The 72,089-nt window shown below is 37.9% G+C and overlaps 1 long non-coding RNA gene across 3 annotated transcripts; it reads right to left on the bottom strand.

Moving 5' to 3' along the window:
• Nucleotides 1-43,009: 43,009 nt before the first annotated feature.
• LOC135459847 (uncharacterized) lies at nucleotides 43,010-51,834 on the bottom strand. 3 transcript variants are annotated; one of them, XR_010443108.1, is made up of 5 exons: nucleotides 51,739-51,834; nucleotides 51,052-51,116; nucleotides 50,041-50,183; nucleotides 49,406-49,572; nucleotides 43,010-44,752 (listed from the first exon to the last, which is right to left on the bottom strand). It is a non-coding gene; the product is annotated as an uncharacterized LOC135459847 (long non-coding RNA). The 3 variants fall into 3 exon arrangements; XR_010443109.1 differs by lacking the exon at nucleotides 49,406-49,572; XR_010443107.1 differs by lacking the exons at nucleotides 49,406-49,572; nucleotides 50,041-50,183.
• Between the last annotated feature and the right edge of the window lie 20,255 nt (nucleotides 51,835-72,089).

Raw genomic sequence — 72,089 nt, 5'->3', positions numbered from 1 at the left:
CATCAAAAAAATATGTACAGAGATATTTAAAATTTGAGATCGCCAGGGAATATGAACTCCACATTGAGTTAACTAGGAAAGAATTTTACAGAGTTTGTCCTTAAATCTTTGGAGGGATCTTCATTGGTCAATGAAGACATGATACATCAACTGGGTGCCTTGAACTTGCGACAAAATTACAGGGATTTGCAATATTATATCTAAAAAATAGGCAAAAAACCCAAATGATCTCACAGCATCAGTCAGCAGAAATTTACAGCTCTCCCACAGTAGTGTCAAGAGCCCGTTAAGAGCTGCAGGCTCTTTTCTTTGGCAGCGCATCTGAAATTTAAACTCTGTAATTCCTAAAGAAAATATTTATACATCTATCACTTTTCATTGAGTTTTTGAAGAAAATAATGTAAATAAATTGAATAGTAAGCTTTAATGTTTAAGCAGAATTATATTTTTAAAGGTTATGAAGTTTTACAGAAATCTATTATTAGCAAATAGATGATGATTATGATGATAACTTAATACCTGACATGAGATTTTACAGCATTTTGTATGTGCAACCCTGTAAACGCAAAAGCCGTAGGATTAATGTACTTCATGAAGGAAAAGCTACCAAGAAACAAAGTTAAATGTTTTAAAATAGACTAAATTTATCATCTTATACATTTGGATACTGTGTCTTCTCAGCTAGAAAGGATGAAGCAACAATTTATCTCTGCAAATATTCAAGGCATAACGTCCTAAGGCTAAAGATAACTAGCTATAAGCCTACCTCAGACAGAGGGTACGAAATTATGTTAAGTTTAAAATGCATATAATTTGCACTAGCATTTATTTCACAGCTGAATTTACCTCAAAACATTCGAGTCTCTTCTAATGGTGATTCTTATTTTCTCAACAAAATTTCATTCATTGCCCATAAACCCTGTGGAGCAGCCTTATTTTTATTTTCCAAGCTTCAAAACATTTGGAAAATTATTCCTATCATCCCTGCCCTGTCTGATCACAATATTCAGAGACACAGCACAGCCACATCATGCCACAATTTATTTCAATGTTAATGTAAGTAAATACAAGTAGATTTAATTATTTAACAAAATTTAAGTAAAAGCACCGAGTTAATTTGGGTAAAATTAATTTAAGTAGAGAATCTATTTTTCAGAATTCCAAAACCTGTTCTTACCTCCCTCACTTTTAATCCTCACAACTTATAGAGAGGAGAGAATGTAAAAGGAATCATTAGAAAGCAAAAGCTGAGGACCCAAGTTGCAAACTTTTCTGCAACCAGAAAATAAAAAAATACTAGAATTATCATATGACTTATCATAAGATATGACCCAAGGTCAGGCAAGTTACCAGACCTCACATTTATGAAGATTTAAAAAACTATCTCTCTTTTCCTGTACTGTTGGAGTATCAGGTTACTCAAAATGTAATTAAAAGTTCATCATCAAATATATGTTTGACCTAGATGCAGGTGAAGAAATACCTTTGCCCTTTCTGTAATAAAAAAAGCGTTCAGCTTATATGTCTTGACATAGCCATCTAATTTCATTTAATTGTCCAGGGGACCTCCATGCTTATCTGGATAATTCTACAGATAAACCTATTCTGGATACTTTAAACAATTTTGCATTGTTCAAAATTTACTCTAAATTTACTCACTAAATTCGCACTTTAATTGATCTTTTTCTAATGTACTGCTGCCCTAATTGTCTGAGGTCTCTTTACTTGCTCATGTTTTTACTCCCTTGTCTTCTAAATGAAAACAATAGAAGCAGAATGGATGTGCATTGTCCAAGAGCTTTGGAATCTAAAATAATTTTATTCACGCCTATGGAGCTCTTACTCTGATAATACATTTTCATGCTTTATTAATATAATTATTTAATTACCAACCCAGAAAATTGCTAATATATTGCCCAATGGGTTATTAAATGGCTCATCATGCTTTCTGAAGTTATCTAAACCATAAAGCTGGTGAATGGCTATCTAGATTCTAAACTAGTGTTCCAAAAACTCCTGAAATGTTTTTAAATAATATTTTTAATCATATATTTAGAGAATGGGGTTTTTTAAGAACAGGAAATTGGATGGAGAACTATTAACAAATGTACTTTAGTTTTCTAAGGATCAAGTAATGGCAACTTGAAAACCCTCACAATAATAAATTAGAAATTAAAGTTTAAACATGTGTTTTAGTTTAAATACATGCATGCAGAAAACAATGATGATAATCATAAAAGTCCATATCATTTAATGTGAAATGAGAACTTAACCCACTCTTAGAGCTTTACCTATCACAAAAAACAGCATAACTTAAATTTGTACAGAAGAACAAATACTAGACCATTTCTTCATGTTTTATGTCTTACAAACCAATACTGTTCTTGACTATAGCCAAATACCTATGCTTGTGCTAGGATATGTCATGATGCTTCACATGTCCACACGTAGAAAAACAAGGTAGGTAGATGAAGTTGGAAGCTTTTATTATTCGGTTCAAATAAAATTAGTTTAGGGGTATGGAGAGTTGGTTTTGTTATCAGTTTTCCCACTGAAATATCTAAAAGAAAACATGCTAATATTTGGACATGTGATCCTCTCTTCAAGCAAAGAAGCTTAGACCACAATATTTGAATTGGCAAGTTTTAGTGGCTGAGAAGAAAGAAGACAAAAGGAATCAGGGTGGAGGGGAGGGGGAAAGAAAATTGATGGAGAGAAAATTAAGAAATTAGGTGTGGGTGTTGTTTTAAAAAAAAATTATTAATGCCAATGACATCATCTTACAGCCTTTTAAAAACATTATACTTTGTAATAAACTGTCCAGTCTAGACATATTTGCATGTAACCTCCTCCCATGTCTGTATCTCAAACCACCAACACATTAAGTATGGGCAAGGGTCTCCATCTTTGTTCCATCTCTGGTTACAAACTAAGTCAGAAGCCTCTTTGTTTAGTATTGCTCTTTCCCAGAAACTATTGCAGAAGATTTTTTTCCAAGAAATATCAACCACACACAACCTCAGAAAGAAAACACCTTGAAAATTACTACACTGTCCTGTAAGTCTTAAAGGTTGCAGTTGCCTTTTTGAAGTACTGTTTAGGCCACAGAAAGATTTTTGCCAAGAAGTAAGCACAGAATGGATAAGATGGTTCTAACTTAAAGCCTGATGGAAGCAAAGTCTGTTTAGCACACCGTGGGTGCACATACAGACCAAAATTACCAGGGTGATAAACTGTAAAGAAAATGCTTGTATCCATATTTCTGGTCAAAGATCCCCTCAAGTTATGGAACAGATGGCATCTGGGATCATCAAGCCCCCCAACAGAATATGCCTCTTTGGTTACCTGAAACTTGGACTGTAAATTAAGCCAAGAACAGGAACTTGAGATAAAGGTGTTACTATTGCCCATTATCTCAGCCAAAGGTGGATGAAAACAAAGCTGAGGAAGGTGGATGTATCACTGATAATGACAGAATTTATGTGCCATGAGGAAAGCCAACTCAGCAGCTGTGCTGGAATCAGCTTGAACTGGGTGGAAGGTAATTCAGGCAGAGGGAGATTGCAACCACTGGCTCAAAAAACCCACCAACTCAAAAAAAAAAAAAAGATTGAACATGGGACTAAGTAGCATTAGAGGTGAGGGAACCATTTAACCAATAGAGTAAGAGAACAGTACTAAAAATGAATATTTTATTTATTTCCTAAAATATATAAATAATGAACAATTTTCAATGACTTGAGGATCCCCACTGATGAGAAGCCTAGGCTGAAGAGGGACTAATGGGATGCTGCTGGATCTATGTCTGATGGCCCTGTGTGCTTAATCTCTCTCCCCTGTCCCATTCTCATCCTTCACTCTTTTCTATTTCCTTCTCTCTCTCTCTACCTGATATTTACTATTAAATAACATCCCTACTTTTGAATTCAGCATAAGATCTTCTTTGCACCTTGATTTGGGCAGAGGAATCTCTCAATAATAGGATCTTAGCATGTAGCAAAATATTCCCTAATTGATATCATGCCCTCTATTATTAGAGTTGTATTTAGCTGTTCTTCCTATTTGAATTTTTACACATCAAAAAGAATCCTAATAATCTAGAAAATGTGTGCGTCTACAGCCTATAAATTCTTCATGATTTCATGTTCTCAAACAGTATTCTCAGAGAATTCTTGCACAATCTGTCCCTGTTTCGCAAAATGTGGGAGGCTGTTGCCTTCCTTTCTTTCTCCTCATTTTCTACCAGTTAGGAGAAAAGGGATTCATAAAGTCAGTTGTTATGAGAAGAGATAGCAATTTCAATTAAAACAGCAATTTTCATACAACATAATGTCCCAAGACACTCGAAAATAATATATTGTAAAAGTAATGGGTTATTTTTAGTGTAATTTTTAACCTACTTTACAAAATCACTTTCCTTCTGCATGCTTCACTTGAAGTATAGATCATGCACAACTCAGCAATTAACAAACAGAACAGGAAGACAGAAAGAGCAGCAGTTTTTAATTCATTAGCTTTTCACCTCTGAAGACCTGTGCTTAAAGCTTACTTCATCTCTGTCTGCCCCAGCCTCATCTTGATATATCTCATTCTCTTTCAGAACGCAAGCCATGATTAAATGCAATACTCCAACCATACACTAAAATTAAAAAAAAAAAAAAAAAAAAGGAGGGAACAACAAAACCTTGCACTTTTCAGTGATCAGATTTTCAGTGCTCTTCCTTTTTTATGTCTATTTCATCTTTCCTTCTTTGGGAGGAGGTATTTGGGAAATTAAAAGTGGTGATGTATATTGGCTCTTTCTGAACTGGCTTCTTTCGCTTGTCCCTAGTATAGGCTACTCCATATGCCAGCTTGGGAATGTTCTGGAGTGACTGTCTCTCTAAATTAGCTCTGAATGATTTCAGAGCTCTTCAGAATTCTCTCCATCATGCCAGCAATGTTATTGATCATACTGAATTTCTACACATCAAATATTACCAGCATTTGTTGGTCTTTCACCATGAGGGGCTCCTATATTTCTCATCAGAAAATTCCAGTGGAAAGTGTGGGGTATGTTCTGGACACTGTAATTATACAATTGAAACACGATGCTTATGCAATTGGCCCTAACCAAATTGTAAAAGAGCACCCAGAGATCCTACAGTGTTGAAAAGCCTTGTCTTCAGCAAACTCATTTAGTGTCAAATCAATAAAGTAGTGCAAAATATTATGCATATAAGTGGTTCAGGTATCCAAAATTCTCTCTTGTGTCTGTTTTCAGCCCTACTTTTCTGTGGTTCCAACTAACTGTGGAATTATTGAACTTGCATTTGCAACTTTCTTTCAAAAGGTAATAAAAGGGGTCAAGTCTTTCTTTTCCATGCTTTCATGGATTTTACAGTCACTAACAGATCTTAACTCCTAATGCCTTTTAAACGACAATTCCTATTTTAAAGAGCAGAAAATGAGGCAATTCAGACTAGTCTATCCCACACTCACCCCCCCCTACACACACACAACTGTAAAATGCAAATGTTTTCACATAGGTGAAAGTTATTTATTAAAATCTAGAGCTCTATTTTTTGTCCTCTTTACTCCTCCCCTTCCAATTGCTCCCCCCTCAGCCTCTGGCCCTATTAGGGATAACAAAAAAAACCCCAAAAACCCCCAAAAAGCAGCAGTAACAACAAATAAATCTCCCCACAAAAATCAACCAACCACCCAACAGTGATTCTTTTAGCTTTATTCTGCTCTGTCCCAAATTATTCCGTTCTCCACCATTAACACAGAGTTACAAAACATTGCTGCCTCTACAGCTAAGGGGCCGTCAGAGAAGAGAGAGGAAATTGATCTATGTTCAAAGGTTTATCATTCTGTGTTGCATGCCTCTCAGATGAGATATAAAGAGTTGTGCATTTTCAAAAATTCCCCTTTTGTTAGTTTATCTCACCCTCAACACAAATTTTGTAGCTCTCAGATAATCATCACAACAATGCCCTGCTCTATCTCCTATCCTAATATGGGATGAGGAGCTTCACTGATAGAATGTGAAAAGTTTACCTCTGCAAGCATACATTACATCTCACAGAGGAATTGGGGCACGGGGACAGAAGGAACAGACATCTCTGTGAAATGATTTGGACTGAAGCAGCTCTGCAAATGAAGCAAATGGTGAATGGTAGAATTCATATCTTTCAACAAATCACTTAAAATCCCTGTATAAACAGCTCTGATATTCAAGTTCCCATTGAAAGTAATAGTTGAATAAATTCTAAACAAATATGAGGCTGCAGAGCTGGAACATGCTATCAGCTTTCTTTATTTTTTCCAGCAAATGCAGGCAGCCTTTCTGCCAATTTACACTTAACAGCAGCAAGAATATGGACGGCAGAAAAGAAGCTGTCCTGTTCCTAAATGCACTACTTATTAATGCTGTGAAAAGAAAATAAGCTGAACATCCAGAATTCTCTGCTGCAGTTGAAAGATCTGACTTAGGAAACAAATAAATGAATAAATGTAAAGGCTTGGAATCAATTGTCAAAACATAAAGGAGTGAATTTCTCTCTCCTTAGAGTTTTTGGTAAAAGAAAATAGCAAAAGCTAATGCTGTGCCAGGTATTCACCATGGGGAGCTCCCTTTACAGAAATTTAAGAAGGAACTTAATCTTTACATGCTCCTTTCATTATACTCTTGCTTGTTCACGTCATTCTCTGTTTCATTACTTAGTACTGTTATCCCCTGCCACAAGTGCCACAGTGGAACTATGTTGTTCATCATTACATTAGCACAATGTGCCTAACTTTCCCTTCATGCTTTTTTCTTTCTCTGCTTGTCAAGGTAGACCCAGATGCAGTAATAAAGGGATCCATAGGATAACTCACATTTTTTTGTCTACTTGTCTCATCAAATTAAGAGATTAAAACATAGGTAAAGACAAAGGAGAAAAAACCAATGTTGCAATAGTAATAATTTAATGTCATTGATATAAAATATTGTATCTTTTGGAGCATTAAAATATTTCAAAGGTAATGCAACTAAACCAAATGCTTGTATATTTGTACAGTTAAACAGAAATTTAAGAATTTATGTGATGATCCCCCTACAGGTTTGAGACTAAACAACAAGAATTGAAGAAGTAAATAGGTTGAGAAAAAGTAGAAAATATTTCCTAAGGATTTTGTTTTTCCTTTTTGGTCTAGAAACATTCTAATGTGAATTTGAAATAATTTTCATTATTTAATTGAATTAATTTGAAATAACATTCATTTGGAAAGGACTCTAAGCCGTCTATGCCAACTGGGTTCATAAAAAAACCTGTGGGCTTTGAAGTACTTATGCTTCATGTTAAAAATAATGTATAAAAGAAACAGGCAAAAATTATGGATAAATAGCTGTGGACCACACAGGCCTATCTTGCACATTTGTAAACAAAGAGCTCAAGGAAGCCAATAATATTAACCTGGAGTAAAACAACTCTGGATAAGAAAACATAGGTACTAAGAAATATTCAGAAAAATCTTAGAAAATCACTTGGCCTGAAACTGAATATCTTAATATTCCTTAGTCAGAACTTGTGATTTTTACTTTCTGCTGGAGGAAGAACTCACAACAGAGATGACATTTTCCTTTGCTTAAGGAGCTGAGGACAATTTTTTTTCTATTTGAGTTCATTGATTATGAAAACAGAGTAAGGATAGCTACATGTGAAAAGGAGAAAACATCACCCCAGAAATAAAGGTCACAAAAAAGAGTAATTGAGAAGTTCATGATCATACATAAGAGGTGAGAAGAGATACATGCATACTTGTCTCCTGACTTATACATAAAAGATATAATTCTTTTCCAAGAGAGAAAATGTTCTGAAAAAGGATCAGTCTCTGAAGGGACAATGCATTTCATCCAGCTGCTGTCTAGAATAAAGCAATCTTTAAAAGCAATGACAGAGAGGGAGAGAATATTTATAACCAGTGTGTTACCAATTGCTCCAGTTTGTCTGACCTTCCATTTTACAGAGGAAAACTGTCTGAAAACTTTGTAAAGAAAAGCACAAATGCACAAAAGGTAGGAAGCTGTGTGTTATGGGCATGCTTTCCAGAAAACTGTACACAGACATTCCCTTCCTTTGGATAAAAACAGTATGGAACAAACCAGAAACATAAGCCAGACAGATCTTAACACACTTTTAAATATGGATGACTCAAAAAGCACTTGAGATCGCCTTGGCTATTTTGTCATCTTTATAGACTTGCAAAAGCAGTAGCTTCACCTGTACAACTCTCTATTAAATTAAGCAATTCTCCAATAGCCTAGTAAGGTTTTTTCTGCCTCCTGCCAGTCCACTGCATGTCTGAAGATCCTAATTAAGGCATGCAGATGTGAGGCAAAGCAACCAACCTGTTTTGTGATCATGAATTTTTGAACAATGTTTTGTGTGCAGCAGCAGAGATGACACAATTGTTAATGAGCCAAGCACCCGTGATCTGTCTTAATGTTGTCAGTGCCATAAAGAAAGACCAATAGTTATATTGTACTGCATGAAACAAATTGATTCAAATGACACTTCTAAAATTTCATAGGTTTGGGACACTAATTACTTGTTAATTGTATTTTTCAGCTACATCTCTGAGAACAATATTAAGAAAATTATATTATTTGAAGATTATAAATTATTATTGATAAAATATTCTCTTCACTTTATTTTGTTGTTTGATTTGCTACAGCTAAACAATGGGATTTTCTTGGAGGTTCTCCAGGATGAAAAATTATAAAATTAAAATTATCACATTATTATTTTAATTATTCTAATAAAGAGACTTAGAAAGCAAACATTTTAACATACAATCATTTAATTCTGCAGACTTCTTAAGCATGAACTGGAAGTTAAACAAACGTTTCTGAACAGACATAAAATTATGCTGATAAAACAAATTATTTCAGAGACCTTTCTTTTATTTCAGGTAAAAGGTTTATTTCAGAAACCTTTCTTTTATTTCAGAAAAGCACAATTACTTTCTAACTTAAGAGATATGGAAAAGTATTTGAGAACCAGGTGCCTCCATCTTACAGACCAATAGATAAAGATGTGCATAAGCAAATTGTTAGAATTTCTTTCTTTTTATTTTAAAATCTTTGCATTGATTTATAACATAAACAACCAACAGAATATATTTTGCTGACACATAACACAGTAATTCCCCTGAAGTCAACAGCTGTGAACTAGTTGAGAGTCTGCTTTACTGTATGCAGTCAAGTGCAATTGCATGAGTGCTATAATTGATATTGCAGTGATGTGAAGAATTAGCAAAACACAAATTAGTAGACATGCTAATTTTTCCATTTTATCCTTTAGAAAATATGTACAATCTTTGCTAATAATTTTCTTAAGCAACACAGATATGCTTTTTTATGCTTTTTATATGTTTTTAATAATTTTTATATGCTTTTTTTTTCTTTCAATGTGTTGACCCATGAAATCTATCATTACTACCAAGACCAGGACACGAATTTTGCATTTTTTTTTTTTTTATTAACATAGATCTTAAGACAATATAGATTTTTGCTTGTCTGAATACCTTCTTAAACTAAAATATCTTTGAAGATCTTTCTTCTTCCTGTTAGGGACAGTGGCTTTTCAAAAATATTTCACGAATTAGCCAGATGTTCCAAGTCATTCTAAATGTCACAGACTAGACAGAAAGGTCTTCTAACTCTGCTTCATGTTCCAAATATATTTTTTTTGGTTTTCATTTTATCTTTCAACATACAAACTCATCAGTGAATATTCTCAAAACTGTCATGCTCACTACGGCAAATTCTTTAAAGAGTTTAAATTAACACAGCATATTTAATTACAGAACCTTCCCTCTGATTGTCTACTTTGGAGTTCAGTGCAAATTACTTTAGCTGCAGGTAATAGGTTAGCTTGGTCCCTGCTGTGCACCAAACTGCAGTAGCAAAATTGCTGTGACTTTCTAAGTCAATTAACTTACTTTTGGTCCACTTGTTTTTACATTTCACTGAAGCATAAATCTAATGTAGATATACTTCAGCATATCAAATGGAAGCAGTGCAGAAAGTGACTTCATTTCAACTAAAATAGAACTGTTTAAATAACAGCAAGCAAGAGGCTTCCTATCAAAATTAATTGACTTGATTTTAAACTGGGAAAAAAACCAACAACCCCCTCCTGAAAACAGAGACATTGAAAGAAAGCAGAGTTGGGGGATTTAATAGTTCCTATTATATGAATTCAGGAAAAAACCTGCAAAGACTTGTTCATTGGCTAGAATTGACTAGACCAGAATCTGTAAACAGGCACAAAGGAAGTTGCAGGAACTCTTCTTCTATGAGCAGACATGGAGAAGTCCTCAATACCATATTCCTGTTTGCCTTAAGTAGGTAAAGAATTTAATCAGAATTCAATTATCATAAACTTGGTACAGCTCTGAATTTTCTTATATAGGAAATATGTCCTACCTTTTTATCAGGTTTTCAGGTTTTGAATATCAATTCCTGAATTCTAGAGATTAATATAAGGACTTAGTTCAATGTAATTAAAAGTGAAAAATTAAAAAAACATTCTAAATTTTTTGCTTCATGTATTTTAAGTATTCCTCTTTTTAACTGCACTTGCTGTTCCACTAAATCTGTAATTACAGAGTCAGAGAGAGTGAATTTTGTATAGAAAGAGAGATCTAGCAATACTTAGAGAAGAGATAGGCACAATTCTCCTAGCACTGAATATTCCAGCTGGATTTAAGACTCATTTTACTGTTTTGAAGTTACTTCCTTTTTTATCTTTTTCATCCTCTTTCCTTTTTTTTTATCTTTTTATCTTCCTTTTTTATCCTTTTTCATCTATCAGGTTTTTTGTACTGTAATACCAAAGATCTATGAATTGTAATAGTTGGACTCCTGTCCCTCTGGTGAAACTTTTCAAAAACAGAAACAGCCAACAAACTCAACATCCACCTCCCAATTTATGCTTGAAACTTTCCAAAATATTTCTTAGATGAGACCACACCTAGGGCAAAATCCTGGGCATGTTTAATTCCATGGTATCAAATCTGACACTTACTTACCCTTAAACCTGTCCGTTAATTGGTAAAAACAGACTTATGAACCTGCATATTTAGCACAGCAATATTTTTGCAGTTTAAGGCAAGTAGTTTTGGAGATGTATGTTTTTTACTCTGTTTCTTTTTAAGCACTTAAAAAATCACCCTCAGCCCTGGAAATTAAACATTCTTCACAGATTGTCATCACCTGAAAGAAATGTGTAGGCCAAGAGCCTCACTTCCTTTATTCCTTTGTAAATTTATCCTTTATCTTCCTACAAGTACGCCAGCCAGGAAAGGAAGGTCAAAGAAATCACATCCTCGCTGATAAACAAGGCTGGCAAAGTGGTGGCAACAGATGGGAAAACTGGGTACTCAACTTTTTGCCTCAGTCCTCTCTGGTAACCTCTCTGCCCCTATCACTCAAGAAGACAGATTGCAAGACATGGACAGGGGGTCCCTCCCATAAGGGAGAGATAGAGATTCCTGACCACCTGAGGAACAGGATGTCATGCATATAAGACATGCATGACATGTGTGGAGCTTTCTAAGCTTCAGAAGAATACAAAAACACATCACAATAGATTTAATGTCTATTTCTGGTAAAAAAAATTATCAAAAATTTGCTAAAGTATCTGGGTATACTAACAACATCTATAGATCTTTGTGTAAGGAGGGATTTATTATTAGTTTATTCTGAAGTATCAATAAAAATAAAAAGTAGATTAATTCTCAAATAAAATTATGCACTAATGAAGGTCAATGTTATGGAATTGTTTAAGGTTAGGAAACACAAGAAATATTTCACATAGTAATCGCTGTTAAGTTTTGTACAGGAATGCAAATCAGGTAGAGAATGTGCTAGTTGCCAGACCTCAGATGAAAAACATAGTTATTTCCAACTCTGTGTAGTACATAGGGTCAGACAGGCTATTTAATCTCAAACATACTTCTTAGAGGCTGCTTTTCCAAGATATCACTGTCTCCTTTATATCTCTACCAGCGCCTGAAATAATTTGAAAGTGCAACTGAAAAATTTCTACACTGTCCTCGACCCACATATTCAAAAGAGTTCTAGTATTACAGAACATCTGAAAAAACTGCAACTTATGCCCATAATTTGATCCACATTTTTTCTTCCTTATATAAATATTACTAAAATACGTAGGTAACTTCAGACATTATCACTGCATCTCCACTGTCAAAAGGAAAAATAAAGCACTCAGAAAAACAAGATCCTAAATTTAAAAATATTCCTGAATGCTTAAGGCCTTTAAAGGAGTGACCACTCTAGACTTCAGTTATGAGTAGTTTTCCTCAGTTTGAAATGTTGCCTTTTACAGCCATTGTAGGGAATTTTTCTTTTACATGACCAAATTAGTCATTTTTTCGTATGCCATATTAAAAATATATTTACTCTTTATATAGAAGAGCACTCTTATGTTTGTACATGCCTTCAAATTCTTAATTATAAATGTATTCTAATTTTTTCCCTACTGTAAACCAGATCTTAAACTCTTGAGTAGTCAACACCAAAATTATTTATCTTACCTAATTACAAAATAATCAATTCCACTCCCAAATCCTCCCTAAGTCAGCTAATGTTAGCTGGAAAAATCAGGAAGGTGTTAGTTAGGGTGGTTGTTTTGGTATTTTTTTTTCATTTAAACAGAATAAATTGGTCAGTTATACATATATATATATATAAGATAATTCTGTTTATTTACTAAAGAGCTGGGCAGTAAGTCACTGAAGAAAGAAAACAAAACATTATACTCTAGAAAAAATACAACCGTGATGTACTAGCATTGCAACTTCCCAGACTATTCAGGATAACATTTTATCCTGTTGTATATTTGTCATGGTTTGACCCGGAAACAGGATTTCTGGGATACTGTGTGGATGGGGCCAATGAGTGTTCAGATTTGAATATTGCCATCTGGCCCAACCACTGGGCAATGGGATCCACCTACGAGAACACAGGGTAAAAGCAGGGCTCTCCCCTTGGCAGTTTCTCTTTGGATTTCCGGCGGTGAAGGAGTTGAGTCTCTCCCCCGGCCCAGTTGCTGGCTGGGCTGGGGGAGGGGAAAAGCCATGCGGCCCGGCCCGGGAGAGGTAGGCCTGGCCCCCCCCAAGGGTGGAAGGAAGAAGTAAAGTAATGCCGGGAAGCAATGGGCAGCCTGTTCCACCCCCCCCCACCTTGGAGACAGACAGAGTGCAGCCAGTGTTTGTGTGCCATTACCTTGAAAACAGTAAGCATGTGCTGGCAGCAGGCAGCCCAGCTGAGGAGATGGTGGGTGGGGGGGTGCAGCCAGGAGTCCAGCCGCTTGGAGGAGTTTTTAACCCTTTTTTGGACAATGAAAACTTCACAGAACATTAACCCTTCCTAGACGAGAGATAAGAGTGGAGGAGGACGAAGGAAATGAGCAAGTGATGAAGGTCTGGACCAGAGAGAGAGAGAATGAGAGATGTTAGAAAGATGGAGAAGAGGGAGTGGCATTTTATGCTGGACTCTTTTGTGTAGCCATGGACAGATCTATGTTTCCCTGTAATACAGAGACTGAGTCCAGGGGGAGAAATGTCCCAGAGCCAAAGAAGATTCAGTGTGGGTACCCCTCGGCCCCAGGGGGTATATAAAATATGGGGGGGACAGATGTCCCAGAGGTGAGAGATTTTCTGGAACTGGACACAGCCTCCTTAAAAGGACAACCCTGGAAGCAGCCCTGATTCTGGTCCGGTGGTGAGAGCACCGGAACAAGGACGGAAAAGGCCACCACGACACATGGAAGGACTCCCTCTCCTCTTGAGGAACTGAAGTTGAGCATTCTAAAGGGTGGTGCTGGACCCAGAATTGATTTTGGATTGTATTGTATTGGGAATTTGGGGGGGAGGAGGAGGAGGAGAGTGTTTTTGTGAGGTTTCATTTTCCTTGGCTTTTTTTCTTTCTTCTTTTTCCTTTTGTGTGTAGTTTAGTAATTGTTTTTGTAGTTTAGTTAATAAACTTTTCTTCTTTTTCAAGTGAGAGCCTGCTTTGTTTATTCCTGGTCAAAATCTCACAGCAGACACCAGAGAAGGTGTATTTTCATGCGGGCATTTGGCCTTGTGCCAATGTCAAACCAGAACAATATTTCATATGTATATCAAAATACTTTTCTGACAGAAAATTTTACTTCCAGATGCAACTATGTAATATTCTCTCCTGAGAATCTGAGAACATTTGATACATACAGCTGGTATTATGCTTCAAAATGTTACCTTGCAACAACTAAAGAGAACAGATTGGAATCCCAGGAAAGTTTTAGGGCAGAGATTTGGAAAATTTTAGTCAACAAAGTATCCCAACGTATTATGAAGGATGAGAAATTAGTAGGAGAGAATGTTTAAAATTTCCATGCTTCAGTTATTTTTTAATAAGAACTTTTCATCCTTCCTTTGCTACTTTTTCAGACCGCTGCTTTTCCTCTTTTCAATGGAGATTCACTTGGTGACCTTTTATATTCTGAGGAGGAGAGAGATACAGAGAAAAGCCACTTTTCTAGAAGGACTTTTGTTTTACACAATGGAACTCACATTCTGAATTCCATTGAGAAAAACACTGTGAAGAAAGGTTTTATAACTCTCCAAGAGCAACTGATAGCACATTATAAAATTTTACATCTGCTTTGATGTTGGTAAAACTGAGGTGACAGAGTATTGGATGGACCTCTGGTAAGGGCACAACACACTGAACAGCTCTAGTATTCACACTGAGGCCTGGGGGCACCATGGTTGGGTTTTTATAAACTTAGCAAGAAGCAACTTTACTCAAATTTTTCATTTTGATCAAAATGATGTTTATATGGAAACACTTAATTTCACTTTATGACAAGAATATGCTACTGTCACCGCCATTAATGCCAAGTGGGTGCCACCTGAAGAGCCTTCCTTAATGGTTTTCCAGCCATGCTTATCCTGCATCAAGAGGTATGTGCAGTCCTGAAGGCCAAGTAACGTGAGCAATACAGCATGGCACTGTACAGAACACTGCAGAGCAACAAGAGTCCTGGGGTGGACCACTGATGCTTGAATATACAACAAACTTCCTCTTAGGACCACTTAATATTGAGTTGTCTAAAGAGGATGTACTCCATTTAGAAGTGCCCACCTACACATATGTATTCCTTGCGTAAGTATAAGAATTTCAGGCTCAGTATTATCACCAAGACATCCAACCCACTCCATAAATATATGAAAGGCTATATATATATATATATGTATATATATATATGAGGTTCTTAAAAAATAAGCTAGTCTAGAGTAAAAAAAAAAAAATCTCAGACTTGTATGATTGAGAAAAATATTGTACAGAACAGTACTTTGGGGAGAGCTGGAGAAAAATATTCTGCCTCTCCTTGTGGCATCTCTAAAGTCTGTTAGCTGTTACGGATCCCAAAAGAAAATCTGCAACAATGCAAAGGCACAAGAAGATGCACACAATGTCATGAAAGATTAGGAATTTTTTTTTTCAAGATAAATCAAAAGCTTTTCATTATCAGGATAATTCTAACAGATAAGAATCTTTATTTCTTAAATAAAGGCAAAGACATGAAATGACAACCACTGTCCAAATGTACAACTGCCTCCTCTGTGTCCCTTTCCTACTTGAGTTGCCTGTCCATGAGAGTTTTGGAAAAGGTAAATAATTTCCCCTGCTAGCTTCTGCACAAACTAACAAAGACTGAACACTGTAATGCCCTTAATGTTTGTTACAAAAAATGAGCTAAAATTACATTTTAAAATACTTTAAAAACAAACAAAATCTGCCTTTCCACATGTTGTGACAAATTTGTAGAGGGTACAAAGCCACCATGGTTGCACTCTGCTGGTGCTGAATGTAACCATGAAGATAGAAAAACATATAATATTTTAGAGAGCTTTGAAAGTTCCAGTGGGAATGGCCCAGTCTATCTCCATCTTCTTTCTGCTGACTCCTTTAGGAAGAGATAAAATCCCTTTGGACAAGCAGCTATATATTTTTGTTATCTGCTTTCCACAGGTAAACCATGCCTACTTTATGATGCTACAGTGCCCAAGTAGCAGTTTCTATCAGGTGAATCTCAGAGCAGGGGCAATGATATAATAGAAAGTTTGGCTTACTGTATTTTTTTTAGCTGACAATGTATAACACTCTTAGAGAAATACATGGTAAAACAGCAGATGTAATCTTGTCACCACAGAGAAAGTACAGGACAATCACAACTACTAATCTCTGTATAATAGCGAAATATAGGAAGAAATTGAATGAGTTTTATAACTTTATCTGACTAGTAACATGAAAACCTAAAAATCTGTGGTATCTTCTACAGCAGTCAAAATGAAAAACAATAGAAGTCTTTAGAGATTCAGCTTTCATAACTGAATTTTTACAACAAATAATGTGACCAGAGCCAACTATATCTATTCTAAATTAAATACCACCAAAAAAGGGCCTTGAATTCATGAAAAGCATGCCAATAAACAACTGAAAAGTCAGCATTTTCCATGCCAATGTTATGGTCTGGTTTGGAAAGTTATTAGAAATGCCTCTGCATTGCTGTGCATTTCTATCTTAATTTGAATTAAGGTGCGAACAAGACCATATACCAAAGCCTTGGGTTTTATTTAATAGTAATATCAGAGAGGAAGTATGAGAAAGAACTGGAAAAGAGGTGGGGGGACAGAAAGAGAGTGACAGAGACAGCTTCACCATTCTGTGGATCCCACTGGTCTCCCAATGATCCTCTCCAGCTGGTTTTCTTGATGGAGAGGGTCCCCCCAAAAGCACAGAGCCTGATGGATTAATACACATTCAGGCCAGGTGGGAATGCCCAGGTACCTCTCCCAGGGAAGCTGGTCAGTTTGATAATCTCTAGCAGCACACTCTGGACCTGTGCATCATTTTGCATCACATACAGTCCGGTGGTGCAAGGCCTCAGGAATGACTTTGAGGAGCATTTCAGGGGTCTTTGACGGATTATGACACTCCCTCAGTTGCTACCTACATGAATGTCCCATGGATGTGGCGTTCCTGGGGTTGGGGTTTCACAGCTGGGCTGGTTTGTGTTAGGGACGATGGGTCTTCAGTGCCTCTGACCAGAAGTTATGGTCAACCTGAAACCTCCTGCCCCCCACCTCGTTTTGGGGGAGAATCTGTGTACACCTGGACTCTGTGGGCTGTGGTGTTCCCTGCTCCAAACACAGTCAGCGATTATTGTCAGTGCAGATACTGAGTTTGGTTGCCTTGTGGATGCATTCTTTTCCCTCAGCTTGAGATGATTGAACATTAGTGTCCACTTTAACTAATCTAGGTGGCTTAACTTGCACTCCAAAGTTCCAGTTGGGCATCTTCAAGGAGGGGTGGGCTTCTCTGCCACAGCTTCCTTATACAATTTTTGCTATAATGGGAAAAACTCCTTCATAACCGTATTTAAAGGATAAACAATTTCACTCCCTGACAGTCAAACCTTGTATCGGTGTCCAGGCTGTTTCTTAGTAGTGGCTATTATGAGTTATTTTGCTAGTTCAGTAATAATAGCTTTATCTCATATTTCACTTAAGCAGTCATGCCATTTATTTTAGTTATAGTTTGCTAGGGGATTCAAAGGAAAATGTGGAAAATATGTATATACATTGCCTAGTTTTAGGTGAACAACAATGGAGGAATATACATTGGAATAAAATATCTACAAATCAAAAACCATTTCATTTTATATGGTCATTTAAACGGTAGCACTGTCTGAATCTGTGATTCAGATGGCATAATGTCTTAGAGACATCACTGAACTTCTCTGCAAACTTCTGTCACATAGAAAACAGTTCTGAAGGGATCACATTAAATCAAATTGCAATGGTGATAGCCAGTTACTTATGGATAATTTAGCCCACTTTAACAAGTACTTACCCATGAATTATACTTTTCTATATTTTTATTCTTCACATTAATCTAGCATAGTGGACATCTCTGTACATTATATGTTTGTAAAAATTGCATACCTCCACCATGTTTCACATGTTTAACTAAAGTAATCTCCCAAGAGAACTATTCTCTCACAGAGATTTAGATCCACATTTTCAATCAGTAGTGAACAGAATGGCCTAATGTTTCCATAGATTAATTTCAATCAATAATTTTTACTGGCATACCTTTGACATATTTGGGAATAAAAAATTCCTTTAAAAATAATTATTGTCAATAAATAATGTAAAAATCACTTAGCCAACTACCACTCTACAATTAATTATTCTTATAAGGTGGTGAATTTTAGCACGGGAATGAGAAAAAAGAATGGCATAGGATCTAAATAGACAATAAGTATTGAGAGATTGAGGAAAATAATAGTAAAAAATTTTCCACTTAAAAAGACTAGTTATCCCATTTTGGACATTTAGAATTCTATTAGGTTACAATATAAAGATGTATTCTATTCCCATCCTCAAGAGCTGCTGAGACCAGGAGAGGCATTGTTTTTCTTTATCTCCTGTTAATGGGCCTTGCCTTGCCACATGACTCAGAGATAACTCCCTTGGGGACCCATGTCTGTTTAACGGGTAATCAAGGACCCACTGCATGATCAGAACGATATCAGCCCATTGTGAGATGCTCTGCCCAGGGGGAGGAGCTAAGCATCCCCACCTGGATATAATCTGGAGTTTGGGACTGAACAAGCTCCCCTTACCCACTGGCTTCCAGAGGACAAGAGCTACGAGACCTCTTCTATGGGATCACCACATCAACAAGAGCATTTAATCTGGACTACAACCACCACCCTAACTAGCAGAGTGTCAGGTTGTATTCTGACTCTGTCAGTGGTTTTTCTTTTTTACTATTGCATGTATTTTGGGTTTCTTCCTCTTTTCCTAATAAAGTGTATTTCTGACTTGTAGTCTCTTGCTATTTTTCTTTCAAACTAAAACAAACGTAGAGGAAATACCATAAAAAGGATTCCTGCCTATCTAAACATTGTTTAATTGATCCTCTCTGACAAAGAATGGAGGAAAATAATATAAACACAGCACAGGAAATCAGAATGACTACTTCTTTCCTTTCCTCAATCAGAAAACATTATGTGGAGCCGTCCCTGCACATAGACAGTAGTCCCTGTGTAGACAGTTGCTTCTAGCTTCTGAAATTTTATTATATAACGACAACCAGAATCACAGCTGTCAGAAATTTTCATGGTAAGGGATGGGTAACTTCATCATTTTTCATAGTTATACAGATGCTAGAATATGATTTGCAGAATCACAGACTGCAGAATTTTGGAAGAGACTAGAGTGGGTTATCTGGTACAACCTCCCTGCTCCAGCAGGATCATCCCAGAGCACATGGCACATGTGAATTGTATCCAGACAGTTCTGGAATGTCTCCAGTAAGGGAGACTCCAAAGCCTCTCTGGACAATCTGTTCCAGTGCTCAGTCACTCTGCAGTAAAATGGGGAACTTCCAGTGCATCAGTTTTTGCCCATTGCTTTTTGTTCTATTCTTGGGTACCACCACGCAGAGCCTTGCCCATCCTCTGACACCATCACACTCTCTGATTATCCCTTCAGATAATCATATACATTGATGAGGTCTCCTGCAACTCACCTGTTCTCCAGCTTGCACACCCCTAGCTCCCTCAGCCTTTCCTCACAAGAGAGATGCTTCAGTCCCTTAATCATCTTCTTTGCCCTTCTCTGCTCTGGATCTGCTCCAGGAGTTTAATTTCTTTGTTGCACCGAGGAGCCCAGAACTGTGCAGAGTACTCAACTACTACTCTACTTTGCAGAACTACTTTTTATTGCTCTTTATTAAACCATCATTGGTTTCCTCTTTCAATTGAGAAAATTCATTTATTTTGTAAATTAAGGTGGAAGAAAAAGGAAGTCAAACAAGGCATTTTTATTTGTCTCTGTTTTATCATCTTTTACAGATGCACAGTCTTCCATATTGTCATATTCAGCAAATAAGAACAAAAGAAACTCAAAATATTTAGGGGTTTTCTGGGAAAAGCATGCGAATCCCTTTTAATCTATTTTGATTCCTAAGAGAAATAAACACACTATTCTTTTTAGAATCAATTAGATTCTGTGACTCATTCTGGACTATAATAAGCAGAAATTCCTATAGAATTACGCCACTTCACCTTCACTTTTTTTTTAAATCAAAATATCCCTTTGTAATTATGTTATAAATAAAATCTCTCCTTATTTACCCATCAATGCAGGACACAGTGTAGAAACACAAGTATTGAAATATTGCACACTGTGCATGACAAAAATTTTATTTAAAAATGTTATGAGGTTGTGATGTGACTGGTTTTCTGGGCTTGAGGACATGACTTTTTATGCACTTAGGCATGATAAATGCAGATCACTTGAACTGCAGTTAAGTTCTAATTTTTCATGTTTCCTTAGCATATTTTTGGGGAAAGCTGGACTGCAATATTAGCATTTCTCAAATAATCATTTGCTGGCTGAATTTGAGATCAAGCAATGATGCAAAGTTCAAGAAAATCTCAAGGATAACTGTGTTTTATCCTGATCATTAAATGACTTTGCAGAGAAATGAAGACTACAGAACCAATATGATTACTAAAGCTGTAGGGGGGGTGTCCTGGGGTGACGTTATGATGCTTGTATATCCCCATTCATCTGTTCTGTGCCTTTAAGACCGGCTCTGAAGAGTGGAAGTTTTGTTTGGGTTTCTCTTATCAGGACACAGACAAGCAGTACATAGGGCTGTTTTTTCACTTCCAGCTTCAGCTTGCTGCTTTTGCTTGCTCTCTTTTTCTGCTCTTGCTTCTGCTCTGCTTTCTGCCTCTGCTTATTAGTTAGTTCTAGCTAAACAGTCCACATTGCTTCCTGGACTGTTTCTCCTCTCCTGTTTCTGTGACCATCTCGAACCTGCTCCGGACTGGGACCCGGGAACACGGAAGGTTCGGCTGCAGCGGCTGGCCCAGCGCCAGAGGGACTGAGAACAGAGCAACCACCCCCCCCGAAAGAGACTTTCTGATTTTGCCATCTTTCTCAAAGCGGTGTCATCGGGTATTGTTCATTTTGTGTGCTGGGGGGTGCGGGGCCAGTCAAATAAACAGGTTCTTTCCACCTCTCTCCGAGGAATTTTTTCCCGAACCGGTTGTGGGGAGGGGCCGTGTGGGTTTCGCTTTCTGGAGGGGCCCTCCTTTGCAGATTCTTTAACAAGTTTGCCCTAAACCACTACAAATTTTTGACGCCCAAGCGTGAGGCGAGAGAGAGAGTGGAAAAACCCTGTTTTGACTGCATTTTGGCTGCTATTACTCTGTGTTCGTTTAAATCAGCTAATAGCCATGCTTTTTGGATTCATAATGTCTGTTGGGGTGAAGGTTTGCATGCATTTCTGGTCCCTAGGGTTTTTTGAGATTTTAATACCTCTCTGGTCCCTAGGCTTGTTTTCGTATCCAGAAATAGCTTTAGTATTGCCCCTAATACGTAGTTTTTACATCAGAGGGGCTGTGACCAGAATAGCTATCCTGCTGGGTTTGGTGGCAATAATGTGCAAGAAGTTTATAAACATGCTGGGGTCTGCTCCAGGTATGAATGGTTCATGGCTATGGTTATGCATCCAGTTTGTCGCAGGAGGAGCAGGAGGGAATGAGGTTTTTCAGCCTCTGCTTTCCTCCTTCTCCTATGAATCAGTTGCATCACTAGTGAAGGATGTTCAGTTTCCCCTCAATGTTAAACAAACCATCTTCCTGGTATTCAATCTGGTAACCTTCCTCTATACAGCCTGCTGCTTCTCTAGAATGAGGGCTGAGATTTCTAGACGGGCTGATGAGACCCCTGACTCAGGAGTAAACCCTGGTGTGGAAAATCCTAAGTGGTGTGGGAAATGGGAGGATATGGGCCAAATCCTGAAGGAATTCTCTGACCCTATAGTGTGGGATTTTCCCCATGAACAAATTCAGAACCCAGCTGAGGTGGGGAAATATCTGAAAGAGAAGTACCAGGATGAGCCTAAGGAGAGGAAGGTCATTGCAGTGAGCTGGGCCCTGGCATATGCTTATCGCACACTGCTAGATACTCTAGGGCAACAGACAGAGGCAGGGGGGCAGGGAGATAAATCAGCAACTGTCCCGGTGACTCAGGCTGCAGCTAACACTCCAGGCTTGAAGCCAGCATCTAAACCCATGGCTGTTGCTACCAGCATTAGAAGTGGGAAATGCACAGCCAAGACCAATCGACCAGTGGATGATGATGATGATGATGATGCAGGAGAAGGAACCTCAGTGCCTCCTGACGTAAAGTCAGGAGTCAAAGCAGCAGGTGCAAGGTCAGATGCCAATACTGAGTCCTTCTCCCTGAAGGACCTTCGTGGCCTACGGAAGGATTACACTCGAAGGTCTGATGAATCCATAATTAGTTGGCTGGTCCGTCTCTGGGATGCTGCAGGCGAGGCTACAATTCTGGACAGCACTGAAGCCAGGCATTTGGGATCCCTGTCACAGGATTCTGTCATAGACCAGGGAATGATGAGGGGGGCTAACTCTCACAGCCTCTGGGAACGGGTCCTAAGAAGTGTAGCAGAAAGATACCTGTGTGCAGACGATCTCTATATGCAGCAGACTCAGTGGAAGACAATAGAGCAAGGGATCCAACGCCTGAGAGAAATGGCTGTGGCTGAGATTATCTTCTCAGATGATGTTACAACTAGGAACCCAGACCTAGTACCATGCACGTCTGTGATGTGGCGAAAACTCGTACGACTCGGGCCACAAGAATATGCTTCTGCCTTAGCCATCATGAAGAGGGATGAGAGGGGTGAGACTGTGCTTGACATGGCAAGGAAGCTCCGAGCATATGCAGATGCTGTACATGGCCCGACAAATGCCAGAATCGCAGCGGTAGAAACATGTCTGCAGAACTTAGAGGATAAGAGAGAGGAGAACCATAAGAAGCTTAGAGAGGAGATTAAAGAAGACCTTCTCCAAATTTCAGCAGTACAGATCCGAGGTTCCGGTATCCAAGGCAGACGTTTCCCAGATGGTGAGAGAAGATACACCCCACGAGCTGAGCTGTGGTTTTACCTGCGTGATTGCGGGGAAAACATGAGAAGGTGGGATAGGAAACCTACCGCTGTTCTAGCACGACGGGTGCGTGAACTGAAGGAAGCCACCAGGAGGAAAGCAGCTCCAGTTGCCCGTAGCCGAACGGCCAGGTATGATGATGATGACATGTCTGATCCCCTCGAAGGAACATCCAAAACATACACCCAGGGAAAGAATGATAACCAGGCTTAGAGGGGTGTTGTAGTGTGTTGTTAAGTTTCTTGTGTTATTCCCCCAATTTATGTATTGTTCTCCCCTATTATGTGTAAAATGGTTTCATTCCCCCAGTTTTTCCCGCCACTGCTAGCCTGTCAGCTAAGTTGCTATAGTAACCGCTATTCATAGTTGCCGATGTGTAATTGCTCCTCCCCTGGTTTCCCTTATAAGTGAAAGTTGTTTCCTCCCTAGGTCCAGTCAATCACCCCCTTTCTCCTCCCAGGTTTCGAGAACCTTCTCCTCTCTGGAGATGGTGGTTGGCTGGGGTCCCAGGACACCTCCTTTACCTTTTGATTATTGGTCTCCATGGAGTGTCAGTTCTGTGAAGTTCATCCCCTCACCTTTCCCGATTGGTTCCGCCTGTACCCACCCCCCTCCTTTATAATCCTGTTTCACCCCCTATGAAAAAACTTTTTCCCGGTTGGTTTCCCCGCGTTTGGATCCCGCAACACCTTCAATAAGCTGATGTTTAACCCCCGGGAAATGGTCAGCTCCGTTCCTCTCATATACCAGCGGTGTAAGCCAGTCCGCAGCCAGCACAGCCCGAGGCCATCAGACACCGAAGGGTGCTGGCCAGGAATTGCAGAGGGGCGTCGGCCTTTCGCCCTCAGCTAGTCGGACTCTAAACTTCGGGCCACATATGCCCCCCTCTGCAGAGGGGCCCTGCCTCTAGCCAGGTAGAGGCCAGGGAAAATCGTGTCTTCTGGTCTGTGTGGATTCGTTGGCCTGGCACATCGGAACCACAAGAGTACAAAGCTTTGCTCGATACTGGTGCGCAGTGCACGTTAATCCCATCAAGACATGTGGGGACAGAGTCTGTTTCTATTGCTGGTGTGACAGGGGGATCCCAGGATTTCACTTTAGTGGAAGCTGATGTGAGCCTAACGGGAAATGAGTGGAAGAAGCATCCTATTGTGACTGGCCCAGAGGCCCCATGTATTTTGGGCATAGACTACCTTCGAAGTGGGTACTTCAAAGACCCAAAAGAACTCAGATGGGCATTTGGAATAGCTGCTGTAGAGACAGAGGGCATCCAGCAATTGAACACCTTGCCTGGGTTGTCTGAGAATCCATCTGCAGTAGGATGCCTGACGGGAGAAGAGCAACGAGTGCCAATTGCCACTTCCATAGTGCATCGACGGCAGTGTAGAACCACTCGAGATGCTGTGATACCCATCCATAAGATGATCCGAGAGCTGGAGAGTCAAGGGGTGGTCAGCAAGACCCACTTACCCTTCAACAGCCCCATTTGGCCTGTGCGAAAATCTGAAGGAAAATGGAGATTGACTGTGGACTATCGTGCATTGAATGAAGTGACTCCACCACTGAGTGCTGCCGTGCCAGACATATTAGAGCTCCAGTATGAGCTTGAGTCCAAGGCAGCAAGGTGGTACGCCACTATAGACATAGCCAATGCATTTTTCTCCATTCCTCTGGCAGCAGAATGCAGGCCTCAGTTTGCCTTCACATGGAGGGGAGTGCAGTACACCTGGAACCGATTGCCCCAGGGGTGGAAGCACAGCCCCACCATCTGCCATGGACTGATCCAGACTGCACTGGAAAAGGGTGAGGCTCCAGAACATCTGCAGTATATTGATGACATCATTGTGTGGGGGAACACAGCTGCGGAAGTGTTCGAGAAAGGGAAGGAAATTATCCAGATCCTCCTGGGAGCTGGTTTCGCCATTAAAAAGAGCAAAGTAAAGGGACCAGCTCGTGAGATTCAATTCCTGGGAGTGAAGTGGCAAGATGGACGGCGTCAGATTCCTACAGATGTCATCAACAAGATCACAGCAATGTCTCCACCCACCAATAAGAAAGAGACACAAGCTTTCTTGGGTGCAATAGGTTTTTGGAGGATGCATATTCCTGAGTACAGTCAGATCGTGAGCCCTCTCTACCTGGTCACCCGCAAGAAGAACAATTTCCAGTGGGGCCCTGAGCAGCAACAGGCCTTTGTCCAGATCAAGCAGGAGATTGCTCATGCAGTAGCCCTTGGCCCAGTCAGGACAGGACCAGAGGTGAAGAATGTGCTCTACTCTGCAGCCGGGAACCATGGCTTGTCCTGGAGCCTTTGGCAGAAGGTGCCTGAGGAGACTTGGGGTCAACCACTGGGATTTTGGAGTCAAAGCTACAGAGGGTCTGAAGCCAACTATACTCCAACAGAGAAAGAAATCCTGGCTGCCTATGAAGGAGTCCAGGCTGCTTCGGAGGTAATAGGCACTGAAGCACAACTCCTCCTGGCACCCCGACTACCCGTGCTGGGGTGGATGTTCAAAGGCAAGGTTCCTTCCACTCACCATGCCACCAGTGCTACATGGAGCAAGTGGATTGCTCTCATCACTCAGCGTGCCCGTATAGGTAAACTGAATCGTCCTGGGATTTTGGAGGTCATTACAAATTGGCCCGAAGGTGAGAATTTTGGTGTCACAGATGAAGAGGAACAAGAACCAGTGACACGTGCTGAAGAGGCTCCTCCCTATAACCAACTGCCCCCAGAGGAAACACGCTACGCTCTTTTCACTGACGGTTCCTGTCGCATCGTAGGGATGAACCGGAAGTGGAAAGCAGCCGTATGGAGCCCCACACGACAGGTTGCACAAGCTACCGAAGGAGAAGGTGGATCAAGCCAATTTGCTGAACTCAAGGCTGTTCAACTGGCCCTAGACATTGCTGAGAGAGAGAAGTGGCCAAAGCTCTACCTCTACACTGATTCGTGGATGGTAGCCAATGCTCTGTGGGGATGGCTGGAGAGGTGGAAAAAGGCTAACTGGCAGCGTAGAGGGAAACCAATTTGGGCTGCTGGTGAGTGGAAAAACATTGCTACCAGGGTAGGGAGGCTACCTGTGAAAGTCCGCCATGTAGATGCCCATGTACCCAAGAGTAGGGCCACCGAGGAGCACCAAAACAATGAGCAGGTAGACCAAGCTGCAAAGATAGGGGTGTCCAAAATAGACCTAGATTGGGAACATAAGGGAGAGTTATTCCTAGCTCGATGGGCCCATGATGCCTCAGGCCACCAGGGCAGAGATGTCACCTATAAGTGGGCACGAGACCGAGGGGTGGATCTAACCATGGACAGTATTTCTCAGGTTATCCATGACTGTGAGACGTGTGCTGCCATCAAGCAGGCCAAGTGAGTGAAACCCCTCTGGTACGGTGGGCAGTGGTCCAAGTACAAGTATGGGGAGGCCTGGCAGATTGACTACATCACACTGCCCCAGACACGCCAGGGCAAGCGCTACGTGCTGACCATGGTGGAGGCCACCACTGGATGGTTGGAAACCTACCCTGTGTCTCATGCTACAGCCCGGAACACCATCCTGGGCCTGGAAAAGCAAGTTCTGTGGAGACATGGCACCCCTGAGAGGATCGAGTCAGACAATGGGACTCATTTCAAGAACAGCCTTATCAACACCTGGGCTAGGGAACATGGCATTGAGTGGGTGTACCATATTCCCTACCATGCACCAGCTGCAGGAAAAGTGGAGAGGTACAATGGACTACTAAAAACCCAGTTGAAAGCTTTGGGTGGGGGATCTTTCAAGAATTGGGAGCAGCATCTGGCAAAAGCCACCTGGTTAGTTAACACCCGAGGTTCCACCAACCGAGCAGGTCCTGCCCAGTCTGAGTCCCTGAATGTAATAGAAGGGGACAAAGTCCCAGTGGTACATATCAGAGGTTTGTTAGGGAAGACTGTGTGGATCAATTCTGCCTCGAGTAAAGACAAACCCATTCGTGGGGTTGTCTTTGCTCAGGGACCAGGTTGCATGTGGTGGATAATGCAAAGAGATGGAACAACACGATGTGTACCTCAGGGAGATCTGATTGTGGGGTAAGAATGATATGGGGATAAGGGGTAGAATGTCCTGGGGTGACGTTATGATGCTTGTATATCCCCATTCATCTGTTCTGTGCCTTTCAGACCGGCTCTGAAGAGTGGAAGTTTTGTTTGGGTTTCTCTTATCAGGACACAGAGACAAGCAGCACATGAGACTGTTTTTTCACTTCCAGCTTCAGCTTACTGCTTTTGCTTGCTCTCTTTTTCTGCTCTTGCTTCTGCTCTGCTTTCTGCCTCTGCTTATTAGCTAGTTCTAGCTAAACAGTCCACATTGCTTCCTGGACTGTTTCTCCTCTCCTGTTTCTGTGACCATCTCGAACCTGCTCCGGACTGGGACCCGGGAACACGGAAGGTTCGGCTGCAGCGGCTGGCCCAGCGCCGGAGGGACTGAGAACAGAGCAACCACCCCCCCCGAAAGAGACTTTCTGATTTTGCCATCTTTCTCAAAGCGGTGTCATCGGGTATTGTTCATTTTGTGTGCTGGGGGGTGCGGGGCCAGTCAAATAAACAGGTTCTTTCCACCTCTCTCCGAGGAATTTTTTCCCGAACCGGTTGTGGGGAGGGGCCGTGTGGGTTTCGCTTTCTGGAGGGGCCCTCCTTTGCAGATTCTTTAACAAGTTTGCCCTAAACCACTACAGGGGGAAATGGAAGACCATTAAGAGTAAGCTACGGAAAGTGTGTAATGAAAAAAGGAAATGCTACTCCCATGGAAGTGAAAAGAGATTTTTTGTAAAAGCAAGGGTTTTTAATGGATTTTAAAAATAATTTGAAAAGCTCCTCTGTTGCCTCTAATTTTTTTTCAGATTTTAAGTAAAAATAATAAAATATTGTCTTTGGTGTTATTCATTGTAGTTAAATAAGCATTATTCACCACAATAGCTTTGTAGTGCACTTGATGCTCCAAGAATACATAAAAGCAGAGGAGAAAAGACCTTTCAAAATTCAAATATTTTTAAGTCCTTTGTAATTTGAAAGAAGCTATCAAGAGAACTCCTACAAAAAACGCTGAAATTTATATGGAAAAAAATTGTTTGCAAAATAAATTTTTCATGTTTACCTAGCAATTTCCTCATGTACGGTCTGTTGTGCACATGAGGTCTACCCACAGCAACCTCAAACAGATATTAGTGCTTTATATAAAAATTGTGTTGGCAACCTCTTTAGTCTACTTTATCTTGAGAATGTGCTGTAGCAAAGAGGTGGGAAAAAATACTGAGATTATAAAAAAATATGGGTTTTATTAATAACTTTAGGGCAATTTATACTGGCTGGCTGACTGACTACATTGAAATTTTCAGACTAAAGAATTTACTTAACCAAGATCTTCTGAGCATCTCAGCATCTTCCACTATGCCCAGAACTTTTAGTATAGTTCAACTCAAATCCAGAGCCTCATAAAATTTTATCAAGAAATGCATACAGCCCCAGCACAATTCCAATTATGTACCTAGATCTTCATACAATAGCTGGAGAGGTCCTGGCATTTCTGGAAAGATTTACAAGTATCAGAAAACCGAGCCATTTTAACTTAATAGGCCCAACTGTCTTGGTGTTTCTTTCCAAAAGAGATGTTCCCGTTCCTTAATATAAATTCATCGACCTTTGCTGGACAGTCTCTGAAGTTCCATGTCTTTTGTACTAAGAAGCCCAGAACTGAACACAGCATGCCAGATCTGCCTCACCAAGACTGAGCAGAGGGGCAGGATCACCTCCCTCAACCTGCTGTCAAAGCTCTTCCCACAGCACCCTAGGATACTATTGTCCTTCATGGTCCCAAGGGCACTCTTGACTCGTGGACAGCTTGTTGTCCACCAGGATTTCCAAGTCCTTCTCTGCAGAGCTGCTTTCCACTAGGTCAGCCCCCAGCCTGTCCTCGTGCCTGGGATTGTCCTTCTCCAGCACTTGTCTTTGTTAAAATTTAGCTAGTTCTTCTGTGCCCCCATCTCCAACCTGCTGAGGTCCTCCTGAAGGGCTGCACAGCTCTTTGGAGTATCAGCCACTCCTCCCAGCTTTGTGTCATCAGTGAACAGCTTTAAAAGGCACCTGCCCTTTCATCCAAGTTATTGATGAATAAGTTAAACAATACTGGGGCCAGTGTTGACCCTTGGGGACCGCCACTATTGACAGGCCTCCAACTAGACCCTGTGCCACATACTAGAATCTTCTGGAATCTGCCATTCAGCCAGTTCTCAATCTACCTCACTGTTCACTCATCCAGCCCATATTTCCTGAGTTTGTCTATGAGGAAGTTGTGAGAGACAATGTCTATAACCTTGCTAAAGACGAGGCAGACAGTATCCACTACTCTACCCTCATTGATCCAGGTGGTTGTCTCATTGTAGAAGGCAATCAGGTTGGTTGAGCATGATTTACCTTCAGTGAATCCATGCTGACCATTTCTGATCACCATCTTGTTGTCATCTGCATGGATGAGATGCCCTCCAGACTGAAGCACTCCATCGCCTTTTCAGGGATTGAGGTGAGCTGACTGGCCAGCTGTTCCCTGGGTCTTTCTTCTTGCCCTTGTTAAAGACAGGTGTGGTGTTTGCTTCTGCCCAGTCCTCAGGCACCTTTACTGATGGCCACAACCTTTCAAAGATATTGAGTTGACTACTTATTGTTTCAGCCACCATTCTCAATAGTCATGCTGAGAATCAGAGCCCATTGACTTGTGGAGGTCAAGTTTTCCCAGGTGTTTTCTAACTCAATCCTCTTTGACCAAGGGAGAGTGTTTCTTTCTTTACCCTTTACAAAAATGATAATGGTCCATCTAGGATTTGATAATGATGATGTACATAGTATAAAAGATTCTACAGGATGATATGTCTCAAAAGTATTTGCAAATATTTTAAATTTTAAAATTCTAAATTCTAAAACCTGTGTTCTTAAAACCAGCCAAGTTACATGTTAGGCAGTCAAAAAAGCACAAAAAATATTATTTTCCTATGAGTTAAAGTTATTAAAAGACCCCTGCACTGACTTTTCTGTCAGTGCTTCCAGTTTAACTTTGTTTCTCTTCTTTACAATGCAACCTATGTCTCCTTCTGTTTTAAACTATTTTATCTTACTTTACTGAAAGGCAAGGAATGGGGAATGGTGACAGACTTGACAGCCTCTCTGTTTCTCCAGAAAGTATCTCTGTACTTGTTTTGATGGGGTCACATCTGTCAACTATTTTCATGACTTGGTGGACATGACTGTTATGTGCTCTGCACCTTCTCCACATTTCTACAGAAATCCTCCAAAAGAAATACTCATAACTTATTTTGATATGTGGGAATTCCTGAAGATGGTTTATTTATCTTTTGATTCTGTATTATCATGAGACAGTTGATCACCATGCAGCTTGGAGACATACCCTTTATTTATTATAATTTATGGGTTTTTTTCCTGTTTGAGGTTTGTGTTTTTCCTCTGGATGCATCTCATAGTTCCAGAGAGCCCATCACAATACAGAGGCCAACATAATGAAATAATTTAAAGAGCTTAATGCACCAAGCAAAATCAAAAGAAAATTGAACCTGATTTTTGGGGAGGATTGTTTGGGTTTTTTAAAATTAACTGTAAATCTTATTTTGCCTTTTTTTTTTTTAATTACAACTCTTACTAGGAGAGAAAGGAAAGAAATTTTCTTATGAAACTATGATAGTATTGTGTCCTCAATTGTCCTGGAAAAAAAATAAGGGAGGAGTTTCCCTGCCAGCGGTTGTAACTTCAATAAAAATATCTTTGCTATAGAATCCAGTAAGAGTTTTACCTCAAAAAACAGAGTAGAATTTAGTGCCATAAGCAGCAAAGAGTTTTGTAAATCAAATAAAATAACATGGGTTTTTTACCACCCAGAGAAACAATTTAGTTTTTTATTCTATAAGGACAGAATTTAGTAGCTAAATCCCTAGGTTCAAATAGAGACGTTCTGAATCATATTTATGGTAACAGAGAAAACAGTTCTTTCAGTATCTTAATCTTTTAACTTGGATATATCTTCTGAACTATTTCCACTTTCCAGAGTAATTTTCAAATTGCAGTTCTGTGGAACAATGTTTCAATTTTACATGAAACTAGGGAGAATTTCACTAGTCCTATTAATTCTGTGTATCATTTTCAGGTATTCAGGAACAGTCTTGGTGCAATCCTGTGTCATGAGCTCTAGGGAGACCCTACCCAAGCAGGGAGGCTGGACAAGACAACCCACTGTGTCATGGACCTATGTCCCTCCCAACCTTAAATCTCTGTAATCTTTTTACTTTTGCCCTCTTTAAAACTGTCTTTCCCAAAATTTCAGTCAAGTGGCTCTTCCACCATTCTTTACTCTGCTTTTGATTATAAATCTCACAGATTCTAATTCAAATTAATAATACTTGCTGTATATTTGCATGTATCTAATTATACTGGTGGCTAAGAGTACTTCTGCCAAGCAAAGAAGTGAAAATTCCATTTCTTTTTTGGATAAATTCAGACTTAGTTCGGTTATTTGACATCCTACTTAACAGATTTATACACTTTTTTCTGCACGAAATTTAAAGAACATAAATGCTCTCTGATTCATATCCATATAATTTATCATTTGTGACTCCACTCCTCCTCCGTTAAAAACATGAATATCCACTAGAATTTTTTGAGGTATGTCATGGGAAAGTTCTTGAGCTTCCAAGCTAAAGAATATGTTGTTTTCTGAATTATTCAACTGGTAGAAATAATGTAGACTGGTAAATCAGTTTTTCAGAAGTTTCTAAATGAGAACATCTTACTGGATAAAAGGAAATGCAAAGAATTTTCCTAACTAGGTTCTCTCTCAATTCTCTTATTTCCTTTGTAAAATAAGAAGACCTTATACACAAAAAAAAACCCAAACAAACAACCTACTTTAGATTCTTCTAATATTATATATATTACTGTGAGGGCAAACCAGTTATATGTTATATGACAGGAATTGCAAGTCACTGGAAAGAAATATAAAAAAATATATATTTTTTCTTCAAAAATAGCCAAGATATTCTCTGGCTGACATAACCCCTGTTACTCAGTTTCTCTTAGGCTCAATTAATTCTTTCAGTTTAGGAGGTAAAAAATATTATTTTTATTGGTTACTAGCAGCTAGCTATTTATTCAGTGTAGCAATTTTCCCTTTTTTTTCACCATGAAGTAAAACAACAGAATCCATTATAACATGTGAAAAGACACCTTGCGAGAGGCTTTCTGTTACTAAAGTCTGAAAAGATAATTTCAAGCTTCTCTGCACAGAGTTTGCCTCTACCAATTTCCCCATCAGCTATCAGAAGGATCATGCAGATTCAGCCCCAGGTCACAAGTGCCTGACGTAGATTGCAGAAAGCATTTTAGTACATCATTAAGGCAACTCATAAAAGTTTCATTTTATCTGTAGGTAACTGACTGATTTTCTTAGATGATTGTCTGCTCTGTGCACGTAGCACACAGCACACATAAATGTAAAGGGTATACTTTTAGATAACTGTCTCAACAGAATTTCCCTCCTACGTAGGCTAGTAATGTCTCTTGCTCATATTATAAATCTTCCCCTTTTATATTGTGAGGTGGTAACCATATTGTTATCAATTTCAGGTTTTTCATCTTGATGCAGAATCTACAGTCCTTTTTGACATCCATAAATTTTCTGACACTGAACCATATAAGTCTAACTTTATATCTAATAGGTGCAGCTAACAAATTAGAAAAGTCTTTTTCTTGTTTCACAGTCAGACTTGTACCCTGAAGACTTGCTTCCTGACCTTTTTCTCACCACATCAGTATCAATAGATCAAATCATCTAGTGTAAGTATAGATGAATCTTGCTCTCCCCATGAATATAGTGATAATGAAAAACACATGTTCACAAGGAATATGTACAGATTCTTATATTTTTGGTTCTCACTGTAATGCAGCTTGCTTGAATGCTGAAAAGTTGTATTTTTAATGAGCTTTTTCAAAATTTTTTTTCCTTTCACATCTATTAATAGTTTTTAAAAAGTATTTTTCAATAGATTCTTTAATTTTGTACATGATTAACATTTAGTAGGAAACCATTCTTCTGTTCTCTTCATAGGCTTGTTTTGATGGATAAAAAGATGCCTGGATGTTGTACATGCTGGATTCTTTACAGTTTGCTTCTCTAAATCAGGTACACACAAAAGAATATTTCCCTTGCATTTAATTAATAATATTCCCTGTCATTTAATTCAGTCCTTTTTTATCACAAAGTATTTGTGAATGTCACAGTTTCAAGTGGGTGTCATTACTCTCAGTGGAGACTGTTATGTTAGCAAGGGTCACCCCCACACAGTTAAAGGGATTCCCTCACTTCAAGTTCTGAGCTACTTCAAACAGTAGCTCAGAACAGTAATGCCTAAGGCCAAAGCACATTAGCTGCTGCTTCCCGAGCTGCTAGTATGCCACATGAAAATGCTCATTAATCAGCTACTTTCAGTTACTCCAGAATAGGTTTCTGATCCCAGCTTGACTTGATTCAGCTAGATACGCCTAGCCTTAAAGCCCAAATCTTAGACTTACTGTTTAAATGTTTGAATTTCTTAATGACACACAGCAATACTCACACTGAAAATCAAGTACCATATACATGTGCAGTACTACTGCAGTTACACTCTTTAAACTGTATCACACTTACATGCAATTTTTCCTTATATGCATTTATTATTTCCCAAACGATGTTATAATTTAATCTTATCAGCTGTCAGACTTCTACTGAGTGTCCAGCATGTACTATCTAGCTAGCTAATAAACTCATCTAAGCATATTCTCAGGCTCCAAACATTACTAAAAGCCTGCATTTGAAGGCCTTATGTACGCATTCCCTAGTCTTTACACCCTCACATTCTCCTGCACTCTTTATGGCTAATGTACCTCACACCACAGGTACCCTGTTTAGATTAGTTTGTGTTCAGTTCCCTACTGTTCTAATTGCCTCACACAGGCATTGCGCAATCATTCAGCTTTTTCAGCAACAGCAGCTCAGCTTTTTCAGACCCATGCCTCACATATACTGCTACTAGGCAGCATCTGAGTTAAATTTCCTACTTGCCAAATCTGCTTGAACCACAAAAGTAACATGTTGCCATTTGATAAAATGAACAAGAATGCATGAAGCCCCATTATTTCCTTTTCCCCATCCCTGACCCCAAATTTCAGCAGCAGTTCTAAGAATCTCAGCCCTTTGGCAGGTACAGCAGTGGAGCTAATAGGAGAAGTTAGTCTGTCTTACTCTTCTGAACCTAGTCAATGAATAGGAAATCTTATTCCCAATGTCTGTGCCTATCCACAAAAGAGTAGGCATGCAGCAGAAAATGGAACAGTCACTCCTGTGAATGTGTGGTTCCTAGGTTTGTGCACAGCAAAGCAAACTTCTTTCTAATGCACTGACCACCACTACTGAATTAGACATTTAAACATGGAAAACAGTCCACAGTTTTTAAAATACAGATTGAGTGCAGCCAATGGAAAATATAGTGTCTTAATACGTGAACCATATCCTACTGGTTCCATGGGTCTCATATCTCTACTTCCATTACCTCTTCAGTGAAACTATCCTTTTCATGCTAATATAGTTTCAAAAGCTCAGTGTATCCAGAAAACTTTTTATCCTTAGTGATTACTAAAAAAAAAAAAAAAAAAAAGATAACACACATTTTAAAAAATCAAACCAATCTATGCAATAAAAATTGCTTCTTTTAAGTAATTACCCTTTTTTTCTTGAAATCTTCTGCTTCTGTAGACATGCTTACAATACACAGAAAGAGCAAGAAATTATATCAATCATGATAGATGCATTTGTCTTGCTTTTTTAGAGGACTGGAAAAACTATAGCACTTACAAGTCTCCTGTTGCTGCAAATGCATTTATTTATCTTTTGTTGATGCAGGTAAAGAGGCCAGTCATTTATTAGTCATTTATGTTGTCATTAAGAAATCTCAAGCCAGTTTCCAGTGTCTTCAAAAGAACTATCTGCCACATTTTGAATCCCACTTGACAGCTGTAAAAATTGCCAGGTTACATAGGAGATGTTGCTGAAGAAATTCACATACAAATCTCACATCTATTGTTTTATTACTGTTTAATTTTTGTGTAGATGTCACGATTAGGTAATATATTGAATATTCATCAATTCTGCTTAGAACTAATGATATAAGCAGTCCAGAAAAAGACAGACTATCTTATATTTAGTGTCTCATCTGCACATCTCTCCTGTTGTCAGGAAAACCTTTAAATCCTTATTGCTGTCATATGCCATTGATTAAAATTGTTAGAGGCCACTATGCAGACATGGATGCAGAAGCTTACAGTTCAGTCAGCAGGTAAAGCAATTTCAAAGATCTTGATATGTCATCTCAGAAGTAACTTTTCCATTTCAAGCATTTAGAAATAATGTATTAGCTCAGTTACAGGTGTTACTATAGACTTTGGGGTAAATTATTCTTTTCAATAAAAAAACCCTTCTTTCTGACAATTATTTTCCCAAAAACATTTTCCAAAAAGCTTTCTTTAAAATGCAAGCTCTGCAAGACTGTAGTTATGCTATGGGTTTTACATCTTCCACTAATTTAGTAAATATGGAGAAGATCCTGATACCTGGATAAAATTTTAATGCATTTTTCAAATATTGTCCCCTTTTCCCCCTAAAGTCAATGTATTTATAAAAATCTCATAACCTTATTAATAGTTTTGAATTTGTTACTTGAAGGACATCACTGGAGTGGCCAGTCAGAAAAACACAGAAGTGTATAATGCAGTATTATGTTTGACAAGCCCTTCTATCACTGCAGTCATGGAATTATGTCAAAAGGTGGATGACAAAACAATTTGAATTTCAAGTAATGAAAATTAACACTAAGAGAATTTGCAATAAGCCTTGATTACTAAAGTCAGAAGAGCACAGTATCTGCAAATTATTTTGTGCAGATAACACATATAAGAAACAATGATCTTTCAATATAAGTTATTTCAAGTCCTAAGAGCTGAACACTGAATTGATAATGTGTGTTCTTTAAAGGTTCCAGTGTTAAGTATTTAACAACTGCCCTATCAAGAAATTATTTACCTTTGGCAGAAAAAAAATTATTTGATATTTCATTGCGTCCTTGCTTTCCAGAACAATTGTTTGGGTTTGTTTGTTTTTAAACACAAGGTTTTTAAACACAAGGGTTTTCCACCTATGTACAATGGGATCATGTTTGTCCTTAGAATATTTTTCCTCATTACATTTCTCTTAAGCAGGTCAGCCTGAAAACTCTTGTTAAGAGAAATGGGAAAGTGAATCTAACCAATATCTCAGGTAGGAAGTTTTTTCATCCTTTATGGTGCTTTTTAAAAATTATTGTTTGACTCAGGTCTGGGAGCAGGAGACCAGCGTTATCAGCAATTCTCTGAAGTGAACATATGCACAATCATAACCAAGACCAAACAAATGGTAACATGACACCAATATTTACTGTGGAAAGAAACACGACTAGACTCAGCAGACTGGTCTCTCTTGGAACACCATACTGTGTTACTGAATGTAGAATGTATTTAAGATTTTTTTACTGGTGTTGAGATCAGCGAGGAGCTTATTCTAAAGTAAATTGGAACACCTCGAAATCCCACATGACATCAGCAGAAGTAGGGAGGTTCTCTGGAGATCATTAATTTCTCGGTAAGCATCCATTAGACCCTTATTGTCAGCCTATGTACAAATATTTTGATGCACTATGTAAACTTTCTTATTCTTACTGTTTGTAAATGCAGTATGATTTCTTTCACAAGACAACTAACCTTGTTGAAAAGGAGCATTACTTCAAGAAATCATTAAGGGATTGAATCTTGCCAAACAATGACAGTAGAGTGGAAGCAGAAATTACTTGGCATTTTATCACATTAAAGATATTTCCGCACGTGCATCTGTAGATGCAAAAAATGTACACACCAGAATTCTGATACACAGAAGGCTTTTATGAATTGTATTAGCATGATTAAAATAATAGTAAGACAAAACTAGAACCAACTATGTGTTTAACTTCAAATATAAATCCTACTAATTTCAGCCAAATCAATAATCTACTCATATATGCCTGAATGGCATTTTGTTCTTAATGAATCAGAGCCTGAGGGAAAGGCAGACAAGTGTTTCATTGGCTTCCAACTAAGTTCTACATTTAAGTTTTTCCTGACTTCATGGCAGTACTACAAAAAGTAATGTCTTCATCTCATCTTACTTAGTACCCTGAGGCCAACAGGAGCTAGATACTAGTTACATAAAAGAAGTACAGGAAAATATTTTAACAGAATGTGAGTTAATACTTTGTAAAAGTATTATCTCACATCAAAAATACTTTGTACAACCCTGAAGCATAGGATTCTACTTTCCATCCTATAATAAAATAATAGGATAGTTTGGGTTGAAAGCTAATCTATTTCAAAACCTTTGCAAGGTTTTTTGAATGATGATGAATTCATCCAAGTGATGAATTGAGGCTACTTGGAGCCCTAAATAGACACAATGTAATTTTAACAGGTCTGCATCTTTAATCAGACATTTTTGTAATTCTTGGGGGGTTTTGAACTTTTTCTACACTGGGCCTGGTTGTTTTCTTTTAAAGTTGATTAAGAAAAATCCTAAAAGCATATTGGCATTGACCCATTCACTGAGATACCTCTTCCCCCATAAAATCTTCCTTGATAAAGATGCTTACATTTTGCATCAGACAGAATATAAGTAGATTTGCCAAAGCAAACTCTCTACTTGTCTTTGTATTTATTCATCACTGGCAAGGCCAGTTTGGCTATTTACTGTACTGGAGCCTAGAAAGTGATTGAGTGGTATGGTAATAGTCAGGAAGCCCACAGTAATCTTCATACCTACATAGCATCCAAATTCCTTCATCTGGAGGAATTTTCCAAAGCAATCTGCTGTTTGATCCCCAGAAACCTGGCAGCTACCTCAAACACAGGGATTACACAGCCCCCTGACTGCCATGTGAGCTTCCTGTCTTTAGAGGTAGCTGGCTCCTGAAGCAATTCAATTTCCAGATGCTGGTGACATGGTCTAGAAGTCCAGGATCTTCTTGAGCTTTAGACACAGAGCTTCTCAGAATACCTCCAGGATTACAATAAAGGCAGGGATTCAGCAATTTTGTCTTTATATCAAAAAGGAGACCAAGTAATGTGCCTGTTCATGAAGTCTCAAATACTGGAAAGCAGCATGCCTTTACAAAATATTTTTGTCTCCTTAAGTGATGTGATTTCTCAGATTGTAGATAGATTTTCAGTCTATTATGCCTCAGATCCCAGCTGAAATTAAACCAACTATGGAAATCTCAAAATTCTTCACAATGCACAGCCCCACTTATAGTCCTCTCCTCTTTTTTTGTCTTTCATATAACAATTCTTGGCTAGAGTCTGATTAACTTTTAAGGCTTTTGCTTGCTAGCATAACATTTTTACTATGTGGAACATTCATCATCACTCAGTTTGGACTTACATCTATATCCAACAAATGTCATTCTGATACCCTAAATACGGTATGGAAATGATATTAATTTAGTTTAATAAAGAACTTATAGAGATGCTCTATTAAAACACCATTTGGGTTAAAGAAAATCTTTATGGCATAGGTACTCCTTATCTCCTGTAAAATACAATAAAAGCCCTTGTGGGGAAGGTGTATCTAAATGTTATAGCAGGATAAATAGTGAAGCTATTTCTTAATCTGGAAGAAATATTACATGTAGATTTTGCTTTTGCTACAAGAATACGTATGCCTGAAAAATATTAAACCTGTAGGATAAAAAAAGATTGTAGGCTGCCTTACACTTCAAAAGTGTAAATTTCTGTCATTTAGTACAGACCCAGATATTTAGCTAATGCATTCATAAAAAATGCATACCACCTATCACTACTTTAGGTATATTTTTATTTCCTAGTATGCATTTCTACAAGTAGCATTCATCTAAAAACATGGCCTTTTTCTCTCATTGTAGCAATACTACTATAAAATGTTTTCCCGAAAATGCAATGAAAAGAAAGTTAGCAGTTGATATCATTTTTGTTTTACATAATCTTTCCAATAAAGTCTTCTGATAACTATACAGAAGTCTTGTACTCATGTATCACTTGCTATCTAATGCAAGGTGAAGGTAAAGCAGTTATCTGCATAATGCTAGTAATATTTGCTTCAGTTTTTGTGTTGTTTCTTAAGATTTGCTCTCTATCAGGAAAATACAGCCTGTAAGGTTTGCCATGAACCAGCAGCAATCAAATAATGAAGAAACATATTGAAGCATAAATCAAATATTGGGCTAAAGCCACTAACATATCAGTTCACTGAATTCCAAAACCAACCTATATAGTTAAAACCAGACCCCTCCCTTGTTCCAGCTGTATTTTACTACAACATTACAAATGCAGTAATTGCAGCAAGAGATAGCAAGATATTAAATACTAGGTATCTATCTTCCTAGACATCTTTTTGAGTTGGTATTTGTGACATGCATACAGATTTCCATTAAACTTAAATTTCAATGAAATTGAAAATTCAATTTCAAATCTCTTATCATGAAGGTGTAAAAGACCAAGAGATTATATGATTTCTCCTAGTGATCTTGCCATCCAATTTGATTTTCCTAGTTTTTTTTCATGTTTTATTATTCTTGTTAGAATAAGCTGTGGGAAAAAAGCACCGGAGTAAAGGAAAAAAATTTGTTGCAGAATTTAAGTTACATAGAAGTTAACCACAAATGCTTAAATTGTCAATTTTCAATTATCTGAGCAGAAAAGCAGAGTCATATTCAATGCCACCTCATGCAATATGGACATCAGCCATCTGATACTTTGGGAAATTAACAATAACCATTTCAAAAGAGCTTTATAGCCCTACTAAGTCAGCCCTTCTACTGCTTAGAAAAAAGAGGTGAAGAAATTAATTTGAAACTGCCCTGACAGACGGCGCGGTGGTAAGGGTGCCATGATCTTCCTGAAGAAGTGTCCTGAAAAGGACAGCTCAGTGGCACAGGCACATCCTTCCCTCACACCAGCTAGCCGTTCAATACTACCAGGCAACAGAGAGGGAAGAGACCAGGGCCTTGTATGGCATTCCACAGAGAATAAGCTTTTATTAAAAGCAGGGCACTCTGCAAAGGAGGCCAGTGGCATCAGCTCCAAGGAGGCAGGGGAAATCAGGGGTTCGTATGGGAAAGGCATGTGGCAGGGGAAAACATGGGAGTGAATGGGATGAGGTGTAGGGACAAAGCAAAGGGGAAGGGCCAGTGGGGTAAAAGAAATCAACGTACAGTTGCAAAGGACTCTGAGGCAATTTTCTTGCTCTCCCTGATTGCAGGGTTGTAGCTCAGGGATTGGCCCTCCAGAGGGCTTTCCCTTTGCCAGTCCTCCAGCCCCCAGAGAAAACCAAGAAAATTTTATTAAAAAATCATCCCTAAATCTGTCATGCTATTTGGAGCAGCAAATGTTATTTGAATTAATGTTAGATTGACTTTTAAAAGTCTGAGTTTATGTTTGGTGACATAATTAAATCCTTTGCTCCATCTGGTTCATCATTTGCTCCCCCTCAGCCTTCCTCTTGATACATTTTTAGGTTCCAGACTGCAGGGTCGTTTAACAGGTCAAATTATGGTTTGATAATATCAGTGATTTCAGTCTCATTTCTTAACTGATATTGAGGACAAGGTCCTAAACTGCAGCACATAGGCACAGTTTAACTAAGTTCACTGAAGCTGAGCTAATCACAGGAGCACCAGAACTGTTTAGGCCTTGCATATAATCCTTCTTCTTTTACTCCTCTTCCACTGAGCCAAGAGAATCTAAGATGGTCTAATGATTGATACCAAGCTGACCATGTGACCATCTCAGAATATGTTCAGTTTATTCAGTTTATCCAGGATAAATAATCCACCCAGTTACCTTAAAGAGATGTATGTGTTAAGGAAACTTCCTGGTCTGACCATTTGGGAGCCACTCTGCCAGTCACATTCCTGCCACCCAAGACTGTCACTGGAACAGAAGACTCTTCACCATGGGTCACTCCAGTAAGCCAGATGGGCACCCCATTTGACTCCCTGTTCACATCACTCACACAGTCAGACCAGCTTTCCTCCCTGATTTGACTCAGTGTCCCATTTTTAAGTATCAAACCTCTGCATTGTCGAATTAATTTAATCATGGTGCTGCAACATCTGGAGTTGATGCCTCTGCAGGCAGCAAATCCTGGGCGTTGATACCCTTGCAGTCCAAACACATGGAAGTTTTGGCTCTTACTGCTTGAGCCCTCAGCTCCTGCTGGGTATCTGAGTATCTCTCACCTGGCTGTGACCTGTGCCACAGGTCCCTGTCCCCTTTGCTGTGCCTGCTCACAGCCCCTTGTCTCAGGTCCTGCCACCCAGAGCTCCATCTGCAGTTCCACTGTAGCTGTACCCCAAGCTATCTGCAACGAATGTGCTCCTCAAGAGTAGACAACAAAACTAAATTAGAATTTATGAAAAAAGACACCTCCCTTGCCATTCTGACCAATGCTGATTATTTTGCCTTTTATCTATTTTCTTCACTTTGTAGGACATTCCAGAACAGCTCATTCTTTCATAGTTTCCATCTTTCCCATCACAACTTTCTGTGTTAAGGTCTTATCTGACAATGAATGCATGGTTTTCAAAATTCTTTTTTGAATGCAGTCATGTTTCTCACAGCAGGGGCTACAAATACTGCACAGCCTGAAAAATGTGTAAGAAGACAGGGTGTATTGGATTCATATTCCTGTGGATGTCACAGTACTCCAGGTAATGTGTCTATATTATAATTTAAGACAGACCACCCAGTTTTCCTAAAGACAAGCAGAGTTCCCTTTAGTTAAATAAGAAGGGTTCTTTTGCTTTAGAAAATTAAATTTAGTGTTGGCTTTCACTTAAAGAAACAGTTGTTCAATTGAGCTTAAAATTATTTGAGATTGGATTTAATGCTTTCAATATCAGGCTATTCACTTTCATTGAAGTTCAAATCTGAACAGTATTTTCCCCCTTTACTTAAAATTCAATTAAAAATTTGTAAAACAGTGTGACTTAGAAGATCACAACTTCACCATGATTTCAACACCTACACTTTCTAACATCTCTCCTGTATACATATATTTACATTGCAGAGAGGTGAATGCATCCTAACAAGCTCATGCAACCATATGGAAAAAAAACCCAAGTATTTTTTGCTTAGCACCAAAAATTTTGTGGGGGATCTGAAACACCAAAAATAGGAAAAACTATTGCAGAAGATAATGTGGGAATACCTGGAAAGGCATTGCTTTAATATTTATGCAATATTAAGAATTCTATTCCTCATGAGACTATCTGAACAAGGTTTAAATCCCATGATAAAATGGGATTATATGGGAAATCTTAACTCTGTCAAAGTTAAGACAACTTTGACAGAAGAGAGGGGGTATTTGGGTTACAAGTGTGTTTGTGTTTACAAAATAAGTTACAAAATGTGGAGTCTGTGTGTAAAGCATGATTATAGTTTAATTTTTTTAAAAGCATATTTCCATTTTTTCCTATTGTAGATTACTTTGCCCATTCAGTAAATACTAATGTTATCCTTGTCCCAAGCCAACAACTAAGTACCATGCAGACACTCATCCACCTCCCCCCAGACCCCAAGTGCAAATTAAAAATAAAGTAAAAAAACATGTGTTAAGACATGAACAGTTTAAAAACTGAGAAACCACAAAACCAGGATTTGATTTAAATGTTTAATCAGGCACTCTTTCTAACTATTGAAATAAGAAAGAAATAAGACTTTGCAATTTCTTTTTCAGGCTCTGAAACTCATGTTTTTTAACAGTACACATTCTAAATTAACTTTTTGCAATAGTTTTGTCTACAGAGCAAAAGCTATCCATCTAATTTATTACTTGCCTCTTCTACAACAGTTTCTGCTCTGGAAACTAATTTAAATTGTTCTCCCAATAAGAGAGTTGAGAATGTGCCACAGCTTATTTTCACACATGCACTTTCACATATATGCACTTATGTGTGTGGTACATGATACAAAGTGATGAAAAGAATGACACAAATTTAGCCCTGTAAATATCTCAATTACATTATAAGAATCTTGGTCTCTTTAGAGCATGAAAAATTGCTCAAAACCACTTTAGTATCATATGTTAAACAGATTATATAATGCTTATCTAGCTTATTTGTGCTCACTACTTCACACAAAAGCATACTAAATACTGTGTACAATTATAAATTCTCTTAAAAGTGTAATTTAATGATGTAACTGTATGCTTTTTCTATTATTAACCATAAGTATTTATAGTAAGTCTTTGTGGACAGAAAAGTTCAATAGAATACCCTTCAACATTTTATTACAGCAATTAATTAGAGAATAGATGAGGAAAGGTGACAGCCATAAGACATCTTTAGAGAGACAAAGCCACAGCATCAAACAGTGGTGAAATTTGAATGAATGCCATGAATGCCAGCCATGATGCCCCTGAAAAGCCATAAAACAGACATACTGATGTCTGCATTGCATCAATGAAGACCACAAATGCTCTACACACCAAGTGTGAGATCATGTTTTTAAAATCAATCAAAGCACAATAAAGCTCAAAAGAAGCAGGGAAAGCAAGACGGGGAGGGTGATGTTGTTGTTTATATTGACATTAATCTGTACCAGGAAAGGAATAACTTTGATTACTCTCTGTTTGCTGAAGTGGTAGAAAAAATTAGAAAGTTTATCCAGACTTCATTATATGTCTGGAAAAACTGAAAGAAGCCAGATGCTGTACTGGTTTGCACACATTAAAAAAACACCAAAATTTGAAGCGGCATTTTTTACAGTCTCTGGGACACTACCTGAGGTCTTGAAGGACTATATCCATGCCTTCAACATTTTCACAGTCTTCAGAAAAAGTCTTTCCCTCAGAGTTCTTAAATACCATGATAACTAATGGATTCTGTGCATCTGGCGTATTCCAAATGGTTGTCCAGTACAAGTTTTTCCTCATCTGATTTTAAATCTCAAAATCTTAGTGGATATTATCTAAATTAATCATCTACCTACCATATCACCTCTCTCTAAGATTTCTACCCTGTGACAGAATGAAAGATCCTTAAAGGAGTCTCCTTTTTATACAGCACCCAGATAAAAGGCCCAACTTGCAGTCACATTATTTCACCCTCAGAAGGAACAAGATCCAGGTCTGCTTTGAGACTTTGAGATAACGTAACTATCTAACAGATGTTACTGTTTTATGTGACTTTTCATGTGAAGAACCCTAATACCTTGTATGACCATTCTTCCCTTGAGAGTGAGGTGACAAGACTCAGATACTGCCTTTGCATGTACTCAGCTTTACCAACAATTTCGACTGATATGTGCTGTCTCTGTGCTCATGGAGAACTGCAATGGAGCTGATACCCACACTGGACCTGCAGAGGATGCCATGCCAGAGCAGGTGAAGATGCCATGAAGGAACCTCTAGTCTGTGGAGAGTCCATCAGCAGCATGTTCTTGTGAGGAGCAGTGGTCCATGGAGAGAGTGAACAGAGGAGTGGGTTTTCTGGTGGGAAAGCACAAAGGGTTGTTGAATATCACTTTTAAATTGTGCAGCTAAGAATTTGTTACTTTGAGAAAATTCAGCTGCCATTGCTCAGAGAACACTACTGAGCTTGGGTTTTTACCCAAACTGTTTGACAAAAACAACAGATTCAGCTGCTGAACTGCCCTTTCTTGGTCAGTACTAGCAAAACTGAGGTATTTATATATTTTTAACTATGACTAATATTGTATACAGTCACTTAATTTTACATACAATCTTTTAATTCTTCCTAATTTCTTCAATACTTTGACTGCTATGATGACAATAAATCCTGACCAAAAGTTAATTGCCTCACATATCACTGCCTTATCTCATACATACCCTAAATTAAGTCTCTGAAGATTCCACATGTGAAGTTATTCTTTCTAGTAAATTACAGGAACATTTATTTTTAAAGATATTTTCCACACAAGAGAACTGCATTTAGCAAATGCATGTATCTTTTAGTATTAGGATGTATCAATCAATCCTCATTTTCTAAAAACCTTACATGGTACTACTGAAAATGAGCTCCAAAAACTCTCATGCATCAGCCATCAATATCTAGAACACTTGCTAACAAAAAGATCCAAATTCCATGCAAAAGAAAGGATCTTAGAAAAAATGTCTACTCTGCCAGTAGAGATGTAGACTGAAATCCACTGATCTGTTCTTCTAATCATAGTTACTCTGCACCAATACAGTGACTCTGAGAGCAAAGTGCACAAGACCTTTCTTGTACTAACACCATGTCAGCTTTATCTAAGTTCTGGAAAAACAAGATCTGATACTTTTTCCTGTGAATATGAACACATTCACTGCTTCAGAACAAATACACAAGATCTAGTGCTTTCCAGTACTAATGCACCATACATGCAGCCTGTCTTCAAGCAGTAAATTTCTATATTAAAGTATACGTAAGCAGAAGTGTCAGCACATTCCTTTCCTGGGCTGGAAAAATTTGAGTGGCTCCTAAGTGTGTTCTGCCAACCATAACATAATTACTTTTCATAAGTTAATGGCCCAATTTTTAATTTAGGAACAAACACTTCTCAAAGAGTTATCACAACAGAAGTAAATAACTAGGCTAAAAAAATAACTTGCCACAGAAAGTAAGTGATATAAAACAATTGACCTTAAAGACTTAAAGAAATGCATACAGAAGTTTAAAGGAATATTTTTTAGACTACATTCAATTTAATTATTATGACATTTCTTCTTAGTTCTACTTTAAAACACAGAATACCGTTCAGAAAGGATGTCAGATTTAGTAGCATTCATAAACAGTTGGTTCCTTTGCTCTTTTCTAGTAGATTTCTGCCAGCAGAACACTGACTACCACAGAGACATCTGAATATGTCCCTTGAAAAATAACTACTGAATCCCCAAAAGTTTTATTACCTCATAATCAGTTAAAATGACTCTAAATGTCTTTGATGGGAAAGTCAAAAGCTTGCCAGAAAATGGGGAGTAGCAGTGGCATCATGTTATATTTGCTTCACGACTCATTTAATCTTTTGTTTTGTCAGAAACTACATATTGATTTTGGGATTCCTGCAACATTTTTTAAAAAAGAGCTGGAATGCAGCTAATGATTTCCAGCATCATCTCCCCCTGTATATTCTTCTTTATATTACATTTTAAACCATTTTGAGTCAGAAATTGTTTGGCTTTCAGGAGCCCTTGCTCAGAAAATTGCTGAACACCAAACCTTGAAATAAGGCACACAAACTTCTGTGTGCTAACAGAAATATTTGTGCAATAGAATTGACCTGTTAAAATACAATTAAACTAAAGTTGTCTGCAAGTGTCCTCTGACTTTAGGACCACTGGCATGTAATAGCTAAAGTGCATAGCATCAAAACTCTCCAAGCTTTCAGTGCAGAGGGACTATGCGCAAACATGCTGGAATGGGTCCTAGATTATGCTAACTTTTGAAGACTAGCCTCAAAGTACCTGGAAGAATGCTAACTAGTAAAGTGAAACACATGCCATTCCAGAAGTTTAAAAGTATAAGCACATGATTTTTGATAACTGCAGAAGTTCTCTGCCATTGTTCTCTTTGAGAGGATTGATGTCACTGTAAAGAAGAGACTCAAATGTTCTTCTCTACAACAAGTTTCTCCTAAGTGCCCAGAAAAAACATAACGAAAGACTGAGAATATCCATTGATGTTAAATTGAAACACAAGGGTGGAAGGAGCATTTATATTGGATTAACCAAGTTGGTTTAGTTCTGATTATTATTCAGCATGTTAAAAGTAGATTCTGTCTTTATCATAACTGGCAGCGTAGGAGTTGCTGTTGTTGTTGCTGTTGTTGTTCTTGTTATTATCATTTTGAGATAGAAGAGATGGCGATTAGGTTTTAAATGTTTTCATTTCTACACATATGTATTTTGCAATAAAAACCCACATCTGTAAGTAAAAAAAAATCTCATCCAGCACAGTGAGACTCAAAGGGAAAGAAGAAAGTGAAACCTAATGTCATCAACTAAACAGTTTATGACTGTTTAACACTGAGAGAAGTGCCATAATTTAGTAATCACTATGCTAACAGGGTACAATGAATGCTGCTGTGTAATGTTTACGTGGAGAGATGTGTCAAGTGATTACCTCTGTAATACATAGTATCTGATCTAAGCTTCTCAAAATCTGTATTAAATAAGGAAACAGCCACTCTAATTCTAAAATATGAGAAAAAACATCCTTTCCAGGATGAATGAGGATGCCAGTGGGCCTAGAAACTCTTTGGTTAAAACAACAAGCAGTGCAGCATCTCCCCATCCCCAGAAAACAGAAATCCACCAACATGTAATGGAGAAAGAAAGCTTCATAGACAGCAGCAAAACTCAGAAACAGTGTCACCTAACTATCAGCCAGAACAAGAAATGAAGGAGCCAATCACAGATTTGATTTATGGACCTTGCTTCAGTGTTCCACTCTGACTGAAACCTGAGAAATGCTGTGTTAAGTGCCTTCAGAAAAATAATAGTTGGAGCAGCATCTCAGAAATCAGTATAGGAAGTAGCAGAAGTACTTTCAGCTTAGAGCTATCTTACAAACAAACAAATGAACATGGATAAATGGTACTTTTGAAATAACTCATATCATGTATTCTCAGTGTAAACTCCCCATCAGCATGTTTACAAGGTTTTAGTGGAATTCTTTTGCTCAGTACTGAATCTCTGTACTACTGTGCTTTGGAAGATACTTCTATAGATCAACTGTTGTCACAGCAGTAATTTCAATGCAATTAAAAATAGTTCAGGTTATGTTACAGAAGGAACTACATACCTTTAGCACAGGTTTCATACCTAACTTTCAAGTCCTCTAGCTTAAAGTAAAATCCGTAGCATTGTATTATCAGTGTCCTCTAGAGTACCTAGGACATCAAGTGTCCCAAAATTAAATTCAAAATTGGAAACACTTCTTCTAGGGTGCCAAAACAATCATGTTAATACATTGAAAATAATACATCTAAATAACTATCACATAAGAAAATGTGGAGGCCAAGATTCCTAGATCTCAGATTTTCCAATTTCAGCATGTCTTCATCCACTACAAGCAAGCTGTTTTAAAAGAAGGTGCCTATCTCTGTTATTCAACAAACTCTAAAAATCCTGTAGACACTGACATATTTTCAAATATTTTAGTGGTTGTGAAACTTCTGGGAACTTTAAATACCAGAGTTTCTCATTAGAAGAGAGAAACCTTATTATATGATAATCAAATTACAGAGGCTATACACACGGAGGCATCACCACTACTATTTATTCTTCTGGCTAGCTTTTGAAACATATGCCTTGTTATAAGCATAATGTTTGAGGAGTTGGATTTTGACAGCTACACACATTCTACAGACCAAAATGTTTAATCCCACATTTGCCACCTCAAAGAAGAATTTCCCTTGGCTAGATGGGGACATCCTCCAATGAAATGAAAAGCCAAAAGCAGTAAGCTGTTATTTTAAGACATAGTTATAGGTGTTTATAATTTTCTGCTGTCTTCGCTTTGTTACTGGAAAATTTGCACCTTTGTGGCACATACAAATATGTAAACAGACAGTTAACTGCAACTGGAAATTATCTGCCTCAAGAGTATAAAAATTATTTTGTACTTACATGAATATATTTACCCACTTAAGTAGTCACTTTATGTCTTTATTTTTCAGTTAGTTTAAATAACTATATACACCAATTCATAGGTTTGCTTTCAGTGTTTTTCCACTGTAAATCTCAAACTTCTGCACTTAGGTCCAATTACTTATTTGTAAATTACATAATACTGCAGCTGAAAAATTAGGATACATCAGACAGAAGACACACATTCAGAGCCTGAATGGAGAACAAACCTCAGGCTTCACTCTTAACTAACAGAAAAGAATCTACAGAAGTAGAAAATAGACAATAAATACACAGAAGGTGAAATTAAATTAACTGATTGCTGTTATTAAAATCAGAGCTTTAAACAACTGTACAGAATATCTATTTATAATGAATCCTTCAAGCTTAGTAACAAAGCAGAAGTAAAAATAAAAACCAAGACATCATCTATTATGAGATACTGCTATGCATGATCAAGTACCACCTCCCTTGGAATATGTGCAATGTAGATTGGAATTGATGTAGACTCACCTCTTGTTTTTGCAAACTGTTTGTCTAGTGTAGAGTAACTGTAGCTAATTAGTTTGAATTCAGTCTCACTGGGTAAATCATTCCATTCACCACAAATCTTCTTGTTAGACGCAACAAATAGGATTATGTCTGCAATATCCATGACACGTGGACTCAAACCAGCCAAGCTAAATTATGACAGTGAAAGCCAGAGCAATTTTGAAGTGTAAAATTTGAAAGAATGCACTAGGAAACACACAGCATAATCTAAAAGGCAAACTGACAAAAACATACTCATCTGTTGAAAGAATAATTTGATATGCAGCAAAATGCCAGTTGTATTGCCATCAAGGCATAGATGCATACCATCTGAGCAGGTGAAAATGTGTCTGTAAGGAGAATGACAACCACCCTGCAATCCTCAAACATTCTCTCTCATTGCAACTCTTTCATACACAATAAAAACAGTCTAAAATACATGTTTGGGTAAATTTAAAGTAATTTCCACTAGAACTGAAAAATATTCATTATTGCTTCAACTTGTATTTCAAAGCAGTTTTAGAAACAGTCACAAAAGCCACATGGATAACAATACTGCAGTGGTTGACAAATCACAGATGAAAGCCTAATGGCAGCATGGAATACAATGTACTTACATTAAAGAGGTCCTATTTACTGAAAGAAACATTGTTATGAATTATTTTCTTGCTTGTTTGCTTTCTTCTTTTCTGTCGCGGTTGCAGCAAGCTTGTAGCCGCCAAATAAATCTGGTCATATCAGACCTTCAACCTTGGCCAGCCTAGAGGTAAAACAGCTCCTCAAATGAGGCAGGGATAGCTTGGATTCAAACCTACACAAAGACTTCACCAATTGCATTCCATCCTAAGCAGCAGAGATCACACTGCTCAGGAAGCTGGGCTGTGTGGGAATCAGACCAATCAGCAGTTTACACTGGGGTGTGTCAAACCCCCTACATAAACTAAATTTGAACAATAAATCTTGCTGCTGTCACATGAAGCTCTGAAGTGTGTGTGTTGTCCCTGTCTCCAACCACTGAACCACAAAACATGTGCCCCCCCCAAATAATATTTCCCTTCCCTCTCCACAATGCAGATGGAAAAATAAGTAGGACAAATTTGTACTAGGAGCAGGAAGTTGCTAAAAAGATTGAAGCTTGTCTACATGAATGCAGAGAGCTTATAATCTATATAGTTAGTATCTGCTATACCTATTGTTATTGCCTTTTCTCGTTTTAACGTTTCTTATTTTATTGGATCCCCCTTGGTTTGGATTTATATTTTGTGTTTTTTTCAGGCTAGTAGTCCATGCCATTGGGTTAAAGAACTGTGATATCATTGAAATACAGAAAAGAAAATGTGTGGCAAATTAAATAGAGACAATTGTGTGATAGCCTGTCGTGTAGTAAAATGAAATTAAATCCATTTTCACTTGTGCCTAGATAATCTGAACTTCAATACACTTTATTATGAAGACACCTCCTTATGATCCTGTAAGATAAGGGCAATACCAGGCATACTGTAGCAGTGCATAGAGAGAATTTGGGAAAATATTTAGACTAAAGCTTAGAAGGCCTAAACAGCAAATAATGTCATTTAAATGAATTCCAGACAATTTTTCTGTTGTCAGAGAAAAATAAAATCACTTACAAAATCTTAGACTGCACCAACACTTCTGTTGTCAGTTCAATTCACAGTTGACAGTTGTGACTAAACTAAACAATAAATGAAAAAGAAAAATTTGCTAAAGTTTGTGAGAACAGAGAATTAACATTTAGTACATTTAGGATCTTTGGCAATATAAGGGGCACATTTCTAACACTGTCCATCTAAAATATACTGGACTTTTATGAATGCGGTTTCTCAGGACAGATGCTATTAATTATTTTTGTCAAGAGAAATAAGAAAAGAACCCTTACCTTTCTTCTAAGTATCTGGTCTTTGATCAGTTCCATTATTTAAATATATGGAAAAGAAATTATGATAACATCTCTACTTCCAATAACTATTTCATGTGAAAGACTAATCATGCTGTCAAGTTTAAAATGAAATTGGAGTTTACTGCGGAATGCTGTTGCTCTTGAGCAAGATGAACGGAATCCATTTCAAGAAAGAGAATTATATATTAAAACATTATGCCTCATACTGTTAATACATTGTAGCAATTACAAGCATCTGTCTAATCTGTCTGCCTATTTTAGATCATGCTTTTCTGCAATGACGTCAGGCTGTCCTGTAGCTAGAAACATGACTGTTTTATAAAAATAAGGAAAAATAAACCTTTTAGTCCTTTTTCACGTATTTTTTTTTGTTATCATATTGCAAAAGCTCCAATACCTTCTTGGTGATTTCTCATGGGCAGATCCTCACAGCACTGACTTCTTTTTCTTCATAGCACAGCCAACAAACTCCAATGCTCTCACTTTCCATCCATCCATTACCTCCCCCAGCTAACCCACTCTTTTGTAGCACTTGTCTTCTTACTAGACACAGTTGTGGCCTATTAAGGGCAGAGCTGCTCCTAATCTTTGGTGATTAGTGCAGCTGCAACTCCTCAGGGGTGAGATTGCCTTCTGCACTATTCTCTTACATTCTACCCCCTCACATTTTTCACTGTAGAAAGGAAAAGCTATCACCAAAACAAGGCATTTGAGAATGTTATGTATATGACCAGCAGGGGCTAACCACTGGATGGTGTTACCCGGTTGTGTTTAATGCTCATTTTGCACAAATTAAGTTTTACCTGTTTGTATATTGAGCAAATATGGTTTCTTCTCTTTTATCTCTTCCAGTTTTCATAAGTGCAGCTGAACTACAAAACTGTGGTCCAATTAATTTTTTGTAATTGCTTAATCACTTTACAAATAATCAGAAATGGTAGAATTTATTTATATATATATATAACAACATTAATAGGTACTGAATAAAACAATTTTCTGACAAACACCATTCTTATTCTATTAGATCTTTAAGCTAATTAGATAGATACACAACATTTTAGAACAACCACAACCCCCTGTCATTCATTGCATGAGATAAACCCCAGCATTCTTGCAGGAACCCCTTGCGACTGTTGATGACATGCAGTACATAGCATTGCAGAAGTAGGCGAGCTGGATAATTGACATCCTCTGTCCAACAACCTTTGTCCAACAACAACTCTGCAGAGACAGACTTAGCTCCATGTACACCACACACCAGGTACTGAACATCAAACCAATTAATAAGCTGTACTTCTAGGTAACTATTTACGTAAGTGTGGTGATAATAAGGCACTTGACCCCTACCCATGATAAGTATGGCAGAATTACAAGATTTTATGCTACATTGTCTACCCATCTTCTGTGGTATTTTTTAGAGCCAACAGGAAGCAACACCACACTTTCTTCTACTACCTGCTGCTTTTTATTTGCTGTTTTCTTCCATCTGGAAGAAAATCCACATATACTGTAAGCGTATGATTGCTTTTCTCCATTAGAAAATAAATCACTGTCCTGGTCTGGAATGGGAAGAAATTCAGGGAAGTGACAAAAACTTAGTGTAACTCGCAGTCTGTTGTACCACTGGGAAGCTGGACACGCCTCTGTGAAACACACATGTTAAAGACAAAAAACCCTGGGAACTTTCCCGCCGCCCCCATCGGCACTGGTCAGGCCAGGCCGGGCTCCAGCATCTGCCGGCAGGAAGGCGGGAGGAGCTGCCGAGCCCTGGCTAGAGCAGGGCTGGCCTCGGCTGTGAAGATCTTATCATCAAATCCTCTTCCCCCAATGCAGCTGGGAGACCAGAGAGCCCTGCAGCCCGTGCACAAAAGCAAAGACCAACCATGAAGCAGATCCTAACACAGCCCAGCTGCAGCTCCCAGCCACAAGTTACCGGCAGGCCAGGTAGGCCTCAGGCGTGGTGTTAACTTTTCAGTGCTTCAATCCTCCCTCGAGTGAGAGAAAGGAACAAGATGCAAGTATGTAAAGGAACAATATGAAGACATTGAGGTTAGTGAGGAAGAAGTTAAGTCCCAGATAGGAGGGGGAGGAAATGGCTTGTTTTTGGAGTTGAAATCCTCTTGTAATCTATGGAGAAAGAACTCTTTTTCCCTATGACTCATGAAACTATGGGGAGATGAAAGTGTTCAAACTGATATCGAGCAAAAGCTTCCATGTTAAGATAAGCAGATGTTGAAATAGCTGTGATCCCATGAGAAGTTTGAAGAGTGAAGAGTAGTCCTATGCTTCCAGGAGAAGAAGAAGATCTCTGTTACCCAGGATAAAGATGATTTTAGAAATAGACAATGACAACTTTTGCCTTTGAACAGCTCATCTTTAAAACAATACCCTGTAAATTGACACGGCCCACTGACAAGCTGTGGGAAGGCTTGTGGAAATGGGAAGGATTTCACAATGGCAGGGTATCAGTGAAATTTTGTCCGGTTGGTGGGAGGAATGATGAGGAGGACTCCATGATATCAGAAGGCTTATTAATTACTTTATTATACTATATTATTCTGTACTATATTACACTACATCTAAACTGAAACTGAACAAGAACTGAAATGAATAAAAGCTTGTGACTGTCTCCTGACTGACTGTCAGGACACAGGTTGCAGAGGTTGGTCAAGAAAACAAAACACTCACACCAGAATCCAATTACCAAATTGCTTCAGGTAATCTTCCAATACATTCCACATGTTCACAAAACAACAGGAGCAGCAAATGAGATAAAAATTGTTTTCCCTCTGTGCTTCTCAGGAAAAAAAACTGAGGGAGAGAACTGTCTCTCTCTCTACATTCAGAGAATGTGAATTCCACAGCAGAGTTCCCCATGCAGCTGCTACTCATGATGAAATTGAGAACCATGAGAGAACTGACTTTTCCTCTGGTGGAGAAGTCTCCATAACTTTAACAAGAGGGACTTCTCTCCCCCAGTGAACTGAAGAAAACCTATTTTAGAGGTGGTAAACTGACTGAAAATCTTGGGTGTGGTTTCTTTACATTGTTGTCAGTGGGAAAGAAAAGGTTGTGGGGGGAAAAGTGTTCTGGAGGCTGTTTTGATTCTTACTACTTTTGTTTCCTAGTTACTTTTAATAAAATCTTCTTTATAACCTTTTAAAGTTTTTAGCTTGCTTTGCCTTTCTCCTGATCCTATCTCACAGCAGGAAGTGAGTGCATCGGCGGTTGGCCAGCATCAAACCCGCCACATTATTGTTGTGTTGGCTAGGAAAATCTCCCAATTGGGGAAATCTTAAATTGGTGAACCAAAGCCACTACAATCACCTAAGAGAAAGGTAGGTATATGAACTTAGGGGCAGAAATTGTGTCATCTGATAATTTATTAAAGCTTTGTTGCAGTTTTGATTCTGAATCCATTTCCTATTTGTATTTCTTTATTTATGCAACATTTCATTTGGTATCAGTTAATGTTACTGAGGTAGATCATCAGTGAGAAAACACTGTACATTGCAGAGAAATCAAATTAACCTAATGCAAAACAGTAACTGCTATCCAGGAATTGTTCCCATTCATAATCCACAGAGCTACATTTTAACAAATGATCAGTTCCTATTGAGTTCTTAATTTAGGGAAGAATCCTGCATTCAATCAAACCACGTGTTCTGGAAGTATTATTTTTTAACATATAAATATACTAATTTGTGGTAGATGCTGGGGCAGTACATTAAGTTATATATATATCATCTTCTATTTATTACAACACAAAAGATTTCTTTCTTTTCCTTTTCAAACAAACAAAAAAAGACAAAATAAAATCTTAAAGGAAGTTTTCCAACTGTTTTTGAGGGGAAGTTAACAGAAGTACAAATAACATAAGATTTGTATTTCTGAATGATTAGTTTTAAATAGAAAACTAGAAGCACACAAGAAAAAAATACAAGAGGACACTCATAGTTTGTTATCTTAAAGCCTTTACCCCAGATATTTAGAATCTGACATATCAGAATCAGTGGAAATATTTTTCACTCTAGTAGAATCAGAATCTCAGCTGTTTTCCCAGATAAGTTCTGGACTTCTGGATGTCACACATCTGGGAAAAGTTTGTTAATTGTCAAAAGGTTAAGAGCCTTTAAATTTTTCTTTATTGTCTTCACTGAATTTTGAAGGGTTTATAATTGTGGGTTTTTTCCCAAACAATTTTTATTAACATATTGATTATTTACTAATTATAATAAATATTCTCAAATTATATTTTTCCTTAAATTATTAAAATATATAAGCTGCTCAGAAATTTCAATATTGCTTGATGTGTTTCACCTGTCTATTTAGGTTGGAAAATCGTCCATTTTATTTGCTTTGGAGAAGAAATTCTAGTCGTCAGACTAGTGATAAATTTTCAATCTAAAATATTCTCCTGCAGTTGTGTCTGCACAGCCATTGTTTTTTATTCTATTTTGATACTGTTCTTCCTCTCCTTTCAGGGTAGTATCTTCCATGCTTGCTAGAATTTCTGAGGTTTAATTCAGACATCTTTTATCATTGCACGTTGGTTTTTTCCTGAGTATTTTGGACATCCACTGAATTACAGGGCTCATGAAATAGCAGATGTTTTCACATTCTCTTGCTGCTTTAGACATCAAAGCCTACTACAAAAAGAAAAGTGTGTATCTTCAAGGTAAATGAAACTGTGAACAATGAATGCAAGCAACTACTAAGTAGAACATGGTTTTCTACTGCCTTGAGAAGATATATATATATATATCTGCATTATACTCATTAAAAAAAAAAAAAAAACAAACCTTTCCAGGTCTTAAGATGTTCTCTAAATGCTTACACTTCTCATTCCCAATGGCCTAATTTGAATTATTTGCACTAATTTCTTATATCTTCAAGGAAGTAATCATACTTTGGATGCTCATTTCAAAGAATATTAAAAATGAGATAGGAGATCCCATCCTATAATAATGACTCATTTGTGACATGAGTGACTTGATTTCAAAGCAAGAGAGTGTCAAATGTCCAGTGGAAAACTGTAATAAGAGTAAGAAAATTAGTTATGTCTATAACATGTTTTCATAAATTATGGCAAAGTACACAGGACTAGAAGCAGCATGGGAAAGGAGACTGTTTACTGACTGTTGTCAAAAAGGAACTCTTTCCCTGGAAAGTAATGGGGAGCAAAGGTCTGTGCAAAGCCTACGTCCTGATGTAAAATCTTATGAGAACTATCAACCATATGTATCTATACAGTTCTTGGTCAGTACATTAGTCATCTTCCCCTGCAGCTCATAAACCTGACAACTTGATGTAATACTAAGGATTTGGATTTGCTGATTCATCTTATTAAATTTTTTCGTACATGCAGCTTGGAAAAACTGAAACCTACAGAGGAAGGGCAGACGACTCCCTCCCCCACAAAAAAGTACTTTCAAACCATAGACAATCTCCACATATCAACAGAATTACTTCTGTGAGTTTGAAGATATTTTCTGCTGTGTTCATTATAGGGAACTATTTTATTGAACCTTAGGAGTTATTCTCAAATAAATAAGTTAGTTCTATGAGAAAATAGCCCCCCTCAGAAGTGCTGGCATTAAAAGATAGAAGATTAAGGTGGACTTCAGCTCCTAGAAAAATGTTCTGCCAAAGCTAAGCAAACAGACAGTCAGATTCCCCTGTTCAAACTTCTTTATGGGTTTTAAAATGCTTCATATACAGCATCAGAATTAAAACTTCTCTTCAACAAAAAAATCATTTTATCATAAGACTGAATTCAAATGAGAATAATTCACTTGCTTGGAATTAGATAATCAAGTTACATTGTATGATATTTTAACTGAGAATACAATACACGAAACTTTGAAAACACATGCTTATATTTTTATGATTATGATCCCTGTCATGAAGTAACTTATCATCCTCATTGGGTATGCAGGTGAGACAAAGCACACAAAGTCAGTGTCTGCACCAGAAAACGCAGCAGTGCCCTGCTGTGTGAGCTGCCACCTGATGTGGCAGAAGCAGTTTGTTGATACTCATGCAAGCCATTGCATGCTCGGTGGCACAGTCCCTTGGGGTTGATCCCAGCTACCCATAGTGAAAAAGTTTTCTATTAAATAAGGACATATTTTGGCACAGCAGATGAAGCTAGAAAAGAGACAGATAAATTCAAAGAAAAGCTTTGCTCTTCTTCCTCCCTGTAAAATCTGGTGTGACATGGATGGCAAATTGCAGAGAGGAACAGTGATGTGTATGTGTTGGAAGTATTTTTTAGGTGCATTGTGCCTCCTTAATTTATTGCCTAATTTTTGCTGAAATAATTTCCTGGCACGTACCTCAGATTTATTGAAAAGGTGCAACTTAAGCTCAGTAGTTCTGTTACAATACTGCTTAAATTATGCAGAAAATAAATGCTGTTTTCCATGACTACTTTCTCTTTAGCTAAATTTTTTAGGAAATTAATCTTAAAAACTTGCTTCCCTGAATTTGCCTTTTGAGTAATAACACAGCATACACAAAGTTCCTAAAGATTTTGTCTGATTCTTTCATGTCTGATATATTGAAAGAAAACTTGTACACAACTTTCTCCTAGGAAGTATAATTATTTTTTTGCCTTTGCCTTTGGTCTGTATTTGTTTTCCAGTATGTCCATTCAAATCTAAGCTATTTGTCAATGAACATAGTTCCATCAGTCAAATGCTTGATTTGAATAAGCAGAAAATACATGAAATCTACACATTCATTAAAGAAAAAGTAGGAGGGAAAGAATGAAAAATAGAGAATTCAGCGAGTGATTTAAGAGATCTCAACTGAATGGCACTGAAAAGGGTATTTGAAACTTTAGGAACAGCTTTTTTTTAGTGTCTAATTTAGAATTACTCAAGTGTTGTCTTCTTTTTCTGCTGAATTCTGTACATTGCTAAATGCTCAGAAGTAAATATGTTTAGAACTATTACAACACTTGCACTGAAAATGTAATTTTCTCTTAATGTTTCAAGATTATTTTGAGGTTATTTCTTTTAATTGAAACAATACATTTTAATGTTCCAAAGCTGCCACTAGTTTATTTAAAAACGTAATTTTATCCTGTAACAGGGATAAAAGCTGCTTTGTGCTGTTTCTTCCTGCAATATACAAGAAGAAATACCCAATAGCAAGAAAGAATGGGAGCTGAAAGTAACACTGTTCTTTTGTTTATGGATTGCATGATTCTGTTGGGAAGTGTACCATAATAGGTCTGACAGTCCCCATTTTCATGATTATTAGATCATTACGTTTAGCTTAAACCAATTAAAGTCTGTACTAGCAAGAACTTGTGATCATCTCTCACCTCTGACCTTTGTGTTAATAAAAGGTTCCTCTGTCTAATTGCTGTATCTTAAGATGGCACTCTGGTGTGTAATTATTGTCTCTGGAAAATTACATTTAAAGTTTGTTTTACATGAGCAAGTAGAATAACATTAGTTCTGCAGTGAGCAATAATTATCTCCCTCCTAGCTGAAAATACATACTGTGGTTGAACTGTGTTCATATAGTAGCCTTTTTTATAAGGCAAGTTAATTAAAAGAGGAATGTTGAGAAATATGTCTGTCTACTGAGTTCTAATAGAGTAATATTATTACTTTATAATAAAGGATTCTAGACAAGCAAACAGAAAAGTTGATATTGCTCTGAATACATGGATAAAAATGAAATTAACATAATGATTATGCACTTTGATTAGAAGAAAAATGCAGCCAAAAAAGAAATATCTGTCTTCTCTAAGGGAATAAGAAATGCCCAAAACTCTGTGTACTGTACTACAGTACTTATATGTGTTGATACAGGCATGAAGTATTAACTCTGAAACTTACATTTTTCACCTAACAATTTCTGGTATATGATAGGGAATTAGGTGTTACATGTGTTCTTCCACTGCTGCTTTAATGAATGCAGCTATATATTTTAACATTCAGATAAGTTTTTATTAAATATTTATTTACCAGAACAGCAGTCACTGTGTGACAATTACTTTCAATTTCAAAAACTATTTTCATATATAGGATAGGACCCACTGACCTTGATCTGCTATGAATTGCTTTTTCAATTCTACATAGGGTTGAAAGAAGGATGTTGCATGAGCCACCAGCCTTGACTTTGTTTTCCCCATCTTATATAAACTTTGCAAAGTATCAGTTGCCAGTTATTGGAAGAGAAGCTATATTACTTTTATTTGAAAAAGTTCTCTTGTATGTCTTTCTCTACAGGGAGAGTATACCTTTGTAATATTAATCAGTAACTGGATTCAGTTTTACTTTCTCCTTTAAAAAATTCATGTTGAATAACTCACTCCTCACTAATATGTCTTTATCAGTCTCAACATTTACATCATACTGTAGACAAGATCTCTCATTTTAATTGAATTGGTCTGGTGCCTCTCTAAATTTGCAAAGAGATTGAAAAGCACACACTTTAGAAAAAGTCTGGGGTGACTTTATGATGCTTGGATCCCCATTTGTCTGTTTAGCACAGAAATAATTTTTTGCACCTTTGAGATTGGTTCTGAGGGCGATGGGGGGGAGAGTGAAAGTGTGCAGTTTGTTTTCAGACACTGCACTCACTCCTCCACATTCCTGCTCCTGGACTGTGCTGTCTGTGGACGGACAGACAGCGGGACAGAGCTCTCCTTTGCTTTTTAGTTTCTAGCTAGCTAAAAGAAGCTTAGGGGGGAGTTTCCTGGACTGTGGTTTTTCTTTTCTTGGACCTGTTTAAACCTGCTCTGGACTGAAAACCCAGAAGAGCACCAGGAAGTCCCACCTGTGGCCAGCAGGCTGGGCCTGGGTCGTGACATTTCCAGCACTGGAGGGGCTGATAAGAAAGTGAGGGAGCTGAGGTACAGCCCACCAAGGGAACTTTCTGAGTTTGTCATCTCTTCAGAGCGGCCAGAGGTTTTATTGTTTAATATTGTTGTTGTTGTTGTTTTTTTTTTTTTTTTTTTGTACTGGTGAATGCTTTGCCTGTTAAATAAACAATTTTTTTCCACTTTTCTCCAAGGAAATCTTTTCTAGAACCAGGCAAGAGAAGGGCCATTTGGATTTGTTTTCTAGAGGAACCCCTCTGGAGGTTCCCGCCCAAATTTGCCCTAAACCAGAACTACTATTTTGCTTGGATTTCTCATATATGTTTGATTTTGCAATTATTTAAAAACATATCTTTTTAGTTTACTTGGTTTATTTTTAAAGTCATTGTTCCAGTCACTATAAAATTTTAGTCGTCTGTCATTAAATTCTTTGGTGTAATTTTAAAATAAATAAAATGCAGCACTGATGCATAACATATATATAAGCACTCCTTTTACATGAGATAGAATTCACAATAATGATGTGATTGTAAAACTCCACATTTAGTTCAAAAAGAATTAAAGTCTAGTCATGCTATATCCAGGATATAATTTCTTTAAACTTCTGGTAAGAAAAAACTTCAAAATAAGCATATTTGCTGATGTAAGGTATTTTTATAAGCTCTTAACTGCCTCTATTTACTCTCTAACAAGTTAACCTTTGTACACATTTTGACTGCTACAGGAGGAAAGTTACAAATAGATTCTTACGGCAAAAATATCATAAACTGCTTAGAGAATGGATGGCAACACTCATATATGCATATTTTTGGAGGTCAAGGATATTATAAATGGTGTTCCAGAAAGAAAGAGGCATATAATAGGATTGGATATAATGTGGATGGAAAGCAAACCAAAAATTACAAATAGCTTACTCATATAGATAAATTAACTTAGACTGTTATTGCCGATGCTGTTCACAGTCATGCTTTAAGGGCTTTACGTAACACTTATATTTCCACAAAATAAAAGTCTTCTAGAAATGCTTTTTGGTTTTAGGTTTTTTTCTTCTCTGAATTTCCCAAGACAGATACATCAAAGATGGAAATAGTTCCCTGAAGATATTTTCTATATCAACAGGTTTTTTCAGTTTTTTAGCTGTTATCCTATTAGGCTGTATATAATTAAAATATTGGTTCCAATTCACTCAATTTCATCTTTAACTGCGAAAGAAACACCCAAATCAAAATTAATCAACCAACCAAAAAAATCAGCCCATTTATTAGACTGGGTAGCTTCTTATATTTTACTGAACAGAGAATGCAATGTACTAGCTAACATTATAAAGCTGCTGAGGTACTAGGACATGCATTAAATCCTTGATTGCCTAAGAAATGCTGCACAATGCATTAACTTATGAAGGACCTTGAAAAAGGAAATTGTAAATCACAATCCTCCAATTAAAATTAGGGAGAAAATCTATGCCACCTTGTATGCTCCATAAGTGCTTAAATGTGTAATTCTCAGAGAGTTCTGCAGTGTCAGCTGCCTCACACAACAAAGAAATGTGCCACAAAATCCTAAGGATTTTCACTGAAGGACTTGAGTATATTTAGAAACATACATGGAAAAAATAGAAACATTATTTACAAATATATTGGCAGACAGAATCTTTTATTTGGATTTAAAAAAATCATACCTTCGAAATACCAAAAGGTATTTGGTATAACCTATAATAGTTATCCCTGGAATCACCTGTTGCAATTATAATTGCTTTAATACTACTTGCTAATAAGCATAGTCCATCAACAGCATTAACCTTGAGTAATGGAGTTATTCTTTGGGGAAAACCAATTTACAGATCTCAGATTACATCTGTTCTTAAACACTCCCCAGATTTGCAGGATTAAGCAGCACATTCACAACTCACCAGAAGGCAAGAAAGACACTTGGGTCATGATTAAGTTTAGGCAGAGTTTTGAGATTTAGAGCCAAAAGTTTTAATTTGGTTTAATAATAAGAATAAAAATATTAATATTTTTCAAGGTTTGAAAGAGTTTTGAGAACTGCAGTCCTGACAAAATCAGCATCTACTACCTCCATTTATTTTACAATTTTTGTAAAATTGTGCACATTAATAGCTTTTCATCTTTGATGACATTATCCTTGCTCAAGAAACTAAGAACAATCCAGACATAAAAGAAAAATAAACAAAGTGGAAGTCTCCACTGTTATAAAATGAAAGTTCAAGGATTTTACATCACTTGTGAGGGAACAGATTGTTTTAGTTAGCTTAGTAAAAAAAAGTAACAACTGTAACTACCTATTCTCCTATAGTAGGTTCCAGATGGCAGTGGTTCATGTTCCAAGCTTATTCTTCTCACAGAACATACTCTAGACATAATTTTAAAGTACAGTGGCAAATGATCTGAAAATCAGAACAAGCCTTGGCCACACTTTTTTAAGCTTATCTGTATGCAGAGAAAGTATAAGAAACAATGAGTTTCCATCACAATTCAGATTATGGTAGCTATCAGGAAAATTGAGTAAGGGCTTAAAAACAAATACATCAAGTTTGAGTGTAGTTTCAAGGAGTCAACTGCTGTCTCTGACAAGCAATTACAAGTCCACACAGATACCCAAAATCACATAAAGCAAACTTAGTGTTAGATAATAAAGGCTTAGCTATCCAAGGAGCAGCTAATTTGCCAGATATATTGAAAAATAATTCTAAAATGGCTTGCATCTATGAAGTAGATAAAAGAGACCACTTGGGCAAGGGCAACAAGGCAGCAGAAAATTAAATTTGCCAAAAGTGTATTGGAATTTCATTACTGATGTTGAAATATCTGAATAACTTGGGCAGGAACAAAAGAATGTGTATATAGAGAGCTTGACAATAACCTTCAAAACAACAGAAATTCTCAGCTGAGAGAAGTGGAAGACAGTTCACAGCAAATAACACTAAGACATTGTTCTTTTTATTTATATATAAGCCATAAACCTAGAATGTAGAGGAAAAAAAACCCAAGCAAATAAAAAACACTGGCCCAGGGCCAGGCACCCATGAGTCATTTGCTCACCCTCCCCTGCCACAGCTGGGCAGAGGGGAGAGAAAAAAAAAAAATAAAGGGTTTATGAATTGAGATAAGGACTGGGCAAAAACACTTCAAGGGCAAAACAGGCTCAACTTAAAGTTGTAAAGTGAATTTATTACCAACAGAATCAGAAGAGTATTGTATTTGGGTTGCCCCCAGAAGAAGGAAGGAATGATGAATCTGACTCCATGCTCTCAAAAGGCTAATTTATTTCATGATACTGTACTATATTAAAGGATGCTATGCTAAACTACACTGAAGAATACAGAAAGGATACTTACCCAATGCTAAAATGATAATAGTAAAATCTCGTGACTCCTTCCAGAGTCTCGACACAGCTTGGCTCTGATTGGCCAATGAGTGAAAACAACTCACCAGAACCCAATGAAACAATCACCTGTGGGCAAACAATCTCCAAACACATTCCAAAGGAGCAAAACACAGGAGAAGCAAATGAGATAATAATTGTTTTCATTTTTATCTCAGGCTTCTCAGCTTCTCAGGAGAAAAATCCTGCGTAAAGGGATTTTCCAGGGAATGTGAGTGCCACAGAAGAGGATAACAAGAAGTAAAATAAGCCTTTTCCCCCTGCCCCAACCCCTCTCTCCTTCCCACTGATAGTGCAGGGAGACAGGGTGTGGGGGTTTTTGGTCAGTTCATCACCAGAAATTTTCTTCCACTGCTCCAGGAGAGGAGTTCTTCCCCTGTGAGGCCATGGGGTTCCTCCCAGAGGAGACAGCTCTCTGTGAACTTCTCCATTGTGGGTCCACTCTCACAAACAACAGCCAAACCCCACCTGCTGCAGCATGAACTCCCACCATGGGCAGACACTCCTCCCAAAACTGCTGTGGCATGGATCACTCCAGGGGGTGCACTCCTCCAAGGACAGGCTGGTCCAGCCTGGAAGCAAGGGCCCTCTCTCCACTGGGTCTCTCACTGGGTCACAGCTTCCTCCAGGCATCCATCCGCCCCAGCATGGGCAGCTCCCCCATGGGCTGCAGGTGGATCTCTGCATTCCCTGTGCACCCATGGGCTGCAGGGGCACAGCTGCTTCACTATGGTCTTCACCACTTCACCACAGCCTGCAGAGGAATCTCGGCTCCAGTGCCTGGAGCAGCTCCACTCCCTCCTTCTCCACTGACCTTGTGGTCTCCATGTTGTTTTACCTCAAATGTTCTCACCTCCTTCTCTTTTCTGGCTCGATGAAAAACTGTGTCAGCTTTGTTTTGTTTTTCTTCTAAAATATGTCATCACAGAGGCATCATCAACCTCTGGGCCAGCAAGATGTCCATCTTCAGAACCATGAGGGATTGGCCCTGCTGGACATGGTGGAAGCTTATCACAAAAGCCACCTCTGCAGCCCCCAACCCTCCCCACAACCCCCTGTCACCAAAAACCAGGCCATGCAAAAACAGTACCTCAACTAAATAAACAAAATAAACACTGAGTGCTCTCCCTTTCTCCCTCTTATTTTTTCCCCACATTGGTATTTTGCTGACATAAAGAATTCACTGCTCCAGAACCACACTGTAAAATCCTCAGTAATATTATGTAGAGCAGCTGGATTATTATTCATCAGGAATTACATTATTACATTTCCTTGATACTGAAGTACTGTTTTTAATAGAAATTCAATAAAAATTTTGGCAAATCTGAACTGGGTAAGTGAACTATTGCTAAACTACAGGTAAGTTGGTAGCAAAAAAAAAAAAACAAAAGGAAAATAAATTACACCGTCATTTTCTGTATCTTTCAGTCCTAATTAATTGTATTCACTGAATTCATTAATTGATTTTCAAGTTTCATATCTCTTCTCTATTTTCAGTATCATATGTGTATATAATCAGATCTTGTGGACTGTATGCAGCAAATTTCCTTAATCTATTTAAAAAACAACTGATTGGAATACAAATTATTTTGCTTTCTCACCAATTCCTTGGTTCATTCTTTAATTATTGTTTATATTCAAGCATTTATTTACCTTTCAAAACATGAGTTTTCAATGGCATGTGTATACAAATAAGATGTGAAGACTATACATCACAGACCTATTTAGTAAACCTTCTTCTGCCTCTCTGATCCTCACCATCTTTTTATTTCTTCCCACTCAGTTAACTCACTTTTCCACATGCTCATTTCAGTTTTGTTTCACAGTCTCCAGCACCACTGAAGCATTTAACACCCCCTCTTAACCCAGGGCCCTAAGTTGCTCTTTTGCTGTCTGCTTTTCCCGTCCACCGGAGAAGAAAACATTGTTTCAGTACATTTAGTTTTGCAGAAGATAGGAGATTTTGGGGTCTCTGAGTAACTGAGTCAAAAGCAGAAACAACAGAAAAAAGTAAGAGGGATGGCAACAAAGAAAATTGACACAGAAAGACATGCTCACTCTCCAATACCACAAAAGCCCCAATAGCGTTGCTCATTTCAAAAAGACAACTGAAGCATCATAGTAGTTTCTATTTATGTCATTCTAGAATGGGAAAGCAACCTTGATAACAATGAAACTTTAGCCTTTTCTCTTTATTTCTCCCCCTCTGTTCAGCTGGCAGCAGTGGGAAGTCAGAATCTGATCTAGCCAGCTACAGGCCCATTTTCTCCCCTTAGCCACACAGCTTCAGTTAGCATGGGGAAAGCCAGATGGAGCTAACACAGGAGCACTGGTGTTAGTAACCAAGAGGGAAATTTGGACCATGCTATTGGTATGAGTAGTGGACCATGGCAGAGAGAGGAACACAAAGTAGAGTGATGTGGGAAATGCAGCTGAGGCTGAACATGTCTCATTCATTGTTCCTCCTGCTAGTTACTCCTTCTCAAAAGCGGCTCATTCAATGGCGTTCTCTGATTCTCTCAGCTGAATACTACTGGTAGTGCTGTTGGAGCTGCACTGCAAACATCCCAAATTATCTATTCCATTAAGTGACTTTGATCACATTTTCTTACTTCAAGGGTTATGAGTAAATTCCTCACATCCTGTGGCGTTTCATGCCTCCTAGTTGCTGTTGGTGTGAGCTCCAAGAAAATTCAATGCTAATGCCAAAGGCATGGACTGAGCAAGCTTCCATTCTGAAAGTTAAAGGGGTCAAAGCCAAAGCAATCGACCAGCTGTTCCTACTGGAACAGCAGAAAAAAAAAACTGCTTTCTTTTCAGATGAATGATAGACAAACTCTTACTGGGGACACCACCAATCTACTCTCGTTATAGCTAAGTAATAGCTAAAAGAGAAATTTTTTATTTCAGCTCAGATGCCAAGCTTACTGCTGGTACATAAATATGATACCAGACTGCACACAGTATCATTGCAAATATGTACCACCAGGTTAGTCATCAAGTGAAACAAACTTTCCAGAAGAACTGTCCTTACAGTTCATGCACACATGAATAGGTAGGGGTCTGTACAGCTTCCATTGAATAGAATGGTGATTTAGAATTTAAATTGCTATCTTAAAATAATTTGAAATATTTGAAAACACTTCTATGATTTTTTCAAAGAAAAACAAGAAAACCCTATATAAAACTATGATTTTTTTTCCCTTCGTATTTCACTGTGCTTTCTGTGTGAAGGAATAATGAAGTATTACATTATCCTACAGCTCCAGAAACTACCATGAAATATTAGAGACTGAAAGAAGTAAGAAAATATAAAGGAATAAAAAGTCTTGTCTATGCTTAATTTTGTGAGGCTTATTTCATTCCAACAGACTTTGTGAAAAAAAGAAAAAATATCAACATCCACCCCAAACACATCAGATTATTTCCATATTTTTAACCTAGAGGTACTAATGCATAATTAAAATTGGATTCCAGCTTTAAATTGTAACTTAATAGTTTTGCTGTCTCATCTCAAGTAGTAGTTTTAAGTAAAAGTTACACATGGTTGGATTAGATCTCTGAAGGGACCTTTATATTTTAATTACTGAAGTGACTGCAAAATAGCACGTCTAGGTAAGTCTTTGTTACTCTCAGCTGCAAAACTCAATGACTTTGTAAGAGTTGAGGTTCCTCCTCTAGCCAGATAGTTTTTCCAGTGGTGTACTTGAAAATGCTTAGGAAGCCACCACCTGTTACATTTGGTTGATCTCCAGAGGCGCTCCACCATGGCTGATTTCCACACCTATCTTAGACAGTAGCATCAACCACATGAGCGCAACCTGTCTGTTTCAGAATTACACAGGTCAGTTTAAATCACGCCAGAGAGAGCAGTCATTCTGAGCAGAGGAGAGGGAAGCAGCAGCAGACCGAGCCAACTGTAAGCATTTGTCCAAGTGTAACCAGCTCACACTGTTGACTGCAGTACCTCTGCTGAGAGAGCAGCAACTCAGCTTAAGAGCAGTAGTTTCTTAAAACACTAAGAATATGAGTACTCTGTGTGATCCCTTAAAAGGCTACAAATGACATCAGTCAGATATGTAGGGAAAGTAAAAATTTATGGTCCAGTCTTACAAATCAAGAGCGCATTTACACAGAGCAATACATGAATGCATTCTGTCTCAAAGGATCCTAGCGGATCAATCCTGACATATTCAGTACTAGCAATACACTATTTTCTTCTCCTGAGAATTTTCTTTCTCTTTTATTAATAATAAAAAAATGTACCTACTTCCTAGTTAGCTTTACATGTCACAATGTCATTTAAGTTTCTTCGGTAGCAACTCCACTGAGGTGGCTCATCTGAGCATGATTTGAGGTGTTAAGACATAGAGGTTCAGCAAAGAAGGGAGACGTGTCTGGGGATTTGTTCAAGATTGTTTGTGCTTTCTGAAAACTCATTGAGTGCTTACTTATACTAACAGAAGAGTGTAATGAAAGCTCAAAGGTGTCACTTATCCAGATCAATACTAGAGTTTTACCAGAATTATGATTAAATTCAAAGCCTATTAATTCCGTTTCATCACCTTCTTGCTGCAGTCACTCACCATTGTTCAGCCTTTTCCTCAGCTTTGATCCAGTCATCTTTGAGTAAATTCTGTTCTGTCTTCATAGACCAAACTCATAAAAAAATAAGAGTCCTTAAAATCTGAGGCAACCCCACTCTGAGCCCTGATCTCAAGGAAAATTGAGATTTTGTGATCTTGTTGACATTTTCACAACTTTGCTGGCCTGAAATACTTGAATTCTCACAGGATATAATACAAGTATTCCGACAGTACATTTTGTTTTTTCATAATTTAGAGGTTAAGACAGTTATCATAACTTCAGGTTTAATGCTAATTACTAACACAAACAAGTGATTGCAAGTATACAAGTAGCAGAGTGTTTTGCCTGAAAAAGACTGGAAATTTGATGCTGATATGTATTGTTAAAATCTCCCTCAATAGCAACTAGAACTGTTCCAATGCTTGCCTCAATTTCAATACTATTTTGTTATTTTTGGTAGTGGCATTTAAGTATAACTATTTTTTAATGTAAATAGTACTAAAAAAACTGATACTGGTCATGCATTAAGCTATGCAAGAGACATGGTGAAAGGTAAATGCTGATACATCTTCCTGAACAGTTGGTTGAATTTAGTAAAGCAAATTCAAACCACTAATTTCTTTTGGAATTAAATCTAAACATCCTACCATTTGGGCAAAGACTGATATTAATTTTCCAGTAAAAAAGGTGTCCAATGTCAATGCTTTTCTCTCTTGCTGAATATTATGTCCAGAAACTAAACCTGGCATTATTTTATATGATAATGAATTAATTTTGAAGTCAAACATATGGTCCATTTACCCTATGCGGGTGAAATAACCCATCATATGATTAAACATGGAGATTACATTTCTGGTTATTGGGCACACATGAGTGAATCAATAAATACTACATACTGTCAGTATTTCTCAATGTTAAAAAAAATTAACAGTTCAATATGTCCTTGTCCTTCATGTGTCCTGTTTTCTGAAGTTAAGTATTTTGCCATTTTGAAAAGTAAAAACAAATGCTGCCTGTTCATAAACACACACTTTATATAAAATCCATATTACTGAGCTAGGATTTTTTGAGTGCTTAAAAATACTTTATCAAATAAATATGATTCAGGATTTGAATGTTTTTGTACTTGAAAATTTCTTCTACCTACTTTTCCACACTCAATTAGAAATCATACGCAATTGCCATAGCCCACCGGAATCTGGGCTAGCTCTGTACACTCTGGTAGGCACGAGAAGAGTGGGGAACAGCTGGTGGCTGGAGTTTGCTCACCACGGAACTTGAAGAGCTGCAAGCTCTACAGCGCACTCTACAATAGCCACAGCAGGGACCAGGCAGAGGAGGAAGGAGGAGGTTTTTCTGTCTCTACGATCCACGGGGAAAGTCTATCCCAAAAGGGACAAGGACACAAGGAACCACAAGAACCTCAATGCATGGGGTTAATGACAACCCACGGGGTGGATACAGAAAATCAACCCATAGGAAAACCTTAAGGGTGGAGCAAGGGGATTACATCATTAATATGAGACCAATCACAGTGGGAGAGGAGAGGAAAGGTCACATGGGCCAATGGGGTGTGGTATATTAGGGGATTTCCAACAGGTGTTTCAATCAGGGATTGGCCCGGGGAATGAGTGGCAGGGAACATTCAGGAAAAAAGGGGCAGAGTCGCCTTGACAGGCAGGCAAAGAGGGGCAGAGCCACCTTGACAGGCAGGGGAGGGACAAGAACAAAGGGAGTGGGATAGCTTGAGGGGCAGCTTTAAGGGAGGGTGCAATTTAGGGATAAGCCAACTTGGGAAAAACATAGGGGGGAAAACAGAATGAACCATTTAGTAGAACTTTAATGAAATAAACATGAACCACTGTATGAAATCTACTTAAAATTGCTGACACTTCAGATTATCTGCTTCCTAATTATTTCTTGTATGTTTTTCTGTGCGGTGAGCTTTCCCTATGTAGGACAAAAAGCATAGAATGTGGATGAGTGAAGTTGCAAAACAGCATGTAAAAGACAAAGTGCTAGATGTACAGTAACTTCAGAGGCACCTACTTTAGTCTCCTGATTCTTCAGGTGTAAAATTATCCATGTGATGTATACATCTCCTGCAAATTTTACTGAATGTATAATCTACATTGAAGCTATATTGTTGGGGTTTTTTCCAGGACCAAAATGGAGATCATTAATATCTTTTTAAATTTGCTTGTACTTGAAACTAGCAGTGGAACAACAAGCCTTATTAGTCTAAGAGGTATGGGAAAAAAAACGCTGCAAACTTTCTTGCCCTGGAAAACACTGAACATTTGTACTTTAAATATCATTCTTCTAAAACAAATTCATCTTGTTGAAGAAATTGACTCAACAGGAAAAAAATGGTTCTTTGTCTTGATAGCATTGTCAGAGACAAACTCTTACAAAGGAGTTTGTCTATTGCTGATTATCTTCTGTTCCTACATTATCACAGAATAAGCAGTCAAAAACAGGTAAAAAAGGCAGGCTATTTATTCTACTTACTTTTTATAACACCAGACTCAGACTAAAGCTATTTAATCTTAAGGTGTTCCAGTGGCCAGCTTTGCAGCAATGAATGCAGAGTCCTGCACTGCAAGGCTCTCGATGGAGCAAATAATTAGACATTAGTCTTCTCAGCTCAGCCTTCAAGGTAGGCCTTTGGGCAACAAAAATAAATCCAGTCACTTATGTTTGATTATTTCTCATATTCATTATTTCTCTGTTCTATCTTAATTTTGGTATGACATAATTCTCTGGTTTTTGTCTAATGATATCCATATTTGGTCCTTTGCTTTTTCTAATAAAAAAAAAAAGAAATCATGAGTGATTTTTTAAACAGTTTTCATTAGAGGAAGATCTTAGATCTGTCAAACCATTTCTATTTAATGTCATTCTTCTTTCTGAAACACAGTAAGCTGTTATTTCTGTATATCTTTTGTAGCTAAGCTAACATATTCACAATTAAACGTGTCTGTGAGCTGAGAGTTTTAAGAGATAGAGCAGCCTGTAATGATAATTGAAAAAAACACTACATAAGCAAAGTAACTGGCATGTTTATTGCTATGTCAAGTAATAAACATAGCTTTCTGAGATTTTTTTTCATGAGAATGATCAGAATCTGTCCCTGACTTTCTATCAAACTAGACACGCTATCTTTTTAGATCTTGCACTCCATTTCAAAGATTCAGCTTTATCGGATGGTTTCCGCTTCTGCTATTGACTTGGATATTTTATGGGCCAATGCCTATGATTCTCAGGAATACAGATCTCTTGATCTTGAGGCATAATAAAGGTCAGCTTAGAAATTAGATCTCATAAGGGCAGTCCAAGGGTCTAGTTACAGTATGACTGTACACATATGCATTACTATAAGTGCAACTTATGATCCATATTTTCATAATAACAATATATTTTTTCCAACCACAGATGGAGATTTCATGTTCCTCCTCCCTATTGAGAAAGTTGTAATTGTTGTAGAGCCTTATTAACCCTTTGAACACATATTTCCCTAGTAGGAATGTATTCCACTGGGCAGTGGAGTAGGTTTGCTCTTGCAAACAGTGATATTCACAGGTATTTGGGAGTTGCAGTGGTACTCAATAGAATATTTTTGTTTCAAAGTGCCCTCAATTTTTGTGGGACACTGCCCACAAAAATCTGTGTAAACTCTGCCTCGTACATGTCTTGTGTTCTGTTTTTTTTAGAAGCTTTCACTTTATGTTTATATAAAATAGAAATCTTATTTCACTTGGTGAGTAATAAAGACTTGGTATAATACATCTTCACTGGTCTTTCTTAAGGTAGCGTTGACAGAAAGTGCCCATAAATGCAGCTATCCATTTAGATAGGTTGTGTCTTTGTTTTTAAGGCTTTGTATTTAATGAAAGTGAATAGCAGTGTGCTAT

Source organism: Zonotrichia leucophrys, chromosome Z (assembly GCF_028769735.1).
Source record: "Zonotrichia leucophrys gambelii isolate GWCS_2022_RI chromosome Z, RI_Zleu_2.0, whole genome shotgun sequence".
NCBI classification, from domain to species: domain Eukaryota; kingdom Metazoa; phylum Chordata; class Aves; order Passeriformes; family Passerellidae; genus Zonotrichia; species Zonotrichia leucophrys.
Note: the sequence above shows the minus strand (reverse complement) of the source record. Positions and strands in the feature narration are given on the sequence as shown.